General features: G+C 36.7%; 11 protein-coding genes and 1 pseudogene across 20 annotated transcripts in view; 10 read left to right on the forward strand and 2 right to left on the reverse strand.

The window, feature by feature from the left end:
• Positions 1–4012: 4012 nt before the first annotated feature.
• Positions 4013–6150, forward strand: LOC113728125 (WRKY transcription factor 22-like). Its single transcript, XM_027252639.2, has 3 exons — positions 4013–4664; positions 4789–4899; positions 5260–6150. The coding sequence occupies exons 1-3, from the start codon at positions 4168–4170 to the stop codon at positions 5747–5749; spliced, it is 1098 nt and encodes a 365-aa protein (XP_027108440.1). The 5' UTR covers positions 4013–4167; the 3' UTR covers positions 5750–6150.
• Positions 6151–7324: 1174 nt separating this feature from the next.
• LOC113728126 (uncharacterized) lies at positions 7325–10031 on the reverse strand. The gene has a single exon (XM_027252641.2). The coding sequence runs from the start codon at positions 10029–10031 to the stop codon at positions 7698–7700; it is 2334 nt and encodes a 777-aa protein (XP_027108442.1). The 3' UTR covers positions 7325–7697.
• Positions 10032–10153: 122 nt separating this feature from the next.
• LOC113728127 (uncharacterized) lies at positions 10154–16001 on the forward strand. The gene is made up of 10 exons (XM_027252642.2): positions 10154–10541; positions 11422–11558; positions 11633–11806; positions 12201–12431; positions 12594–12694; positions 12773–12845; positions 13822–13890; positions 14243–14350; positions 15115–15240; positions 15551–16001. The coding sequence occupies exons 1-10, from the start codon at positions 10154–10156 to the stop codon at positions 15743–15745; spliced, it is 1602 nt and encodes a 533-aa protein (XP_027108443.1). The 3' UTR covers positions 15746–16001.
• Positions 16002–16298: 297 nt separating this feature from the next.
• Positions 16299–20549, forward strand: LOC113733241 (large ribosomal subunit protein mL46-like). 4 transcript variants are annotated; one of them, XM_072076583.1, is made up of 6 exons: positions 16327–16802; positions 17916–17981; positions 19026–19100; positions 19568–19697; positions 19800–19925; positions 20088–20549. In XM_072076583.1, exons 1-6 carry the CDS (start codon positions 16699–16701, stop codon positions 20229–20231), a joined length of 645 nt encoding a protein of 214 aa, XP_071932684.1. In that variant the 5' UTR covers positions 16327–16698; the 3' UTR covers positions 20232–20549. The 4 variants fall into 4 exon arrangements, with proteins under 4 accessions (XP_071932685.1, XP_071932684.1, XP_071932683.1 ...); XM_072076581.1 differs by having other exon boundaries at positions 16485–17220; XM_072076584.1 differs by lacking the exon at positions 19800–19925 and having other exon boundaries at positions 16299–17220.
• A 1222-nt stretch (positions 20550–21771) lies between these two features.
• On the forward strand, positions 21772–24039 carry LOC113723752 (uncharacterized). The gene is made up of 2 exons (XM_027246730.2): positions 21772–22879; positions 23697–24039. The coding sequence occupies exons 1-2, from the start codon at positions 22359–22361 to the stop codon at positions 23881–23883; spliced, it is 708 nt and encodes a 235-aa protein (XP_027102531.1). The 5' UTR covers positions 21772–22358; the 3' UTR covers positions 23884–24039.
• A 2026-nt stretch (positions 24040–26065) lies between these two features.
• LOC113733243 (E4 SUMO-protein ligase PIAL2-like) lies at positions 26066–35868 on the reverse strand. 6 transcript variants are annotated; one of them, XM_072076590.1, is made up of 17 exons: positions 35390–35529; positions 35059–35111; positions 34345–34417; positions 33918–33983; positions 32874–32939; positions 32701–32783; positions 31671–31722; positions 31511–31597; positions 30720–30847; positions 30599–30647; positions 30368–30452; positions 30189–30284; positions 30027–30078; positions 29785–29836; positions 28010–28126; positions 27694–27945; positions 26066–26929 (listed from the first exon to the last, which is right to left on the reverse strand). In XM_072076590.1, exons 4-17 carry the CDS (start codon positions 33939–33941, stop codon positions 26312–26314), a joined length of 1761 nt encoding a protein of 586 aa, XP_071932691.1. In that variant the 5' UTR covers positions 33942–33983; positions 34345–34417; positions 35059–35111; positions 35390–35529; the 3' UTR covers positions 26066–26311. The 6 variants fall into 6 exon arrangements, with proteins under 6 accessions (XP_071932691.1, XP_071932690.1, XP_071932688.1 ...); XM_072076589.1 differs by lacking the exon at positions 35059–35111 and having other exon boundaries at positions 30720–30787; positions 31511–31582; positions 35390–35868; XM_072076587.1 differs by lacking the exon at positions 35059–35111 and having other exon boundaries at positions 31511–31582; positions 35390–35868.
• A 2313-nt stretch (positions 35869–38181) lies between these two features.
• On the forward strand, positions 38182–39756 carry LOC113728131 (desiccation protectant protein Lea14 homolog). Its single transcript, XM_027252649.2, has 2 exons — positions 38182–38561; positions 39177–39756. Exons 1-2 carry the CDS (start codon positions 38359–38361, stop codon positions 39472–39474), a joined length of 501 nt encoding a protein of 166 aa, XP_027108450.1. The 5' UTR covers positions 38182–38358; the 3' UTR covers positions 39475–39756.
• A 1142-nt stretch (positions 39757–40898) lies between these two features.
• LOC113728132 (uncharacterized) lies at positions 40899–44726 on the forward strand. Of its 2 annotated transcripts, XM_072076592.1 has the most exons (5): positions 40899–41319; positions 41522–41607; positions 41723–41783; positions 42639–42725; positions 44317–44726. In XM_072076592.1, exons 1-5 carry the CDS (start codon positions 41239–41241, stop codon positions 44407–44409), a joined length of 408 nt encoding a protein of 135 aa, XP_071932693.1. In that variant the 5' UTR covers positions 40899–41238; the 3' UTR covers positions 44410–44726. The 2 variants fall into 2 exon arrangements, with proteins under 2 accessions (XP_071932693.1, XP_027108453.1); XM_027252652.2 differs by lacking the exon at positions 41723–41783 and having other exon boundaries at positions 40912–41319; positions 42635–42725.
• A 3350-nt stretch (positions 44727–48076) lies between these two features.
• LOC113728133 (late embryogenesis abundant protein At1g64065-like) lies at positions 48077–49120 on the forward strand. The gene has a single exon (XM_027252653.2). It carries the CDS (start codon positions 48152–48154, stop codon positions 48812–48814), a length of 663 nt encoding a protein of 220 aa, XP_027108454.2. The 5' UTR covers positions 48077–48151; the 3' UTR covers positions 48815–49120.
• A 9933-nt stretch (positions 49121–59053) lies between these two features.
• Positions 59054–60504, forward strand: LOC113733247 (RING-H2 finger protein ATL67-like). Its single transcript, XM_027259510.2, has one exon. It carries the CDS (start codon positions 59426–59428, stop codon positions 60074–60076), a length of 651 nt encoding a protein of 216 aa, XP_027115311.1. The 5' UTR covers positions 59054–59425; the 3' UTR covers positions 60077–60504.
• Positions 60505–61791: 1287 nt separating this feature from the next.
• Positions 61792–63168, forward strand: LOC113724713 (probable methyltransferase At1g29790; annotated as a pseudogene).
• Positions 63169–67039: 3871 nt separating this feature from the next.
• Positions 67040–68137, forward strand: part of LOC113728139 (reticulon-like protein B5) — a 2480-nt gene continuing 1382 nt past the window's right edge. The window contains exons 1-2 of the mRNA XM_027252661.2: positions 67040–67455; positions 68097–68137. The exon at positions 68097–68137 is cut by the window's right edge and continues 140 nt beyond it. Of these exons, the coding sequence (XP_027108462.1) occupies positions 67227–67455; positions 68097–68137 (270 nt within the window). The 5' untranslated portion in view covers positions 67040–67226. The remainder of the gene's footprint in view (positions 67456–68096) is intronic.

Here is a 68137-nt window from a genome sequence, read left to right on the forward strand (position 1 = left end):
GAAATTTTCAAACCTCAAAGGTCTAAAGTCAACCCCAATTATTTGTTATCCCTCCTGCTCCCGTTGTGCCTGCGTCCGAAGGTATTACCCGCATAGCCCAGCTCGTTACCTATTCTATTTTCTATTTGTAGATATATATTGGATCAAGGTTATTTGGAAAAATATATAACTTGATATATTATTTACTATAATGTCTTCATGTGCTGCAAAGAAAATAAAAAAAATATATATATATATATTTTTCCCAAATATTACTATTCAAACAAATTCCTTAGTATCGCATATCCTAACTAATAACATATTATTCGTGTAAATGTAAATATGTCAAAGGTAGCCGCAAGTTTTGGAAAGGAAATTGAAAATGCTATTGGAGAATGATTAGTACTTCAAAAGTACAACTATCTTTTTTTTTTTTTTTTGCGACACTCCTATCCTACACCTATTTTTATTCTAGGGGGATCTAATTGGACCTATGTGAAAGCCGATAGGGACTGAACTACCATCGAATGAGATGGGTGCATTACACACCCGTTTGGATTTGAAAAGCCACACCTGTGACAATTAGTAGGAGGCAACTCCCAAGTTCTTTAAAAGTACTATCTCTTATACCATAAATTATTATTTTGAATTGTTGTATACATGATCATAGGTTCAAATCTTTGCACTTGCAACCAAGGATGTGCAGTGCTGCGTTATTCTATTCGAAAGATGGGAATCACTTTCTTTAACCTAATTGGACCTTTCCCTGGACAAATGAGAATAGGAACGGTGTAGGAGTTAAAGATTGACAAAAAAAAAAAAAAAAGAAGAGAAGATTTAGTAGAGGACATTTGATAATGGTTGTGCCATCTATCTGATTTATGATAGACAAACGTAAGTTGGTTCAATTAATAAGTTCAGTCACTTTTTAAATAAAGATCATGTGTTCGAGTTATGTTGTCAATATAAAAATTATATTAGTAGAAAATCTGTTAATATGAAGATTGTATTAGTGAGGATGTATATGAACATTGTAAGTGATTTCGGTTTTAAGGGCATGTCTTGCCTTGATTCATGATGGTGAACATTAAAAAAGGGACTTGTTTTAGAGCATTAGATAAGTATAATTACCTAAAAGTAGAAGCAAAATCAAATCGTCAGCTTTGGAAATACTGCTTGATGAGGGAAGAGAGCATATTACATTATACTAGTACCGTCTTTGATGAGACAAATGGGAAAAAAATTGTTATATAAGTTTTTCGTCTTGAAAACCAAAGGGAATCGCATGCCATGATGTTGAGAACGCATTAGGTTGCATACGTTCCTCACAAACTATTAGTCATCAATGTGTTGACCTGCAGTGCACCCCACCCAAACTACATCGCTTGGGATCCTTTTCTTTCCCCCTCTTTTTGCCTTTTCTTTCTCACAATTGTGCTTTTGTTTTTGTCATTTTTAGCATATTTCTTTGTTCTTTTTATTATTTCCTCCTTGTCCTTTGAACAATGGCGGACATAAAGCGGGTGGACAGCAAAATCTTTCTAAAAACTTGATAAGAAGAGAGAAAAAGAGAATGAGGGAGGGAGGATAAAGAGAAATAGAGGGAGAAGGGGAAAAAAAAAGAGGTGAAGGGAAGAAATGGCTATCGGTGGGACGGCAAAGGGTAGGAGAAAGAGACTTGGCTATTTCCATTTTTCATTACTTTTCATTTATTTTCTGTAAAAACTAACAATATTGAAAACAGAATCCATGCAAAAAAATCAAGTATGAATGTAATTGTGATTAATTTTGCTGAACAGACATATGGCGGTCGATGGCAGCACCGTTGCTGAGTGTTTACTACTGCCACGCAAGGCTTGGTAGAAACAGAGGAAAAAGAAGAAATGAAAGAAATAAAAGAGAAAAAATAGAAAAGTTTTCAAATACTCAAATGTTTTTTTGTAAAAATTTTACAATAAGTTATTTTACACAAACTTTTCAAGTGCACACCGTTCAAACGAACGCTTTGTTTTTTCTTTCAGTAAAAAAAAAAAAAGAAGAAAGAAAGTACGTGCGCCATTTTATCCTTAATTATTGTAACAAAAAATGAGAATCATATAATAAAAAATTGTCAGCACGCGCATGAGGACTGAGTAAGCACACGTCCCTTACCATCATCTTACTATCTTAGGGAGGGGCATCCCATACCAGAAAGCCACCCTTCTTTTTGTCGGTAAGTGTCCAATGAGACTTGCTCACAAGTCACGAGTCACGATGCGCGAAAGCTCAAGAACACACACTGCCACCACTCTACCCACCCACCACCGTGTGTGGACTTTGTCTTCGTAGAGCAAACACGCCCTACCCCCTTTGACATTTTTACAAGTCAACCCCCACCACCCTCGCATATCATCAGATTCCCATAAAACCATCGTCTCAAGCTCAAAAACAAAGGGTACGTTTGGATTGGTGTTTTTGAGCCTGTTTTTGAAAAACTGTTTTTCACATTCCAAATGCTACAGTAAATGTGTATTTCAAAAACAACTTCAAAAACACCAATCCAAACAATATATCAAAAACAACTCCAAATATATTTCAATTATGCATATTTAATTTGTATATTTTAATAAGTATATTTCAATTTGTATATTTTAATTATGTATTTTATATGTATATTTCAATTATATTTTAATTATATATTTTAATATGTATATTTCAATTATGTATTTTAATATGTATATTCAATTATGTATATTATATATATATTATATTAATATAAATATATTTATTTCAATTATGTATAATATTATATATATTATGTCAATTGAAATAGATATTATATATTTATATAAATACATTTATTTATATATAAATTTATAAATATATTTATGCAATTTTGTTTTATAAAATATATTAATATGTATATGTCAATTATGTATATTATATATAAATTATATTAATATTAATGTATATTATATATATTATACATTTCTAATATTATATATTTACGTATACATATCATAAATATTTTATTTTATTTAAAATATATTTTTATATATTTATAATATATTTACATAAATATTATATGTTATATAAATTATATATAATATAATATATAATTTATTATACATTTATATAAATGTACATTTATACATAATATATAAATATTTATGTATATTTATAATATACATTTATATTATATATTATATATAATATAATACATTTATAATACATTTATACATTTATATTAATATACATAATATTAATTTTACATTTATACATAATATTAATGCATATATACATTTATATTAATTATATAAATACATTTTTACATAATATTAATATATATTTATAATATATTAATTTATACATTTATAATAATATACACTTATAATTTATAATATATTTATAATATTCATTTATAATTTATACATTTATAATAATATACACTTATACATTTATAAATATATTTATATTATGTATTATATAGAATACAATACATTTATATATTTTTATATGAATATATAAATATATTTATTTATAAATGTATTATAAATGCATAAATGTATATTTATATAAAAATTATAATTTATAATTTATACATTTATATAATATTCATTTATAATTTATAATTTATAATAATATACATTTATACATTTGTAAATATAAATGTATTATAAATGCATAAATGTATATTTATATAAAAATATAAAAATTATAATATTCTAAAAATACTCAAAAATATGTTTCAAAAATACCTCTAAAAATAATCCAAAAAAATCTACAGTAAAAGTTTTTCATATAGTTTTTGAAAAACAACCCCAAAAACAAATAATCCAAACGGACTTGTTTTTCAGATTCGAAATGCTACAGTGGTGTTTTTGAAAAACAACCCTAAAAACAGCTAATCCAAACGGAGCCAAAGATGGATTAATAATCTAACAAAAAGATAAGAAAGAAGGCCACTGTCCTTTGATAATGCCAACCCAGCCCCCCATAAATTCCCCTCTCTCTCTGTCAATTCACTTTCTCTCTCCCTATAAATAAATTGTTTCCCATCAAGCCCACCCCCTCACCCTCCCATTATCTTTTTTCCCCTTCCCTCTCTCTTGCCTCCAAAAGTCAGCGCCTTGTTTTGTCTCTTTCTTCAACCAAGTCTTTCTCTTTCTATTCTGTTCCTTTGCCCCTCTTAGGATTAAGAAGCGGAGAATGGCAGATGACTGGGATCTGCAGGCGGTGGTCAGAGGCTGCACCGCCACAACCACCACCACATCTGGCAGCTCCGCCGCCACAGCTACATGCACAGGCAACAGTTTTCGCCCTTTATGTGGATTTGAACCGCATCAAGATGGAAACTTCCTTTGTTTTCAAGATCTATTTTTTGAGCCAAGAAGTCAAAGTAGTATTAGCGCTGTTGTTGATCAAGACTTGCATGATTTGTACAAACCATTCTTCCCCAAATCATCACCACCCCTTTCTCCACAAAGCATCCCCATATCCCCACTTTCTGTTCTTGGAGGATTACAAGATCTGTCTCAACAGCCACCTCAGCAGCAGCAGCAGCAGCCCAAAAAACAGCTACAACAACAACAGCAACAAATATATCAACCAAAGCATAGTAGTACTTTGCTACCTATTGGTGCTAGCTCTAGAAGTAGTGGTGCTAACGGTTCTTCGAGTACATCCAACCACAGGTCCAAAAGAAGGTAAAATTTGCAGCCTTAAAGGTTGTTCTAACGGAATTCTCGAATCATTGGCAGACCCCATTTGGGGAAAAAAAAAGATTACATTTTTATTGATACGGAGTAATTTTGGTGGATTTTTTCACAGGAAGAACCAGTTGAAGAGAGTCTGTCAAGTGCCAGCCGAAGCTTCATCTTCTGACATGTGGTCTTGGAGAAAATACGGGCAAAAACCCATCAAAGGCTCCCCATATCCAAGGTGGTTGTCTCTTCTTGTTCTATGCTGTGCAATCTCGACTTTTCATGTTTTATTGAAAAAAAAAAATTAAAAAACTTGTGGTCAGAGACTAAGAGAACTCTTCAAGGTTTATTCCAAGCAAGTATTCCTCTTTCCTTTTTCTATTACCAAAAAGAAAAAGATGTTTAGTTTTTAAACTTGGGATACTCCACTTTTCGCATCACTTGTATCTGTAGTAATCTACGAGGAACGTTTTGCTTACAAAATGCATTAATCTTAACATTTCCGAATTTATTGCCCTGTTTTCTGGAGGAAATCTATGCAATACTATGGGCCTATTTGCTGATTTCTTTGTTGTGGGTGGTTTTTGTCAAATTGCAGAGGTTACTACAGATGTAGCACCTCAAAGGGCTGTTTGGCCCGGAAACAGGTGGAGCGAAACAGATCCGACCCGGGAATATACATTGTCACCTACACAGGCGAACACAACCACCCTATGCCAACTCACAGGAACTCCCTAGCCGGTAGCACTCGTAACAAGCCAGCAACCCCACAATCCACCAGTTCCGGTGACCCCAGTAAACCGTCTAGTTCACCACCGGTTTCACCGTCTGCCAGCGTCTCTCCGGCGCCAGAAAAGCTGGAACTAGAAACAAGCAAAGAGGAGATTCTTGAGGATGAAGAAGATGATGTCAGCGGCTTCGAGATGGCTATGGATGACGATTTCTTTGAAGGGCTGGAAGAATTTGCCGGAAAATCAGCTGTAACAGATAATTTCTCCTCTGATCACTTTCCGCAGAGCATGCAGCAGCTGCCTTGGCTGGCAAATAATGCCAACAGTACCACAGGCACAGCCGCCGGCGGTTGTTGACTCCGCCGGAGCATTGACTCCTGACAAAGAGCATAAGAAGCGAGATGCTTTTCTTCTCGCTCACTTTTCCTTTGATTTGTAGCAGGCAGCAGAGTATCTTTTTGTCTGTTAAGAGAAAGTAAAGAGAATCTTGAGACCACAATGTTAGTACTGTAGTTTGTAGTAGTAGAATAAATATCTCTTTCTTTCTTTTTCTCTCTCTCTGTTTTTTCTTTTTTTTTTTTTTGGGAAATATTTTTTCCTTGTGAGGTAATGTAAAATTCTTCCTTTATAGCTAGTAACCGAGTCTTGTAGAGGGAAAAAAGTAGCTGATTCCATAGGAGTATTGTGTGATAGTAGCGTTGTACTACAGAAATGGGTTCAGTGAATTAATTGATTTTAATTATTGTGATGATCTCAAATTTAATGTTAGTTGATCATAGTTTGCACATAAAATGGCACTGATCAGCTCACAGACGTGCCAAAGACGATGCGTTTCTTGCATTTGGTATTTGCGTTAACTGCATTTGTAAACAACTTGATATAGATGGGATGCTTACTGATTTATTGCCCAAAATTTTGGCCGATATATATGCATTGTGTTGTTAAATTTCCTTCCCTTTCCTCGGAAGCATTTGGGACACTCGCCACCACATGGGGAATGGTTATATTGGGCTCAAGTAATGAACCAGTGTTGAGAATTCCTCCTCCTCAGACTCCATGGGAGTTTTTGGGTTCTTTTATTCGTGGGAACTGACAACGGGGAAATGGTCAAAGGGTGGGGACGAAGTTTGGGTCAGCGCACTAGCAATGGTGATAACCATTGTCCCAAAGTCAATTTTGGTTAGTTTGGTAGCACCAATAATGATAGCATAGCCTCTGCTGAAGATGTGTGGTGCAGCTGGTAGCATTAGGCCATTAACCAATTGGCTTCATGGCTGTCCTGCTCAAGCCTGTAAGAAAATTCTCTAATCTCTGACAACGCACTTGGTCATGGAATCATCTGATCTTTGTCCAAGGATTACCGTTTACCAGTGCAGTCCAGCCCTTGCAAGTGTACAAGTGCAACGTTCAAGTGTATCTATATTAGCTTTACATTATACACACACACTGCTAAGATTAAAGTTCCTTCCAATATGACAATTAACATGTATTCCTCCAGTTCTTTTGCTCGACACAGGTCAGATTCCAATTTCCATGTGGTAATATCATATCACAGTAATGGATAGAATTTGAAGCAGCATCAAACAGTCTACCTGCTGCTAATTTAGTTGGCAAAATCAACAGTCTTATAAAGATTCCTGAACCCTGTTTTGAATTAACTTCCTGACACGATTTATTGCAGCCAACTTTTGAAGTTGAACCTGTTGCACTTGCACTAGCGTATAGACAATTCCAATGAACAAATTTCAAGCTTCCTAGTTCATCCATGGTTACAAAGCTAGGATGCTAATTCAGGAGCATTTCTGAGATGTATCCCCCAAAACCAGAAAAAAAACAAGCCTTCAACAATTCAGATGCCAAGTCAAACTTGTATGCCCTCAACATGAGAGATGAAGCGTGATAGCAGATCAAAATTATGATGAATAATAACAATTACAAATGCTCAACTACAATGTCCTCGATCAGAGCAGTCAAGGAAACTTTTATTTCCACGTGTTTGAGATTAAAATTGCTGACTTCAGCCAAACAAAAATAACAAAGTGAATGTATCCGGGTAATTATGTATCTAATCCCAGTTTGCAAGACAGCATGGACAGACAAAATCAGTCAAGTGCATTTTAATTGGCCAAAATATCCAATAACTCAGTCATAGTGATACAATCTCGATAGCCAAAGTTTGAAGAAAATAATACAGCATCAGAGCCTTCACATCTGCCCAACAACTTGAGCAAACTGCTGATTCTCCCGTTGCTGCAGAATAGCAAATTCGAGTAGGAATCATATTCTTCCACAGGTATGCTAAGATCTAAGGGACTGAAGCAGAAACCTCGTATCCTTGTACAAAGCGTCGTAACTTTTCTGTTTGACCAACTGCAGAAAGCCATTCCAAAAGGATTTCCATGGTAACATAGTCAGGATTACAGGCCTTCTCTGTCATTTCATCCATAAGTTTGAATGCTTTCTCCAACCAATTCCTCTCTCGAAGGCCTTTAAGCATGGCATTGTATGTTGTGGTATTTGCTCTGACCCCCTTCTCCTTCATATCATCCATTAAAGAAAGTGCAACGTCTACCTTGTCACTCTTGCAAAGAGCGTCTATTAGAGTATTATATATAACATTATTGGCTGATACCTTTAAAGAAGAATTCATTTCCTTGAAAATTTTCATCGCTTCATCAAGGTGACCCGCCTTGCAATATGCATGGATCAGTGCTCCATAAGTCACAACATTGGGCAGAAAACGATATTGCATCATCTTCTTCAGCAATCTATGTGCGGTTTCAAAATCCCCTTTCTCACAAAAATATGAAACCAGTGTGTTGTATGTCACACGATCAGGCTTCACTCCAGCATGTTCCATATCTTTAAATATCTCATATGCTTGTTCAAATTTATTCTTCCTACAATATCCGCCAATTAGAACATTATAAGTGATGATATCCAAGCAGAACCCAGCTTTTTTCAATTTTGACACAAAAGAACTAGCATCATCCAGTCTTCCAGCTCGGGTAAGGCCTGATATTAAGCTGTAGTACACAATTGCATCTGAAGGGCAGCCACTTTGTGACATCTGGTCAAACAATGCCATTGCCTTATCAATGTTGTTGGAACGGCAAAAGGCAGTAATCAAGATACTGTAAGTTGTAGAATTGCCCTTCAAACCCTTTTCTTGCATTTTATCAAAAAACTCGAGGGCGCTACCAACTCGCTCACATTTGCACATTCCATCTACCAAGGTGTTGAGCGTGATCACATTCGGCTCTACCCCATCCTTCTTCATCCTCTCAAAAAGCTCAAATGCTCTCTCAATCTCACCAGCTTTGCAGAATCCATCAATTATGCTATTGTACGTAACAGTATTAGGCATGCATCCATGCTCCAACTTCATGTTTCCCATAAACTTCAGCCCTTCTTCTTGTCTCCCCACCTTGCACAGCCCATGAATTATAGTATTACACACAACAACGTCAGGCACCACACAAACTTCGTCACCCTCATTCCCACCCCTCATCTTCTTAAATGTCTCCAACGCCTCATCCACTCTATGACATTTGCACAAATGATTAATCAAGATTCCAAATGTCTTAACATCAGGTGAAATATCCTTCTCCTTCATCTCAATCATAAGCAAATTCATCCTCCGGAAATCATTCTCCTTACCCAATCCTGTCAAAAGAGCATTGTAAGGAGCGGCATTTAGCTCGCCACCTAATCTCATTACCATATGTAAAACCTCCCAAGCTTTGTCACACTTCCCACTCCTGCAGAACTTGGATACCAATTGAGTTAACCACACGCTATCGGGAAAGATACCGTGCTCCCCAAACCCGGAAACAATGCCAATAATCTCTTCCTCCCTCACATTTCTCCCACTCCAATTTCTAGTAAAAAATGCTGACAACACCGTATCCATAGTAGTGTCATTAGGCTGAACGTTTAACTGCGACTTAAGCATTTTGTCGACCATCTTCAACGCATCATCTATGCGACCTGATTTCAGCAACGAATCTAACAGCAAATTAACCACGTGGATGTTTCTTAAATCTGGGCGGAGTTCGCTAAACACGGTCACGGATTCATCGCACATTTTAGCTCGTCCGAAGAGCTTAATCAGAAGGGTTGCAGAGTTGAGTGAAAGAGGGACATTTTGTTCTTTCGAGAAGTTGAACAATTCGAGGAGCTTAGCAGGTGATTTTGGGTCCTCCTCGCGCACAGCGTGCTCCAGGACAGCTTGAAATGCGAAGGAAAGAGGTGAAATGCCAAGAGGTGCCGGTGGGGAAGTGGGTGAGGAATCAGAAGGGTAGTCGTTCTTGAGGTAGTCGAAAAATTGGAGGGATTTTTGCAAGGAACCCAATTGGCGGGTGATTTTGAGGAGGGAATGGGGGGAGGCGGAGAGGAGGAGGTGGTGGAGGTGGGTGTTGGTGGGCCACTCATCCGGGCTGGTGGTTTGAAGGAGGGAGACTATTTGGGGTATAGTGTGTTTGTGGTCTTCCGAAAACTGCAGAGGTGGTGTTGGTGGTGGAGGGTTCTGAGGTTCGGTGGAGAAGTGGCGGGGAGTGGCGGTGGAGGAGGAGTATTGGGGTTTTGGCGGTTTTAGGAGAGGCGGGAGGTTTTTGAAGTTAAACGCCCGGAGTCTCATGTCGGACTTTCTTTGCGGCGGAGTCCCAGTTTAAGCTTTTTAGCCTGTTAGGGACCTGAGAGGCAGAGACTTCTTTAGAAACAACCGTCAAAAGTAAGGAAACAAACCATTGACTTCGCGCGATGCTGGTGTCACCACCTTCTTTGCTAAATACTGCTAATACTATACAGTCCATACTTCGTCCCCGTCTCCCTTTCCGCTTTATATTGATACCTCCACCTCGTTACTTTCTCCCCCATCTCAATTCACTATTTCCGCCATCCAGAACCAGTCCCAGTAAACCAAATCCTCTATTTCGGACGCCAAATCTAACCGCCATGTATTCCACTGCTAAGGCCAAAGCCATCTCGGCCGACTCTTCCCCGGACCACGTCGTTGGAAATTGGTACTCCGTCCCCGACCTCCGACTTCGCGACCACAGATTCTCCGTCCCCCTCGACTACTCTCGCAATCAGTCCTATACTACCACTACTCCTAAAATCTCCATTTTTGCCCGAGAAGTCGTCGCGGGTACGTCCATCATATGTTAACTCTTCCAACTTCCATCTTTTTCAAGTAAAATACTCTGCTATTTTGACTTGCACTCACGTTATTCTTTTTACTTTCATATTCTCTTTGAATTTTGCTTGCACTACTCGACATTTTAGATGCAGGCAGGGAATTTTATGTGACGTGTGTTTGTTTAACTGCTTGCTGATCGCATGGTATGGTATTTGCTCGTAGCTTTTACTGATTGTGTAACGTAGTAGTAGGCTTTGTTAGTTCTGAATTGTCTGGGCATGTTATGCCTCGCTTTCACAATAGTAAGAAAAGAAAATGTGAACTTGGTCAGCATTAGCTTAATAGTGGTAATGAGTTATGTGGATAACAATAATGATAGCCTCAAATACCCCCAGTTTTTACGTCTTATGTAGTCAAGAGCAAGTTAGTTGGTTTCTTGAGACCTTTTCTGAGTAGTTTGATCATGGCATGTTCTTTGGTTGTTGCTTTCAAGTTTCTACATACTATCCGAATAAATGGCTCTGTTTGAGGAATGCTATTTTGAGGATATGTATTTACTGTAATATTGAGGAATGCAGTTGAAAGTGCATCAGTAACTATCCAAATCAACCCCCCCCTCCCAAAAACAAAAATGCTGAAAAAGTTAACTGTATAATCATGATCTCTGATTTTTATACAGATATGCCTATGTTGTACCCTTCCTGAAATGCCTTTACCAACACTTATCTTTCTTCTTGATGATTGGAAAAGAAAAAAATGGGACTTAAAAAGGAAATCATTCAATTCCTGCTAGAATACGATAGTCGATTTGCGTCTCCCTTGTCATTGAGTTTCTCTTTGCGTTCAATTTCATTTTCTACATCTTCTTCCTCCCATATATCAAGTGCAGCTGGGAAAGAAGACCAATCCCTCCCATACCTGTTGTACTTGCAAGGAGGACCAGGATTTGAATCTCCACGGCCAACTGAAGCAAGCGGATGGATTGGTAAAGCATGTGAAGAATATCGTGTAATTTTATTGGATCAGGCACGTTGCAGACCATTCTAAGTTTAAGACAGTATAAATCCCATCATCTTTAAGCTAACGTGTTTGACATGCAGCGAGGGACAGGATTATCAACACCATTAACACCATCGTCTATGTTGCAACTGAAGTCCGCTGAGGAACAAGCAAGCTATCTGTGTCATTTTCGAGCTGACAATATAGTTCAGGATGCTGAATTTATACGAAAATGCATCGTTCCTGATGGTGGACCCTGGACGGTTTTGGGGCAGGTTACTTCTTTCTTTGCGTCTCCACCATGTTCAACATTTGTGCTTACTAAGGATTTTAGCATGACAACATCCCCTTGCCATTGTCTGTTTTCATTTATCATAAGCAACATTTCATTCTCAGTTGACTAGTTGAAGAATTACTGTGGCTTTTCTCTCTTTCTTTCTCTCCACCCACTCCTTCTCCCCCTTTCTCTCCCAATTACATGCATATGTACATATTTTATTTTACGAATTTGAAGGACACTTTTTATATGCTCAAGTAAGATGGAACTTTGAATTTTTATGACCTATGATGAGTATAAGATGGTTGTGGTAACTGATAAATAGGAAAATGTAGAGAGAGAGAGAGAGAGAGAGAGAGAGTTTTACTGATTTTTCTCCTTTTTTCCTGCAGAGCTATGGAGGCTTCTGTATAGTAACTTACTTGAGTTTTGCTCCACATGGACTCAAACAAGCTCTTATAACTGGTGGAATTCCGCCAATCAGAAGTGGATGCTCTGCAGAAGCCGTATATAGAGCATGCTTTGAACAGATTGTTCATCAGAATGAGAAGTTTTATGAGAGATTTCCTCTGGACATTGAAATTGTGCAAGATGTTGTCAAACATTTGGCAGAGACTGGAGGGGTAGGAGAACTTTCGAACATGGGAGTTTTAAATTTATTTATCCAGTAATTTATCGTCTTCTGTCTTTCTATTTGGTTTCATCTTTCCCCTTATGTCATGTATTCTGATTTAATGTGCATGTGTGCATATTGTACATCTGATATGATCATGTAACTGGAACAGGTGCGTTTGCCATCTGGTGGTATCTTGACTCCCAGGGGATTACAAATTCTTGGTCTCACTGCTTTGGGATCAAGTACTGGTTTTGAACGCTTGCACTATATGTAAGTTTGCCTCCACAGATTAAAACTGTTTATGTCTGATAATTGTTTTTAATATCAATTATATTACTCCACTCTCAGGTTGGAGAGGGTATGGGATCCAGTAATAGTTCCTGGAGAACGAAAGAGAATAAGTTACAACTTTCTGAATGCTGTAAGAGATGCTTTCTTCTTCTTCTTCTTTTTTTTTTCCCCTTTTCTGTGAAAATTTGAGTAATTGAAACTTCTCTCTGTTTCTAACTAGTACCTACTTTGGTGGAATATACTATAAAATGTTAGGACTTGTTTGAAAGGAAATACCTGTCTTTGTGAAAAGCTTTAGAAAGTTAATTATATTGGCCTTTAAGATCAAAGGGATGTCTACTCAGTTTGTGATCAAATTGCTGTTTTCTCTGTCATCCTCTTGGGACTATTAATGTCATCCTCTTGGGACTATTTATACTGGGGAAGAATTTATCATCTCTCTCCCTTTCTCTCTCGCTCTCTCTCTCTTTCTCTCTCTCTCTCTCTCTCCAGGAGAGACTTGGATTCTTTTGAGAAGGAATTAGCATAACAATGATTGCCTTTCGTTCTGGGGCTAGATCAAGAGATTTCCAAAATCCTTTCTGTATATGTTTTTAACTGGAGTTTATGACAAATTCCTTGAATGATTTGTGAATCTGTCATATGTTTCGAAATATCTTGTCCGGCATTTAAATCATGTGACTAGACCTGGTTGGACAAGATTAGTTCAATACTTGAATACTCTTGGATGGCCTAAGGTCTCTATGGCTGGTGTACTGATGCTTTTAAGTTACATCTTTGGCCACTCTGGAACTTTCATCTTTTTAGAGGATCATGGCTTGTTCTTGTCTCATCTGTTTTTGGTGTAGAGACGCTGAACTATTCTGCCGTGAGGCATGTGAAGCATGCTAATGTGCACATACAGCTTACAGCTCTGCATCCCTAATTTTCTGAAGCTTTTTGAGATTGTGACCGATCCAAAGATAAGAAAGTGACATTTGCCTGTTCACTGATATTCTTCATGTTCTCGTCGATTTATTGTGGACATGGTGCTCTTCTTTCTGTGTAATTTTTGATATGTCAAATGGAATTTAGTCTCACTAAGTTGAAAATGTTTCCTATTGCAGTATGAGAACTGGTTGTCTTTTGATACGAATCCACTGTATGCTCTTCTGCATGAGTCGATATACTGTCAGGTAACTATCTGATTTCTTGTTCGAAACCCTGGTTTGTATAAATATATCAATGTTATGTTTCATGTACATACAGATACAATTATTTGAGTTAAATCACAAATATGACTCTAGACAACCTTATTACAGCATTTGCATTCCAGTTTCGAAGTTTTTTCAATGATTCAGTGAGTTGTACTGCATCCAGGTGTTGAAACAGTTTCAATGGGCTGCTTAAATATGGAAAGTAGCAAGTATTTAGTTTCATGGAATATGATTGCCTTTGCCTAAAACTTTTCATGTGATAGGGGATAATTTACTTTTCTTTAACTCTTGAACTCATGTATATGATTTCTTGATTGTTATGGCTCAAAAGGGTGCAGCATCACGGTGGGCTGCTCACAGGACATGGTTTGAACATGAAAGTAAATTTGATGCGATTAAGGCTGCCAAGGAAGGTCGTCCTGTACTCTTTACAGGCGAGGTAAGGAAGGAGATCACAGGGTTTTTCATTTAAAGATGCAAAATTTTCCTAAAATGGCATCTGAGTTAAAGAATTATATATGCTTTATTTAAATGCCACAAATCCACCACTCTTGGCAATAAAGTCGTTGAAACTGCTCTTCCACCTTGAGTTGTCCCCTTATGGTTCAAAGACTAGGTGTAGTATCCAAGGAACTTTCGCTGTCCTTCTCTCTTCTTCTTCCGTAATCAGTTTCATCTTCCACATTTTATCTATCAGACAGACCATGTCCTTCAAGGAGAGATTGCTGGTGGTTGGGGTATATAATGACTCCAGAGGTGCAACTTGTAACAATCTACCGTTCTGGTCAACCTGCATAATTTTGTCAATACTTTCTTGAAAGGGAAGCCTTTTTTGGTCACCAGGAATTAACGAATTAAGTTGGGAAGGTCATACCATTTTTCACTACAGAGGCAGCTTGTGATCCAAAAGAAAATCAAATTATTGTCTGCAAGAGAACCATATGCAGGAGTTTTTGTTATAGAATTGGGACCTTGCACCTTCCCATGTTTGTTATCACCGTCATCATCAACAGCCAATGCTATCATTATTCTCTCTTTCATCTCCTTTTTTTTGTTCTCAAGATGTTTTTGCATAGGACGTGGAAATGAAGGCAAGAGTTTTGTTTACAATAATTGGACCTGATCCTCCCATGTTGTTTCTTGACTAATGCCAATACGGCGTTAGGTAATGTGGATTATGTTACTCTTTTATTGTCTTTGTAGATGATATTTCCTTGGATGTTTGACGAAATTCATGCATTGAGTCATTTCAAGGATGCCGCTGAAATATTGGCTGAGAAGGAAAACTGGCCTCCATTATACGATACAGATGCACTTAAAAATAACCAGGTATGTTTCTCAATCGCCTCTATATGACGCGTGATGTCAGCTGATGCTGTTGACTCTTTGTATTTTGCCTGCAATTTATTATTTGGAGGGTTAAAGTGCTTTGTGCCGAGAATTTATTGAATATTGTCCTCAAATTCTGTATGTTACCAAACTCTATATTCCTAAAAGCAAAGAAGGCTTTCATTGAAATGAATGCCTAGCTCAAACCTTCAAGGTTCCCCCCACCCACCCCGGTTACCTTAGCTGGTAGTTCACCGGCTTTGGGAGATTGGATTTCATGTACCTGTGATCTCTTTTGTGCACTAAACAGGTACCTGTTGCTGCTTCTGTGTATTATGAAGACGTGTATGTTAACTTCAAGCTGGCCATGGAGACAGCTTCTCAAATTGCGGGCATTAGGCTTTGGATAACCAATGAATATATGCATTCTGGTCTGAGAGATGGAGGGGGAGTGGTCTTAGATCACTTGTTTGGGTTGCTAAACGGAAAGAAACCTTTGTTTTGAGAGCTTTCCAAATCTGTTAATCGGGGCTACTGCACAAGCACCATGTCATCAAACTAGTTTCAGGCTTCCAGCATGTTATATAAAAAAGAAAACTTTCTTGAGACAATAATGGCAGCAGCCTGGAATCTGACTTGGGAAAAAGTTAAAAAGAAGGAAGGCTTGGCATCACTTGTTGCATATTTGTGGGGGATTTTTCCCAGATGGAACTGAAACTTTAGTACTTGATGATTACAATGATAATCAGGAATTAGCACTAGTGCAGTAGTATAAATTTTGCAGGAGGGCCTTTCTACTTTCTACTTGGTGCGGGCTTTTAGTTTAGTTTTTACTTTGCTGGTACCAAATTGCTTGCGCGTTAACACGAGAGAATGCAAGATTGATTACCTTGCTAAATATGTTAAGTCAATAAATATGTTATTATTTTTACAAATCTAAGTTTTGTTCAGTTTAATTGAGAAAACCATTTTCAGAAATGAAAAAGTTTGTTCACATGAAAATGGTTTTTTTTTTTTTTTTCTCTCCTTCTTACTTTTATATTCCGTTTAGGTGTACTTGCAAACAAAAATTCGGTCAAATACAATATCCTACGAACTATTTTAGAAGTAATCAGTATTTTTGGTTTGTCATTCAAATAACGTAATCCCTGTATGTGTGATCGGTTTATTGCAAACAAAAATTCGATCAAATATAATATTTTATGTACCATTTTAAAAGTAATTAGTATTTGATTTGTTATTCAAATAAAGTAGTCTTGTTTGATAATCCAATTCAGTACTTAAAATAAATTTAAATCACACAATCTACTAATTCAGTGCTTAAAATAAATCTAAATCTAAATCTAAATCTAATGGGTTCTGGATATGCTCATACATCTCTAATGGTCTAACTGCATAAAATTTGTGGCTTACAAAATTAAGTGATTTTCACTTCGTTTTTTTTTTCCGAAAAGGAAAATGAAAAGAATGTTAAATTGGGATATTATGCATTTCTTTCGCTCACAGTACCGTAGTTTTTCCTGTAGTAAGACCGGCACTCAGGACATCATCACCGGTAGCAGGTAAAACCCTGCCTCCGTTTCATCTCCGGATAGTCCGCTGTCCATTTCTGTACCTTCTTCTTCTTCTTCTTCGCCTATTGTTAATTTTAGGGCTCTATCTTTACGGTCTTCATCAATATTTCTGCCATTCTTTCAGTAAATTATCTTTTGCTTTTGTTGGTTTATGAGGGAAAATCCTCTTCTTGCTAAAGCTTTGGACTCTCAGTTGAATGAGTAGTAGTTAGTAGCGGAAAATGCAGAGATCTTGCACTTCTCTTGTAGGTCGTCGTCAGTTAAGAACGCGAGGGTTTTGCTCATCATCCAGCAGGGCCGCCAACACCGGCGGCGATGATAAAATCATAGCATCGGTAGTGTTTGAGAGGCTACCAGTTGTCATTCCCAAAATCGATCCTGTTGTCTATGCTTTTCAAGAATTCTCGTATGTCTTTTTTCTCTTTTCCATCTTCTGTATTCGCTCTCTTTTAGTCTCCTGTTTGCTCACCTAGAAATAAGTGGATAGGAAATCAAATATTGGGAAAATCACAAATTTATCAATTGAAAAAAGCGCTTTGTACTTTTCGATTCTCTAACTGTGTAATTGGGCTTATTTAAATGCTTTGCATTTGATTACTTTTACTTTTGTTTGTGTCTCTCACCTATTAAAAATGTCATAAATGTAAAACAAAATAAAAAAAAGATATGGAACGGAGAAAAAACTAAATATAGCGAAAACAAGGGAGGAATGATGTTTTAGGACTTGGGTTCGAAAAGCTGAAATATACTCCTAAGTGGGATTCTCTTGGTTAGACGGAATAGAGTAGAAAGTGAACGAATCATGCAAGTTGACATTGGAGTTGGAGCTTCTGAAGTTTCCCTTCAGTGGAAGAAAACTTTTTGGATTAGCATCAAGGTTGGAATTTTCTTTCACCTGTTTTAAAGATAGCAAACAGTCAGACGGAGTTAAGTCTATGGTTATCCAAAGGTATTGCTGTTCACGCCCTCGGTGTGATTTTCTTCTTAAAATATTTTAACCGTTATTCAGCATGTTTTAGGTGTTATTTTTGTGATTGCTTGTTATAATCTTTGGAGTAGCTGTTTTGTTATCCATTTGTTATATTTGGAATTAATTTTCAGGTTTCGTTGGCAACAACAGTATAGAAGGGAATATCCTGAAAAGTTCTTGAAAAAATCTGATGCCAGGTAGTCTTTCTTTGCCGGTTTATTTTCCCTTTCTGACTAAAGTAATTTTATCTTCTGCATTTTAGGCGTTGATTGAGTTCTAAATTTATACTCTATTGCAATTCAATGTGGATACAAGTCTATTGAGAAAATGGTCGAAGGAAATATAGGTTTATTTGGAGGTTGAGTTGAGATATACCTCTGGAAATTTCTTCTTCCTAAGTATGAAAGGATCAAAGGATTTTTCCTGATTTTGTCATGTAACCAAGTTCTTAAGCAGCATCATTTTCTTGTTGCCCTGATAACATGTACCAATGTCATTAATTCTACAAATATGTGGACATCCATAATTGGCGTGATTAGTAAAGATATACAGTCCTGTGGACATGCAATACCTTTTATTACCTTGTGTCTGTCTCTTGGGCAACCTTGTGTCCAATATTTTGTGACTATCATAGAAACACAGGTTTTACTTATTTCTCGGAAGAAGTCTCTTTTTTCATTTTGTTTTACTCTTTCTGATGTGGACATTGGTTATGTTAGCACTGCCATTTCCAGTTTCGTTGGCTCATGCCAGAACCATCTTTTCGGTGGTTCCAGCAGTCTACATTAATACTAACTGAAGAATTAATGTTCTCTCTTTTTTTTTTTTGGTGTGTGTTATCTGACTTAGAAATTTATGTCTTTTCCATTTATTGTACGATATAACATTTAGCATGTAGGTTGTTCTAAAGGCTATTTCAGTGACTTCTTTATACGGATGCCATGTAATGGCCAAAAAGAGAGTTTTGTTTGTTTATGTTGGTTATGAGTCCTGTATAAGACTAAGACTATGTTCTAGGCATCAACTAAATCTTTTGCATAGTTCATTGTGTAGCATAACGGAAAAAATGCCTGACCTTGCCCTGAGCTAATGTCAGTAGCATCTGTATTTGAAATATGATACAAGTGTTTTTCCAGAAATATTTAATAACCAACCTAAATATGTTAGAATTCATATCAGTGATGCTATCTGTTGATGTTTGAGATTGTAACTTGTAACATCTTAATCTTCACTTTTTGTAGGGGAAAAGGTGATTACCAGATTGATTATGTTCCATCTCCTCGGGTGACTGAGGCTGATAAAACTAATGATAAGAAGTATGTGGTAATATTTGCTTATACAATCTTAAGAGGAGAATGTACTGAAATGGAAAAATCTCAAGATAAGTTGCAACATTTCTTATAAAATACTAGACCTAGCTTTCTTGGCTTTTTTTTTTTTTGTTTCATTGTCAAGCTGTGTATTTTGCATTTTCATTTGTCTGTTGTTAATAAATCCCAACCTTTTGTCTTATTTCCAATTGCTACTTTCTCAGAAAGATCAATAGATGCTTTTCCTACCATTTTTTGGTTAATAATGCAAAGTTTTTCTCTACAAGTATATTGTTTATGCTTCAATAAATTCTCGTAATTTGTGATAATATAGAGTGAAAAACATTTTGGCACATTTGAAAAATCTATTGGAATCTTAAATTCAATGAAGGAATGATGGAATATCACTTGTAGTAGGAAATCAAACTGGAGTCGTTTTCATCATTTTGACAATTTTCGTTTGATTTTTGAAGATCGTTAGAGAGAGCCCTTGACAGGAGGCTTTATCTTCTCCTTTACGGTACTGCATATGGGTCTCCTAGTGGAAAGCCAACCTGGCACTTCCCTGAGAAAGTTTATGAGTCTGAAGGAACTTTGCGCAAGGTAATGGTTGCTTGCTGTTCTTTCCTTTCCTTTCCCCTTGAGAAAATTATAGATTTGAATCATGAGAATTAGAGAAAAAGTCATGAATTGCAAATATTGCAGTGTGCAGAATCTGCATTGCAATCTGTGGTTGGAGACCTTTCCCACACTTATTTTGTTGGAAATGCTCCGATGGGTCATATTGTTGCACAGCCTTCCGATAGTAATCAGGACCTTCCATCTTTCAAGGTTGCTTAAATTTTCCCAGTTCCTGCTGAATGTTATTATAACTTTATCCATGGTCATTGTTTTATGATAAGTTGAATAATTTTCTTTTATGGGAATGCGCATCTTCTTGTTAGTTCTATCCATTGTCTAAACCCTCCTTCTTGTTATCTGGGTGGTTGGCAGCGTTTCTTCTTTAAATCTCAAGTGATTGCAACCAACAAATTCAACATCGGGAGGTGTGATGATTTTGTTTGGGTGACGAAGGATGAATTGTTGGAGTATTTTCCGGAACAATCTGATTATCTCAAGAAGATGATCATCAGCTGATGTTTCTCCATTTCGACCTTATGCTGCCAATAATATTTCTCGAAGGTTCAGTCATGTATTTCTGACCAAAAAATTTTGGACTTTAAGATCTAGGGACTGAAGCATTTCCTATGTTTGGTAATCCTTTGCCAATTTAGTAGCCCCATGAAAAATGTGGAGAGACTCACAGAAAAAAAGAAGAAGTTTATGCTGATGATTAGGAAGGCTTAGGGCAGGTGCTGATACTAGTTGTAAACTGTGTTATGAACGGTCTGTTTAGATAAACTTCTCGTGCCTTTGGGACACTTTAATACACCGTCTTGAAGTTCTTCTTGGGAATCCTGTTCCCCTTGTTTGATGAAGTCATTACTTTGAGACTTTAGATACTGTTTCATCGGGAATGACATGTAGAATTTCTAGTTGCATGTCCTATGGATCTTCCCAATGTTGTTGATCTGAGATTGGTAATTTGGTAGTCAAAAGTAGCAGCAGCTTGCTTGTAGCCCATCTTCTCTCTTAGGGTTATAAACCATGCTTGGAGATAAAGGGCAACATAAGAGGTCATCTGCATCTCTTAAGATTTGTATAACAAATATGGTCATGAATTATTTAAGATCATAAGAGACGAGGAAAGAATGCAGGGGATTCATGATTCAATTTACAGAATGTTTGTCTAGCAGTACTAGATGCAGACTCAAGATCCTCTGGCGAACAAATGCTACACCGCTTTTGAATGCCTAATGGTCTCTGCTCATTCATCATCCTCTGGACGCCTTAAAAATCTGTTCAAAATCAGGCCACATTGGTGGCAGTTAATAAATTCTCTCAGGAATTTGTGCAGAGGGGTGTCAAAAATAAGTGGGTGTATCCCTGGTGGATCTTAAGGGCCGCTCTGGAAAATGTTTCAATTGTTCATTTTCATTCATGCTATTTTGGAGGGCTAAATGAGATTAAAGATTACATGACACAGGACTTTTGGTATCTAATTTCGACACTGCCTCTGATTGGTTTGCCGGTTCGAATCTAGTTTTGACTAATTCCTTGGCAATTATATTGAATCGAACCAGAGAAGTTAGCCAATTTCTCAGTGGAATAATTGGAATACAATGCACTCCAAGCTAGTTGGATTTAGTCCTTCAAATCTTGTAGGCCTGAACGCTGTCTTGCCTGAGGGCCGGTGGTTTAAGGTCTTGTTTGGCAAGCAAGTTTTTGCTCAAGTTTGTCTGCTACAAGTTTTTTAACTACTTTAGCTACAGTAACCTCAAAAATCTTCTCAAAGATTTTAAATTATACACTTCAAAATATCCAAAAATTTACACACTTCAAAAATTTTTTTCTATAACTTCTACAGTAAATTACAGTAAAGTTTTAAACAAATACTCAAAAAACTCACTTGACAAATGAGGGCTAAAGGGAGCGATTAGATAATAATGAATCAGCGGTTTGGTTAACAATATTTAGCAAATTGCAAAGCTTTCGGACCTTTGGCGTGTGTCCTTGACTACTGTTCCAATTGCCCTCAAACTGCAGACAGGAAAGGGGGTCACTGCTTGGATTAATTTATATCTTTAAGGCAGTTGCATCAGCATGTTTTGATCACGACACGAGAAGAAACTGGATTGTGTGAGGTAAATAATAGACAAGGCAATCATGCATGGTCAAATGCTTTGGTTGTACCGAAATTTACATATGTCTTGGGGCACGTTTCCTTCTGTCTCTTCGTGGTAGGGGAGTTGAACAGAAATTAGTTGAAATGTAGTTGGCTCCAGCAGCAGTCTTATAGTCTTACTTGCTCAACTCAACTCAGCTCATGAAGACTGAAGATTGTAGATGAGAAAACACTACTAGTTCCCTGCAAGGCTTCAATTTCAAGTTTCATCTCCAGATAACCATGCAAATAAACTTCTTTCCCCAAGTTTTGATTCCTCATTGTTCTGATGCTTGTGTTCTTGAGTCCGTTTAACCTCTTCTCAACCTCCGCATGCCACTAGTATAACTCTTCTATATTCTAGCCTAAACTCCCAGCACTATAATACTACCTCAAAATCTCGTCATAAACATTCTTTTGATCCTCCTCTGATTTTCTCCCTTCCCTCTCAATCTACGTTCTAGAGAGCATCTAGATGGTCAGTGGACTAAGATTCTTGGATGAATCTGAGGAGCAGCCCTCTTCTGTTTATGGAAGGACAAGATCAAGAAACCCCACCATTACCATTACCAGTACCATCTCCGCCCACCAATCCATCCTTCCTCTTTGCACAACCCCACCTCCCATCTCCTAATTCATCATTGATTTTTCCAAATATTTCTCATTCTCAACCCCTAGTGCTTCAAGATAATCTTCATGACTTGGTAGGCCTCTTTTCTGCTCCACCTCCCACCCCTTCTGGCATTCCAAATATTGCCCATGATAACACTAATGATCAAATAATGATGCCATCGCTGGAAACTGCCCCTTTGACCATCTCTGATAATGCTGTTGCGCCATCGCCTGAGGAGGTGGCCATCAAGGATAAGATCAGAAGGGCGGCTAGCAGCAGTAGTAAAAACAGAAAGAATGCGGTGCCTAAAGTGGTGTTCCAGACAAGGAGCCCGGATGACATACTCGATGATGGGTATCGCTGGAGAAAATATGGACAGAAATCTGTGAAGAACAGCAAGTACCCCAGGTACGTACTTGTATGTTTTACTTTCTGTCAAGAAAAGTTATGAGACTTTTACTTTTGTATTTTTGTGGACTTTGCATTTCGAAACAACTGGACGTTCAAGCACTTGTTAGTGTACAATCTCTTGGCCGTGTGTTTGATAATCAATGATTTTTGCGCTTTCAGTAACTTGGATCCTTGATCAGTTGATCATATCTGCTATGTTTAAAATAGTGGAATTACTTTTACTATATCGCTCTCAAGAAAATTAAGATGTGGTACAATTAACAAAGGCTATCCTTTTTTCAAATGAATTGGTTCTTATACCAAACTTTGAATATCTTTCAGCATCGGTATAATTGAAACTTTCTTAACAGTATCAAATGTGGAAGAAAGAGTTGGGGAAGAACATTTTAGAGTTACATTATTAAAAGTACGTCAAAAGTTCCATTTATGCATTGTTAGAGTTTAAAGCAAGAAAAAAATTTTCCCACCTAAACTTTATTTTTTTTACTAGAAAAAAATGATCTTGGAAAGAATAACAACGCACCACGAATATCAATATTTGCCGTCCAAATCTGGAAACCATGCATGTTTCTATTGTCTTATCAGATTATGGGGGAAAGAAATTAAAGCATACAAGAAGTAAAACATTTTTGTGCCATAGATAGGAAATCATCAAGTATAGAACAACAGAATACAGCAAACTTGTTTTTTTTGTACGTAGTAGTATATTTCAATGAAGCTGATTTTGGTGGAGGAAGTTTTTGACATCCCTTATGATCGATTTGATCTGGTGATCTTTCTTTTGCCAACTGATGAATAAAATGGACAAATGAAGGAGCTATTATCGGTGCTCGCATCACACATGCAACGTCAAGAAACAAGTCCAGAGGCTGTCAAAAGACACAAGCATCGTTGTGACAACCTACGAAGGAATTCACAACCATCCCTGTGAGAAGCTCATGGAAACTCTTTCTCCTCTCCTCGAGCAAATACAATTCCTCACCAGGCCGGTTTTAATGTAACCATACGAGAAAGCTCAAGCCAAGTGCTCAAGTGGATGCATCCGCCTGTTTGTATGTTACCTCTTGCTACTGCAATACGTATGTATAATTTGGGTGTCAACTTTTTTTTTTTTTTTTTACTAATTTACATCAATTTTATTCAAGAATATGTGACAATTATGTGCCATTTTGTTCCTTTTTTTTTTTTTTTCCTTTTTCTTGCGTATAAGTTGTGAGATGCTATATATTACTGTATGTTACCTCTTGCTACTGCAATACGTATGTATAATTTGGGTGTCAAATTTTTTTTTTTTACTAATTTACATCAATTTTATTCAAGAATATGTGACAATTATGTGCCATTTTGTTCCTTTTTTTTTTTTTTTTCCTTTTTCTTGCGTATAAGTTGTGAGATGCTATATATTACTGTATATTACTACATCATAACATCTAGGGGTGCAAACGAGCCGAGCTCGAGTCGAGCTTTGGCTAATCGAGCCGAGCTCGAGTTAATTTTGTGAAGCTCGAACTTGAGCTCGAGCTTAAAAAATAAAAAAATTTATTATTATTTTATTTTTAAAAATAAAAAACAATTATTTATTTTTAAAAATGAATAAAATAATAAATTTTTTAATAAATAATAAAAATATTAGGGATATATATGTAATTTTACTATTAAAATAAAAATAAAAATAAAAATATATATATATATAATTGAGCTCGCGAGCACGAGCTTAATGTTTTTGAGCTCGAACTCGAGATCGACTTAATTAACTCAAACTTGACTCGAACTCGATATTGACAAGCTCGAGTCGAGCTCGTATTCGAGTTCGATTCGCGAAACACCCCTAATAACATCCACACTATATGATGATGTTCAGGGGAAGGTAACAATTATTAATAGGATAAAATATAGAAAAGCCCCTTGAGATTAAGCGAACGTACAAAAAAACTCCATATAGTTTCAAAACATATACTCTAATATCTCGTGATTTGAATTAATTTAAAAAAGCGACGAAAATCATCTGAATTAATAGGTTTGAAATACACCGCTTCCTTTGAGAGTATTTGTACTGAAAACAAACAAATTTTTAGTTGATATACCTATTATACCCCAAGAGTTATAATACAAAAAAGGCCAATGTGGTTAACCAAACCTACAGAAAAGTCCCTTATGGTTTTAAATCATACAATACAATATCTCGTGATTTGAACTAATGTAAAAAATTGACAAAAATTATTTAAATTAACGAGTTTGAGGTTGCTTGACATGGAAAATAATTTTTTAAATCAAATTTTTAGATGATATACTATTAAACCCCTTAGAACTCATAAAATTTCCAAAAAAAATCCAAAACTCCCAAATACAACTCCACTTATTTGTATACATAAAATAAATAAATAAATAAAAATTTTCAAATAAAACTCACCTTATTTCTATACACAAAATAAATAAATAAAAACTTCAAAATACAACTTACTTTATTTCTATGCACAAAATAAATAAATAAATAAAAGCAACATGTAACCATAGCCATAGGGGGCTTTTTGTAAATTGGATTAACCACAGAGGGTTTTTCCTTAAATATGCTTAAGAGGATCATTGTTGGAAGGTCTTTTATTACCTATCTATATATATGTTAGGGTCATTTCATCCGCCTCTGTTAGTTTTGACAATTTCCGTTGCTATTTCAAATTAGTTCAAATCATGAAGGGTCAAAATGTATGATTTGAAACAATAAGAGATTTTTCTGTAGGTTAACTGAATCATAGGAACTTTTTTGTATTTTACCCTTATTAATACGTGTACATGTGTTAGCCAGTGCTGGACATCACTTTTGAAAAACCCTTTTTTTAAACCCTTTCTTCTCGTTCTCATCCTTTTGATGGAGTCAGCAGGTTTCATGAGAAAATGAAATCCGCATCGTTTTTTCCTCAATGCATGACATGAGAAACATATTTCTTCTATGGAAAATAGGTGAAACTATTTTATTTTGAGAAAGTAAAGCTGTACGGCTCACCGTCTGCCTACAGAGTAGGCCTTGTTAACCCAAAAAAAAAAAAAAAATGGCAAGAAAGAGGAAGCTCTAAACTAAGAGCTACTCACATTAGAACAAAACTAAAATCTAAAATGCACGATAGAGACATGTAAAGCAGCAGAGTGGCAAGGCCAAATTTAATTTAAACGGTAAAAGATGTAGGAGACAAAAAGACAGGAAATTGAAATTAAACTTGCAACAAAAACTGTGATGGGCTCTTTGTATTCAGTTCTAAATGAACGATGATGGCTAAATATGTATTTATTTGTAAGCTATTAAATAGAAAAAACAAAAACTGTACACTCCCACAATCCTACACTTAACCATACAATCCTATCTCACAGCACACTCCCACGAATGGCTGCTTCAGCTCCTTAATAATGGATTAGTCGAATCTACTAACTACGCTTTTATGACTTCGTTTGAGAAGCGCTTGCACTTCTATCAGCAACAGCATTGGTTAATGGCCCACGAATAGATACTGCACTGGAAGGGGGTCGCGAAGCTTGTGCCCGCAGTGTTGGTTGAATGCCAAACTGTTGTAGTGCAGCAGAATAAGCCTCACCTCTAAGGCCACCCCTCATCCTATTTGTAGGCCTCCAATGTGCTGATTCACCATCAGCTGCATCTAACGACTGCAGTTCATCATTTCTGATTCTTCTTGCCTCAACGACCACTGTTGAATCAACCATCATAGAATTCATCCTCGAGCTTGCTCTTGGTGTTGTGAATAGAAAAGGAGCGTCTTTTGGTAAGCGGGCAGCTTGATGAACAGCACTGCTGGTTTGGATTGTCGCAATTCTTTTCCCCGGTTCCATTGGAGCGGGAACTGAACTGCAGACCACACTCTCAGTGTTGCTCAAGGCTTCACCTGTGTTCAAGTTTGAAAGACTCCAGTGCTGTTGAATTTGCTGCTTGAAGGACAGCCTGGTTGAGGAAATGTTAGCACCTGAGCTTTGTGCATGAGGAGGACCATCTTTTTGAAGAAGCTGGACAGAATTGTGATGAGAGCCATTGTTTACTGGACCCTGTGATAAAGTAAAACTTCGTAATATTGCAGTACTGAAGATATACAATGAGGAGGAACAAACAATTCACGCTGCATATATCCAATAATAATCTACCACTTAGCAAATAATGGTACACATAACACCACGTAACAACAAAGCAAACTTCCTGAGGTAACAAGTAGATAGAACATTCGGGACACTGTTGCAGGAAACCTTCACCAACTAGAAGTGTCAATCTAGTGGAGGCCTGGTCTCAAGCCAGTATGCCTACAGTTATGATCACTGAATTATCAAACCTAGCCATGAAAATATCAGTCTCTGCCCATCTATTTCTCTAGGTGGAGAAATAAATTAATCACCATCATACATTCTAAAGAATCATGTTGGGGCATTCCAAATGGATTCCCTGGAATTAGCCATTCACAAAGCACCCAACGTACCAGCTTCTTCATCAAGTCGTTTTGCACTTGTGGATGGTGAAAAGAGGTGCTGCTACATGTAGAAGGCTAGGCATCATTCGTAACCCTGTCATTCTAATGATCTTATCCATAAAAATCACAGATACCCATTTTATAGATCTTGTAGTTAATATCAAGAGTTAAACATAAAATACTATGGTCATACTAGACATTGTTTTTCATTTCTCTCATTGACTAAATAATACCCATGCTTGAATGAAGCTAAAAGAGGAGCAGACTCCAATGTGGTTGGGGTAATAAAAGCTGGTAAAGAAACACGAACCAGAATGTTCAACTTGAAAAGACAGAGGAAGCTATACATACCTTGATGTTAAATGCTGAGCAAAGCACATTTAATGGGGGCTTCTGTGTGGGCACAGAAGTTCCAGCAGCAGAAACAATTTCATTGTAATTCTGCAAAGATGTGCTTCTGTCTGTTGTAGACCTACTCTCATCATTCTGCTGCCCAACTTGACTGTCTCCAGACATTTGAGAGGGATGGTCCTTGTCTTCTTTCCATGCTCCATTTGCTGACATAATAACATTACCAACCTTTTCTTCTGCCTCACTCAAGACCTACAAAGACGCAAATGATCATCCATCCAAAAAAGTAGGCTAATGAATGTGAAATCTGACAGACCTTTACAAAATTCGGGTCGATGCATATGTCCACATAGCAAACTGGCTGCTTGCAATGAGGACATTCCCAAGAAGGTCTCTTTGAGTTGATCTCCAGGAAGTTGTCATAATCAAAGCACTATTCATGCAAAGAATTTCAAAGAAAATATCAGAAAAGACTTGACTATTAGCCATAATATTTGTTACCAGTCCTTTGGACATCGAAAAGCCACTGGTGCCAATTACTATGCAGTCATAAACCATAGAATATGAAGGCAATAGGTGGATGCTCTGTACTGAAGGTCAACAGGTTCATAGAAGCTGCAGCTATGTGTACTGCAGAATTTGGAATTCACAGGATAAAAAATGATAAAAGAGAACAAACTACTGTTATTATTTACTACGTTACGGCTGGATCAGTTAGCTCTGAGATGATTGATGCCTTCCATGTTTTATTTATCTCGGCCTCTAAATTTGTACAAATAAAAATTAAGAGAGGCAGAAGAACATTAAGCTTTATAATATTTTGGGTAACAAAAAGGTTAGTCTCTAAAAGTATTCAATTACAGCCAAATTAGTTTATAATATTTTAGTTTAAACAAATGACAGAAAAGTCTTTAAGTGTTGAGGTGTGTTTTAGCAATCCTAGAAGAATGGATATACCAGTTTGTTTTCAATATTATTCATTACACAAGCTTTCAAGAAACTTGGAATAATCTTCTTTGTAGTTCATAATCAATAGTGAGCCTCCATTGTATCTCTCCTCCACGTGCGATTTCCAGAAAGCCACAGAGGGGTTTCTATGGTTCGTAGATTTTTTCTTAGTTCCATTTTGTAGCTATAATCTTCTCTTTATGGTTTCCATTAGATGACACTCTGTTCAACAAAAAGTTTAGAGCTCTTCTATATAACCAGGCTCAGGTTCATTTTGCAGTTCTCTTTGCTCCATTTTTACCTTAATCTTCTCTTTCGTGGTTTCTATTAGTCAAACTTTGCTGAATCAGTACTTGTGGCTGTTTTCAATCAATAAGACTCCAGATAAGTTTGACGGTGTCAGTAATCCTCAGAAATGAGTCTACTTTTGGAGAAGTCTGACACAATCATTATATATGAAACTATCTGCTGTAGCTGACTAGAAATTAATTAAAGACAAAACCAATTAGGAGCTTTTTTGAAGACAACTTGATGTCCGTGAAAGAAAACTTAATTAATACCTCTAGATGGTAAGCTCAGGAGATTAAAACATACTAAATGAATAGGCACGGAGCTCAAATTGTGGATTTAACAGAAGAAGTCAGTATTGAATCGGAAACTGGAGAATTAGGATTATGTGGCCCATCAGCAGACAAGGTGTCTGCTCCTACACAAGCTCCATGCTTGTCTGCACCAATTGACACAATGTACAGGCATCTGTACGTAATACTGCAACATAATTACGCTATCTGGATGTCAGACTTGAAGAATAGATTCTTATTTGAAATGTTCATGACATGCAGTTACTAAGATAAGGACTGGCTAAGGTAATCAGTTTATCTATTCACTCTCAGGCCATCAGTCTAGAGCTCACATGCTTGGGCAAAGGCATCAATGGGAAACCATATACGAATTATTAAAATTCATATATAAATTGTTTATGGGTATACATTAAGCATACTTCCATTACTGTACGAGTCAGAGCTATAAGATGCCTGGATCATCTTTCCCAAAACATCTCCCATGTGTCCACACGTCAGTGCTAAGCGCATACTCGGACATAGTACAGTACTTTCACATCTAATAGTAATATCGCCAGCTTACCTGAAAGTGCTTGCAGAGTTTCCCTTTCACAGGCATTTTTATACGAGATTTGCTGATTAAAAAAGAAAATTGGAAGGAAAATGAGCTACATGGTATTCATGAAAAAGGCCAAAAATTTAATTCCAAAGATGAAACATCAGTCATACAAACTTCACCCCTATCAGGAATAAACTCTCGTTTGAATATATTGTACAGTATAATGTTACTTTTTGATCTTTAAGCTAGCATATGAGAAAACAGACCTTATGGGGCAGTTGAGTGAAATTTTCGATGACATCTGCATGGTCTGAGTTTCTGATAACATTAAGAAAGCAACTTAATGTCTCAGTTCATAATTAACAGAACAAAGATACATCAGATTGATTCTGATAAGCCTCAAGAATCCTACTGCTTCAACTGGTTACCTGAGTTAGTTAAAGCAATTGGCTTTACATCTTGCAGCTCCAGCAGATTAAAAGATTGTGTAGTAGTCATCACAGCAATGACAACAAGATAATTACCTGCAGAATATTTCTTCAAAAATGGGAACAAGAATGGAAGACTTCCTACCAACTTAAGAAAGAATACAAGTTTTTGTGCGTACCCTTAAATTGACCAATGGCTTGCAGACAATTAACTCCAAATTTAAGCTTTCCGGTCACGTTTGTAGGAAGTTGAGGCCCTCTGTCCTGGCATAGAGACAAAGAGGGAAAAAGGAAAAGAATGCACCACAAACTCAATAAAAAAATGTGCAATGTCATTCAGATCATCATAAGTGTATATTACATGTAAGAAAAACTCTTCAACATAAAGGCTTGGTTAGAAATAACCAGACCATTGATACAATAGTCCTTCCTTCTACTCCTTGTCCATTTAAAAGGAAGCTATCACAAAACACAAACAACAGTGAGAGAAGAAACATGTCTTAAAAAGAATAACAACAATGCAGGTCATACTTCGCTTCTGCTGGAGTGATGATACAGGCAGATGTCGCCAAGTTGTCTACGTGAACTACAAGTAGGTGCTGCATAGAATTTGAATGAGTCGTTGGATAGAAATGAATACAAGCTCCAATTGTTGCTTTCTTTGCAAAGAACAGAGAAAAGATTAAAGATGACAGCATGAAATGTGATCAAAAGGAAATAATGGCTATTATTAGACAAGTTCAGTGCCTATACATGTTGGGTATTTGTACATAACAATACTCAAAGAGGAAGAAGAAGGTCTTAAAATGTCCATGGACAGGGAGATCCAACGAGAACCCACTGAGTAATTAGATGTTGCAATAAACAATTTTGGACTCTCAGAAATATTCTATATGTAAACCTTCTAAATCTGTACAACAGAAACATACGAAATATATTTGGACAGCATATGTCATGCATAAGTAACAGTGTAGCTTTATTTGAATATCAAATATAACCCAGAGGTAAAAGTCTTCATTTCTCATCTTAAGACAGGGCTTCATTCATACCCACTTGCCGCTTCCCACTTCTTCCTTTTCCCTTCACTCATAAAAGAATATTGTTTTTCTGGCTATAACATTACTCTTGTTCCTTTTAAAAGGTTAGAATCATTTATTTAGAACCTTTTCACTTTAAAAAGGAAATACAACATGAAACAAGATGAAGTCACAATTAAGAAAAGACTCCAAACTAACCAACATTAAAGTTTTAGAGGATATGACAACTTCTAATTATTCACTTTACTTAATAACATAATGTCAACTAATGCAACGTGAACTTACTACTTTTTCCTGCTTTGGAGATATTGTACCCCTTCTGATTGGGAAGTTGGCCACACAAAATCTATACCCAGACTGCAAAGGTACAAACTATTAAGTCACTATTAAGTCTTGCTGCTACATGCCACAGAATCATCTTCTATGATTAAATTTATGAACCTACCTGCAGTTGTACAGAAAAAAGCAATCTCTCTACCTTCATGTTTGGGTAGAATCTGCAGATGAGAGATACCCATTACGAATTTCAATATTTGCATTATGCCTAAATAACTGTGAAAGTTATATATTGTGATACATCAAGAGGCAGTGAGTAAGCACATGTGAGAGGAAATAGATAGGGATAATATATGCACGTGCACACAAGTATAATAAGTAGTGAAGGATAAATCTCTATTTCCGGTTGTGTTATGCCTGTTACCATTTAAGGTTAATGCAGATGTTAAGTAATGGTTAAAATCAGAATGTAAAGATTGAGATTCATTCATCTATTGATCAAGGCAAAAAATACCTGTAAAGAGACTTTCCAACAGGAAAAGGCAAAATTAAATTCTCTAATTTTTTTTAACTTAAATGCACTAAGGGAAGCTTTCCTTCAAAATTTTATGGACCACAAGTAAAAACTGAGGGCCATGACATCGATCTTCCTTTATGGCAAAACTACACATAAATTATGTCTCCATGGCATCCGAAAGTGGCCTTTTATCATCCATAATTTATCGACAGTGGGGGCAATGACAGAGATATGCATTAATATTTGGGCCAAGGACCAGAGTCTTTAATATTCAAAAATTCCAACCGAAAGAGAAACAGTCTAAGCAGATAACATCGAAAGCCATAACAATATCGCTTTGTTGTTGAACTTATTCTGGAGTAGAAAATAGAAATGGTAAATAAACAACATCCAACTGTGTGTTTAGTGTATCAACTTAGGAAGGTGCCAATATGAGCAACTCCATTTACAAAACAAGCATTCAATCCAATGTCAATTATTTAAGTATTCTTCTGCATGTCCTATGAATACTTAGTTAATATGATGCAGAGATCAACTGTTGAAAACTCATCTTAGCTAACTTTTCTCATGCATATGGAATGTGTTGGAAACACAATATAGTTACAACAGCCTGAGAGGACATTTCACTCAAATTACAAAATTCCGTTGTTGTGTAGCACAAAGCAAAGGATGATGACTTGACCTTGACATTACCACTGACACCCAGTAAGAGGCATGAGCTGGTTCAATGAGAATATACTCAGGATCTGAGAAGGATTTCATGGCCTGATTATTCACCAAAACAAGAATCAGATGCATGTCATATCACTGTAGTTCATTGCGTCCAATGAAGAAAACACATAATTTCCAACTGACCTCCTTGGCAAGTTTTAGGAGATCATCAGTTTCTTGATCAGAAAACCACTCAAGCTTACAAGCGCACTGAAAAAAGATCATCATAGTTGACCATATCAGAAGTAATTTAATCTCCTTCTTTTAGGATGAGGATATATCTGAGAGCTTTAGCTTGGCATTTCATCCAAAACCAAAGTATACCAAAAAGAAGGAGGAACAGTACAAAGGATAAGGTATCATTAAAATTCTCAGATGCATAAAGCTTTATCCAATTTACAAGAACCCTGGCATAAAGTGAACGTTCTATATAACTACGGATGTGGATCCAAATGCTCTATGTCTGGCAAGTTATACCATCTAAGAAGCAATTGATAGTTGTATGTCACACATACACAGTGTGTATCCCCACATGTGTAGATAAAAATAGTGTGATAAAAATCACTTGAAATATTTTAAGCAAACCGTGGGTTAGTGCTCATTTTTCATCCACTTGGCTATGATTATTATGTCCCATAATGTATTGAAGATCATTTTAGTCTACTTTTCTATTTTAAAATGAAGAAGCTGGAAAAGGTTCCTCATATATAATGTATGAATGGAAAACCATAATTACAACATGAGCATTGTGTAACCATACATAACAAAGATCATTTTGATCTACTTTTCCATTCTCCACATGAAATAATAGAGGAGATGAATTTATCACGCTACCTATTATAGCAGCAAGTTTGTGAAGTCCAATGCATGAATTACTTCTGTGAAGATTAAAAACTACGGGGAGGATAAGAAATTAAATGGTCAAGTCAAAAGGGAATAAACTCCACACAAGTGAAGTAGTTAACCATCATCCAAGTACCTCAAAAAAGAAAATGCATATGGAAAAAGAATTGGCTCAGATCTAAACTATGGCAACCTAAGTTTATACACAAAGAAGTATAGTAATAATCTTATCCATCAGTACAAAGCAAACCAAACATGAGCTGACACAATCAGGTTTCTGACTGCAGAAAGGTTCAGACATTCGCTTAATTGCTTTCCAGTGAACAGACTAATTGCCTCTTATACCTGAATAGACATTGTGAGCATCATTAAACCCACTTGGACAGCCAAATTATTAGGAGATCCATACACCTGGATGATCACCAAGAATATGTTAAATTATCATGTTATTTAAGTGATTCCATACTAAAGAGGACAGATAAACAGAGAAAGCATGTGTTGAAAATGTAAAGAAGGATGAACAAGAAAAATGCCTGTGATTTTCCTTTCATGACTTATACTTATCCATGAAACATTGTTTTTCAACTTATGAAAGATTTGCTTTACCAGAAAAGTCTGTCTGTAATTGGCAATACTGATCAGTTTAAATCGCCAAAGAGTTAAATGTAACCCCAGATGAGAACAATATGATTTATAATTAGAAAGTTAGTCACCATTCCAAGCAAATGGCTTACCTGATTTACCAAGGATCCACTACTTAAGCATGACTTACCTGTTTCAACAGTGGGGGTAAGTCGCGACGTCTTCTGGGGACCTCATTGTTTGCAACTGCATGGTCAATACCTCTGCATTTAGCAATAGAAGGGGTCAGTCAGCGACGACAGGATCAAACTAACTAGTAACAGCACATACTATGGATTGGCTATGTTGGATTTTCAAACATTTCAAGGCAAAACACAGCTCAAACAACCAATCATTTAGATTATTTGGCCTTGATTAAGTAAAGATCAGCCACATATCGACTAAATATGTCATGAACACAAACCTACGTGGCAAATATATGCTTTTGAGCAGGTTTTGCATTTGTGAAATAGATAAACTGGATGCATTAACTTTTCAAACAAAGATAAGTGCAGGTTTCAAACAAGTAGTCATTGTAACAGTTTTGCAGTTAGGTAAGATAAATCAATCATGCAGAGATTAAACAGAAACATAGATTAGTAAGTACATGCTTGTGAGTTGATGTTCTACATTTGAAATATATCCCTGATAATTTCATATGCCAAGTACCAGATCAGTTTACAAGAGAAATCCCCAAGTGTTAGTTGCTTTCCACTATCTTTGAAAATTTCTTTCCGTGTAATCAGCTGCTCACTCTCTCCCTCTCTCACACCACAAGCATCCTCCGCAGCTTCATACCCACAAGCACCCTCCATTCCAGAACCAAGAGAAGAAAAATAAAACAAAAAATGAAGAAGAAGAAAACCTGTTAAAACCTCCTAGCCAGCTTCATAGTGATTGAATAATCCTCTCATAAAGCTATATCGAATTAAAAATGAGAGCACTTTAGTTGTATAATAACAGGATAAGCACGTGAAGATATCAAAGCCACCATCAATTTGTTAATAGATATCAAGAACTAAAACATTCACGTATCTGAGATACCTCATGACAATAAAATCCCACATTCAATTCCATGAAATAAAAAGCAAAATTGAAAAAAAAAGAAAAAAAGAAAGAGTAATCAACTGTGTTCATGATCACGAAGCAAGAGTAGCAGTTACAAAGCAAGGAAAGGAGAGAAGCGAGAGACAGACTTGGCCAAGGAGAAGCAGAGGTCGGCTAGTAGAGGAGGATTGTTGAGGAGAACCCCAGCATCCAAATGCATGGACATCAAGTCCACAACCTTAGCTACCAGGATCGACGCTGCCCCATCCCTGCCATCCGGCAAGGCTTTCACCACCCTGCTGCTGCAGGTGGTGGTGGTGGAAGGTCCCCCTGTGCAAGGCTGCTGCTGCATCACTCCCCACTATTTCTCTGTCGCTCTGGATTATTAAGACTGCAATTTTTTTTCCCCTTTTTGGTTTAATTTTCTTGAACCCGGTCTGTTTGCGGCTGATGTATATCTGGTGTGGTGAGTGGTGGCAGAGCTGTTATGATTTGAATGAGGCGTTGGGTTTATGTGAATTCTGGGGACGGAGTCTGACAATCAAGGTAAGCAGTCCTTACCGTCCTTTTCGTCTTCTACAGACCATCGCCAGCAGAAAGCCAATGGTCAACTTCCTTCCCGTGCGTTACCTCTCTTTCGTCTTATCCTCCGACACACAACAAATATTAAGACACTAATACGTTTTCTAAAAGATAAGAGATTGTTTGAAATGTTTAGAATAATTACCGTGAACTTTTGTTGAATGTGATTCACAAGATAGAAGGGTTGTGTTAGAATCTAAATTATACAAAAGTATTGATGACTAACATACATTATTATTTTCCTGTTTTTATTTTTGTGAAGCACTTAGGTAGCCTTTTTTTTTATTGAAAAATTACTTAAGAGTGAAATTTGTTTTGGCAGCTATATATTTTGAGAAAAAGCTACAAAATATGATAGAAACAATTCATGATAAATATAAAGTGTCAAATTCCAATATGAGTCTTTCAAATTGAAAGCTAATGTAAATTATTTATCGTCTTGAAAGTTGTACATCGAGTCTAATTCTCTTGCTTTTCATGTCGAAATTAACCTAATAAGACAAACATATGTAGATGACTCTAAAGTGAGAGAAAATTCTTTTTAAAAAATGGATTATACGAGATACACAAATCATCTTTAAAGCATACAACTTATTGAAAAGTCCCTTTTATATTGTCAAGTTGGAAATAGTTAGTTACTAAGACCTAATTATGAGTTAGTACATGGGAAATTTTATAAGTAATTCTGATCCATGCAATAACAAACATTTTTTGGAATCCGTTGAACTTGAATTGGTATTTTCGCCGCCACAATTATTGTGAAGAGACATCTTCAATAATAAGTCTTGGACATTTCATTTGTAATAGAAAATGTGTGTATAAATAAAAATAGACCACACTTAAAATCGAGCCAAGTTGACTCCGTGGTAATACGATCAGCTAAGCCTTATTTGGCGAACCCGGGAGCTACCTCTGTTCACGGCCACTATGGGGAAATCCTATATGAAGGAGATATCCGGCTCTCCCGCTGGTTACTTTGCCTTGTCGTTTGGGTGTCCTTTTAAGTTAGATTCTTGGTGAACCTTGCTCGGATTCTGAGGATTGATCTCTCTCAGCAGGCCCAAATGTGCTCCCATTACTTTGGATCAGCTTTTGGAATCTTCCATTCCCACAATGCTCCACTAGTCAGAACGGGTCGCTTTTATGTTAATGTTTAACTCCAAAACCAAATTTTTTTTTTCTTTTTGGTTACTGAGCAGTGAGTATTGATTGATAAATTGATATACAAATGAGCAACACCTGGTTAGCTTTAGCAAACGGTTTTCGAAGTAATGCAATTCGGAACATTGATAGCATAGCCATCTTCAAATATTTTTCTCCACCAAAAATATTATTGTTAAGATGAAATTGCTTTTGTCAAGAAAAAAATAATCAAAATAGTTCAATGGTAGTTTAATTCCCATTGATTCCTCTTTTTTCCAAACACGGAAAGAAACACACACATACACTTAATTACACTAAGCACGAGAGTTAACGGATAAATCGATCCGATAAACAAGCAGTATAAGGGAGACCCACAGAGCAACCCGATTCAGTCAATTGGTGACAGGACGGGCACCCCATGCACCTTATACTCAGGATGAAGACCCCACGATCTTCTGATGTGGGATGGAAGCCCAACGCCCCGTGCACACCCTCACCAAATATGGATTTGTTTTTTCCAGACACCGAAAGAAACACACATACACACTTAATTAGACTAAGGGGGACCCACAGAGCAACCCGATCCAGCCAATTGGTGATAGAACGGACACCCCATGGACCTTAAACCCAGGATGAAAACCCCACGATCTTTCGATTTGGGATAGAAGCTTCCATTGATTCCTCTTAACCTAGTTGAATTACCTCTCAGAATAGATTAAAATAAGAGTAAAGTAGATAGTGACGGTTGACCAAAAAAAAAAAATGCCCCATTAATGATATGAAATTGAACCGCTTCTTTATGAAGGATTTGTGTACCATTTCTTATCCTAATATTTATTAAATTGTAATATATTATTCACGAATATTCTATTTTAATTGATTTTATTGTCTTTTTAAATTCTAGAATTTAAAATATCACAGAATAAAAGGTAAAATTTAACTTAAAATAGACTTTTAATGAATTTTTGGTTATTCTTTAAATTTAAAATATGATATTTATGAAAAAACATATCACGATTTAATAAATATTGAGACAGAAAATAGTAGAAAAAGTGAGACGGAAGATTCTGTTCTCCACTTTCTGAAAAATTCTCTTGGTAGTGTGGCGGTACCGACCAATGGGACACGGACCCAAGAACGCGGATCACCCACACGTGCCATGTCCGCATCAAAATGGCTCTCTCAATCAAAGCTCTAAACTAGTACCAGCACGACATTGGAAACCAGCCACGCGTTTCCTCCAGCGATCATATCATATCCCACACACACACACACACACAGATATATATATATATATATAATATATCTGATGTGGTTGGCTGATATTTGATTAAGATTGGGTGATTGATTGCCGAAAGAAAGAAACAACATTAGAATTAGAAATAGAATCAGAATGGATTTGGTAGATAAGGCAAAGAATTTTGTAGCAGAAAAGGTGGCGAACATGCCGAAGCCGGAGGCCAGCGTTACCGACGTAGATCTTAAAGGAATTAGCCGGGAATGCATCACCTATCAGGCTAAGGTTTCCGTCAAGAATCCCTATAGCGTCCCCATTCCCATCTGCGAGATCTCTTACGTTCTCAAAAGCGCCACCAGGTTTTTTTTTTTTTTTTTTTAATTTTCTTGTTGAATAAATTACTTCTTCTTCTTCTTCTCTCTCTCTCTATATATATATATATATTGTTACTGCTCTTCCGGGCGGGCGGTTGAATCATGTAGTACTAGTATGATGCAACTAACGTTTACCGATCCTACGGCTTTTTAACTTTTACAACTATTCTAAGCAGTATTTGGTGGTATATGCTACTTTGTTTATGAAAGTTATTTTTTTCAAAAAAAAAAAAAAATGAACTTTGTTTAGAAAAGTTTTAGCAGTATCAGATTCCCACTTTTATTTTGTCATAGTACGTGTTAGTCAAATGGATGGCTGCTCCTTAGAACAGTCCTCGATGGTCTGAGAGGAGAGAAAAGGGAATTTTTCTTCAATCAATCAAGAAAGCCTTAATGTTTCCAATGTATTCATTTCTTTTGGCAAATTTTAATTCCTAGACATTGAAAATTTCTGATTGATCAGGCATCTATCTAGTCAATTCAGATGTTAAAAAGTGCTACAGTACGCCTTGAGTGTTCTATGTGAACTTGGAATAATCCTGATGACTGAATTCAATTCAATTGCCTGATATGTTTTATGGGCTTGTTTGTTTTTGAAAGGGTGATCGCGTCTGGTAACATACCGGATCCAGGGTCGCTGAAGGGGGATGAGACGACCCTGTTGGAGGTTCCGGTGAAGGTGCCGCACAGCGTGCTGTTGAGTTTGGCCAGAGACATCGGGAGAGATTGGGACATCGATTACGAATTGGATCTTGGTCTCATCATCGACCTCCCTGTCATTGGAAACTTCACCATTCCCTTGTCTCAGAAGGGCGAAATCAAGCTCCCTACTTTCTCTGACTTGTTTGGTGGTGGTGGTAAATCCAAGGATGATGAAACTGCTGCTGCTGAATGCTGATGATAAGTGAAAGTGAAAGACCTGCTTCCAATATGATCAATAAAGCAGATAGATGCATCTGGGCTTGGCTGATAAGATGTTGCTATTATTAGTCAATAAATGGGATACTGATTTGTATTAGTTGCAGCTTATGATCCTTTGTCTTACAGTCGATGATGATACGTTATTTGTATTGGGAAGGCAACAAGATGGTGAAATTAGCGAGTAATCTTCCTATTCTCTGTACAATTGCCCTGGAACACACCACTATCTTCTATACGAGCACCTGAACTTGCCAAGTCACCAAGCATGTTTTAATTTGCTGGATTGAATTCTTCCCTGATTTCATCTGTCTGCATGTCCTGGGGAAACTGTAGACACAATTGATCGAGTCCATTCTACATCCCTTTCGTGTGAAATATTTGCAAGAGCAGAGTAAAGGCTTTTGTAGATGCATATGGCTCTCTGAATTTGTAGCTGGCATACCGACATAAAAAGCTCAGTAATTTTCTAACTGGGCTCATCGGAGGATTTTTAGATCTTCTAAGGCAGTTAATTAAGGTTATGTAGAGTTGCATATGAACATTTTTAGATCAGAGGGTTTTTAGATCTAAGGCAGTTAATTAAGATTATGCTTTGGGCGCACATCGATTGTAAAGGCCACACCATTGACATTATGAAGGTGCTGTGTACGCTTGGTTTGGTTAATTGCGCAGTGTAACAGAAAACAAAATCAAGCCATTATTATGAGTTCAAACTACTATTGGACACAGGATTAAAAGTAAGATTAAGACAGTGTATATGTACATATATATATATATATATATTAATATTTTATATGTTAACGGTGTATATATTGTCATTGTTAAATTCATGATGCATTTAAATTTAAAATTCAACTTTTGCGAACAGTATTTGGATAGTAGAATATTTGGGATAATTTTTTGAAAAAAAAATACTATAGCATTATTTTTATGTGATGTATATCCTCATAAAAAAAGTGGTTGAATAACGTGGTGATGATATAAACAAATATATTTTGACTATTTATTCATTATACATACAAAAAGTGAGTGTCTAATTAGTATATCTTAGGTAAAAATAAGGGTATTAAACAGGCTTAAACACTCTACTCAAGTTTTTTTAAAATTTTTATGAGTATGGAATTGTGTTCAAATTTAAGTTATTTACAAGTATAAATAAGGATATAAACAAGCTCAAACGCTCTACTCAAGGATTTTTTTTTTTTTTGGAATTTTTATGAGTTTAAAAATCTGTTCAATTTTAACTTATTTACAGATAAAAATAAGAAGGGTATAAACAAGCTCAAACACTATACTCAAGGTTTTTTTTTAAAAAAAAAAATTATGAGTTTAAAATTGTGTTCAATTTTAACTTATTTAGTATATTTATGAAGCCAAATTCCAACCAACGTGGCTCGAAACGTCTCTCGTTACACACTTACACGGTGCCATTTAATTCCGTCGTGTTAAATCGCTTCTATTGCTGCTTCTGAAGTCCAGATCCAGCTGCGAGTTGCGGGTTGCGAGTTGCGAGTTGCGAGTTGCGAGGGGTCCAACACAGGCTTAATTTCTATATTTCATTTGACTTCTCAGTCTCAAATTCTCGGACATTTTATCTACCAATTATTTTATTTATTGAAATCAGCTAAATCCAGCGCCATAACTGATCTTACTCTCCAGTCTCCGGTGCTATTTGCAGTACATCTTTTCACCGGAAAATTGAAATTAAAAGTTAAAAAAAAAAATCAAAAGGTAGAAGAAGATGGCGAACACGGCGTGCTTTATGATAGTCAGCAAGAACGACATCCCAATCTACGAAGCTGAAGTCGGCGCCGCTCCCAGGGTACTCTACTGTTTCCTATTACCTTTTTCTCTCTCTATCTCTCTCTCTCTCTCTGGCACCGGCATCTCAAAACTTCGCATAATTCTTGTACAATTTACTTTGGCAATCTGGAATAGCTTCGTCGTTGATAGTCATGAAATTTAATTCGATTTTTTTTAAAGATCCTGGTTATAATCGCCTGACATTTTTTCAATTATGGTAGAAAGAGGATGCGGCACATCAGCACCAGTTTATTTTACATGCCGCGTTGGACATTGTCCAAGACCTAGCCTGGACTACCAGTGCCATGTGAGAGATCACATTACAGTTTTTTGGTTTCTCTTTTAGTCGATTGAAATTAGGATCGTCTTTTTTTTTTTTTGGTTTAAATTTGTCATGTTTTTGTACTTAAATTTTGCGGCAGGTTTCTGAAAGGAATAGATAGGTTCAATGATCTGGTGGTTTCAGTATACGTGACTGCTGGTCATATCCTACAATTTGTTTTTATTTTTTGCCATTTAAGCTCGAGTTTTAGTGGTTTTAATATATGGAACAGAATTAGATGTTGATTTATCCTTCAATAAGCCATACAAGTATTGCTGAGTAAAGTAAGATTCTCTATAGTAATTTTCCCACAATAGAAGTGGATGTCATTCGATTTTGCAATGCCATAGGATTTATTGGAAACCTTTTTGCTAGTTCTGGATTGAAAATTTCTTAGCCTCTCAAAAAACTAGACTAAAACGAACCTTCTTTGCTCGTTTTTTTGGCCATTTTTGCTGGAAATCTAGTTTAGCAGAGGCTGCTCTCAAGTCTGCTGATACTACAAAATTTGCTGTCAGCTCTGGATAACTTTGGCCCCGATTGATTTGTATTTGGACGTACAAACTCTTGCAATGACCAATTTTGTTGGAAGACTGGTTTATGGATGAGCTTACTTTACATGCGTATGTGATCTGTGCACTTTTTACAGCCTCAGTGATGTTTTCTTTGATATCTGATCAGTTCGTACTATAGTCTAGTTTCATATGTACAGCCTTGTGTTGCCAAAACTTAGTGATTCTTCCATGGTTTAATTCCCATTGGAAGTTCTCTCTTATGCAATAGTCATTTTTGCTGTTTCCCTTAATTCTTACATTTTGCAACCATTGGAGATTCCATTCGAACTTTTATATCAGAAGCACTGAATGCCTATTAACCTTGATTTTTTTATTTATAATTTCTAGTTGGGCACAATATCCAATTTGCTTGTGTTGTCTTCACAAATTTGTTTTGATTTGGGTGTTTGAACTGAATTTTGTATAATACCATGAGTATTGTTTCTTTGACCTAAAAGATTACATACTCGACTGATGCTGCTTCACGACTCTCGTAATGATGATGGAATCAAAAGCTTCTTCCAAGAGGTTCATGAGCTATATATTAAGGTATAAAAGTCTTCTTCGTAGTATATATAATGCCACTCTGTCCAGCTTGGATGCTACTATAGTTCTGGATCCTAATTTATATCTGCATACTGTTCTCCTGTTGGCAATTATTTAATGCAAATGAAACCAAAATGGTGATTCACCAATCAAGTTCAATGTACTTGCCCAGAATGAGAATTATTAGTGGTTTGGGAATCATCAGTTTGCTTGTTGAAATGTAATCTGTCATGTTTTGACCTTTGAGTTTATAAGATTGTGTACAATCTCACTGTCATGGTTGTTCGCCATTTGTCCAGTTTGAATCTATTTAATGGTTTTTAGCCTTCAAAACAGTGTTTTTGACCTTCATGGATGCCCATATGCTGGTCTGTTGTTGACACAGGGCAAGAAATTAATGGAACTTGAATTCAATTTCACAAACTAAGGATGCAGCCTTTACACTGAGCTCAAATGCTGTGGTCTCTTTCCCTTTCTAGAGTTCTTATCCCAGAATTCTAACCAGTGCCTTTCCTACCCTCCTAAACTCGATCTGTTTGCATACTGTTTTTACAACACAATGAACGGACAAGATTACAATATTGTGGGTGCTATGTGCATGATCATGTGTTTTGCACACACACACAGAGACAGACAGATTTGGTTTACTTTTTAGTTGAAGGATTGCAGATTATGATGGCTCTGCAGCAGGTATTTTCATACTGCTACTTTGAGTTCAAGTTTATCCATGAATTATAAGTGTAGGTTATGTGAGGAATAGCTGATGTACTTATGTAGATATGTTCTGAGAGAAGGGAAAAGGAAAGTTCAGAGGGCAAAACAGTTTGAAACTTGCAAACTTCTGCTCACATTCAAATTCATGTGCAACTTCAACTGGAAAAAAGGGGGGAAGGAAGAAGAAGCATATTTTAGGTACTCAAGGGCAAAACAGATTGACTCTACTAGAAGATTTTCCAAAACCCGTAAGGACCTATTTTGAGTGCTAACCCTGTAAGGCCTGATTTGTGGCATCAAGAAATAAGAAGCTTCAAAATTCTAGATTGAAAAGTTTTACTACCTGTCAATTGCAATGCATGCCCTAGTTTTCCTCTCCTGAGCTGGTGAACATACACTACGTGGAAATCAAAACTTAATACAGGCTGGAAAGTCAAAAAATGGAGCTTTTGAAACAAAAAGTTTTCTACCTATAAATGATGGTTCAGCCCCTACCCGTTGTAGTTGTGTTGTCTGCATCGATACACTTGGAAACAGTGGAAATAGCCGAAATTATAATCGAACAAAATAAAGTCGTAGTTATTTGCAATATTTTATTGTAATGTACTTTAATTGGGAAATCTCTGTTGCAAGAAGTTGCCTGGCGGCCAAATGCTTGCATGTGTTTTTTTTTTTTTTTTTTTTGGGTGCTTGCTGTGCTGTGCTGAACTACTCTGTCACTGTGTAGAGACCAAGACTTGTATAGGCACTCAATATATCTGATTTTCTCATGCTGTAAAAGCATATATCTTGCTACTTTTTGATGAATTTTCGGCGTTATTTTGTCTTCAGAGTTTTGTATATCTCATGAACTTATAGATGGCACGTGTAAAAATTTCAGACTCTCCTTAATCCACTTTATCTACCTGGATCTCGCATCACATCATCCCATTTTGATACAAAAGTTAGAGCCCTAGCGAGAAAGTACCTTTGAAGCTGTGCTCATGGGTTGGAGGCAAAATTTACCAGAGTTTCTTGCTCCAGAAGAGAAGGTTTTGGTTTTAAAGTTTCTTTGTGCATCTGAGAATCTAAAGCCAATTTTTTCTTTTGTAGCTAAAATGATTGATATCTTAGATGTCTATTGTAGCCAATGACAACATTGAAATATCTAAACTTTTGCTTGCGTTAGTTCATGTTTGTTTTAGTAAACCTATGTATCAGCAGCCTAAAGCTTTCTGTTTGTTCAAACTATCAGCAACTCAAAGCGCTTTCCGATAATAAGACACTGGAGCAATGCTTGGTTTTCTTTTTTATGTCTTCTTCAAGCCCGTGTCCACGTAAGCTGCAGGGGAGAAAAAGGGGACAAGGTGTCTGCAGATTTTTTATGTATCCCCTTTGCGGACTTAGTTGTAGAAATGCATTACTTGTATAATTTCGATGCATGGTAGAAAAAGTATGGTAACTTAATTTAGCTTAAATGATTAAATGATGGAGTAATCCATGAAAATATTGATCTTATTCCTTGGCCAACATGGTATATGATTTTTTGGTTTCGAGGAGGTTGAACCGTCGATCTGGGTACTGGGAATTAGAAATAGAATGGCGCGATGCATCCGACAGTAGCTGTCTCCCAAATAAAGTATTAGTTTTTATGCAGGATTGAGGAGTCATTTCCCTGTTCTCTATCTCTCTGTGTTTTGTTATTATTTCTTTTTTGTTTTTTCTTTCACTGCTTGCAGAAAGTAGCTGGTGTTCTTGAATCCTTGGGATCTACCCGCTGTGACTTTGTTTGCTGAAGGAGAGGTCTAAAGTCCGAACTTCACGACGTGAACCTATCTGCGTTTCACACTTGCAGTTGCTTCAATATATACAACAAATTAAATGTACAGAAGATAACTGGGGCCACTTTGAACTAACGATATTGATATTCAGCTATGCTGCATGAATTGAGCAGTTACCGTACATGTTTCTAGTGCGATGTGGCAAAGCAACTTCAGAAGACCGCCATCACCTATTTGACAAAATCAAGTGATCAACAATGGTGTTGGGACATTTGTTCGTCACAAAGGTACTGTGGCCAGCCTTTCCTTGTCAATCGAGATGTTTTAATCGCTAATAAGAAAAATAAATTTGGAATGCCGAAAAGTTTTAATCTCACACAAGTCCCAACTGTTTTTGGGTACAGCATTAACACACTATCACCATCATTGCACTTTTATCGGGACACGCATCCAGCTGCAAGCAACCATTTAATTTGCAATTATTTGTAAAACGGAGATCAATTTTCCTTTGAAATCTTTTAGACCTCGGATTTCTTGCCCCGCAAGACCCTTGCAAATTTGAAATAGTGGCAGCTTTTTACTGTTGCATTTCTAGGTCTTGATCGCATTAAGACAAAAGGATCTACAGCTTGCCCGCTAAAAGAATCCACCAGAAACTTCCGATTCAGCACTTTCTGACCATTAACGAAAACGAAACGATTAAGAAATAATTGCGGTCACAGAAGGATGTCTGACTCTTAGAGATATTTTGAGGGCTTATTTGACAAACAAATTTTTGGTCAAATTTATTTTTTACAAGTATTTTAATAACTTTAATTACAATAATATCAAAAAATTTCTCAAAAATTTTAAATTATATTATACACTTCAAAATATTCAAAAATTTTATCTACGATTTTTACAATAAATTATAGTAAAATTTTAAACAAATACCTAAAAGACTCGTCTGCTAAACAGGGCCAAGTTTCAAAAGGAAACGGAGGACAACAATAATTATGGTGGATTATTAATCTATCTTTATTCTCTCATCTCCTCAAGATCAAGAGTCAACCGGGAGGTGGTGGTAATCTATGCAATTGGTCTACCCCTTTACAAAGCGTGCCTAAAATTTCCTGTAAATCATACTAACAACGTACTTGAGAGTTGACACTAACAGCGTGCCTAAAATTTCCCGGCGTGCTAAAATTGACTGCTTCATATGGTTCTTGGTTGTGGGAAATCTTTGGCATAATGATGTAGTTGGAAAAACTATGCACTTGTTTTAATACTTGGATTTATTTTTGTACACGGCAATTCACAACCCAGAAAAAAAAAGAATTGTAGTTGGAAAGAAGTCGCTACGTAATCTGTTAATCTCGACTTACTTTTATTGTAGTTTTTTGCAAGTTCAATTCAAAAGGAGACATGACAATTCAGCGGCTTTTTTTTTTATATATAATGAATTTGTTCACAAGCTTCTTAAAGCAAGTTTAAAAAATATCTGATGAGGGAATCGCTTCTAGAACTTGGGGTTGCCCGAAATTCGTGGCAAATCCTCATTCTCAGTGTACATAAAAAGGTCAGCTTCGGCAGTTCGTATTGTTTGACCACTTCGCAATTGCTCCAGAAAAGTAAATAAATAAACACACACACAAGCCCAATAGTTTGAAACTAATTTAGACTAATCAGGAAAAATGCGTTAAAAGTTGTTTTCTGGCGTACGGTGGTCAATTTGCGGTACTTGTTGAGATGGGAATTACAATAATATGATAAAAGTAAAAGCAGATTTTTTGCCCCCTCTCCTTTTGCCTGTCTATCGGCCGTGGGATCACGCTTTCTTCTTCTTCTTTTTCGCTTTTATATTTTCACCAGATATAAAAGCAATTTATTGCAGAATTTAGGGCTTCACAAATTTCTTTTGTTCCTTTTCAAAATCAAAATAAGAGAACGAAAAATCAGGACCGTGCCCATGTTCCCTTTATAGAGTTGCATTACTACGTGCTTTATGTTGATGGGCCAAACTTATAGGCTTTGTTTGGATTTTCTTTTATAGAAAAATTACTGTAACGATTGATATAGAATTAATCCTTCCTACATTGACAGTGTATACACTGTCAGCGTCGGGTGAATGACAACTATGCACAATTTAAATTTAAAATTTAACTTTTACACACATGTCATGAATCTAACGATGATAATATATACACCGTCAGTGTAGGAAAGATTTACTCTTTGATATATGTAAGATAAAAAGATGACTGAAAAATAAATACGTTCATGAAAAAAGTGACAATTTTTCTTTACAGTGTTAATTGCTCTCCAAACAAAGCCTTAACATCCTTAATTTTTAAAGTCGCTAAACCAAAACATTCTCGACAACATATTCATTATTTATTCATATGTTAATTTTGTGCTTGTATCTAAGGCCTTGTTTGGATTGCGATTTTTCGCCGAAAAATTGTGTTGTTTTTCGTGATCACATTTCCCTATTACTTTTTTTCCTCACATACATCAAATCGCTACAGTAATTTTTTCATGAAAAATGACGGAAAATGCAATCCAAACGGCCTCTTAACTTTTCCGCATCATTTCTTCGTTTTCTTTTCATGTTGGCAGGGCATTGTCCTTATTTTCTCTCAAGTATTACGTCTTGGAGAAATAGTCAGCGCTCCATACGTTTGCACTTGGGAATGATTTCGAGTATTGCATTTGTAGTCTTGTAGACAGCAGTGTGTTAGGCTGATAAAGAGAGATTCCTTGAAAATCTCTCATTCTTCCCGAATAAAGCAGGGACAGCACTACTATCCTTGCTGCTGATAAGCCGAAAATGAGCCCAGAGTCAACAGTCAACACTGGACAGCGGGGTTACCAGTATAAATGTCAAAACATTAGACAGACAAAATGTCCCGTCTCCCCCTCCAACCCTCCGTAACAAAAAGCACCGATCACTTCCAACTAATTAGTAATTAGTGCCCCATGGGGGAAAGGGATCAGGTTAGGCCGCTAGCTCCAGCCTCAGAAAGACAAATCAGCGATGATGAAGAGGCCGCCTGGTACTTCAAAGGAGCCAGCAAAAAAAGATGCATCAAGTGCTGTGGATTCATTTCTGCTCTCCTCCTCCTTCAAGCTGTAGTGGTCATAGTCTTGATCTTCACCGTTTTCAAAGTAAAAGACCCTGTTATAAGACTCAATGGTGTTACGATCGATAAGCTTGAGCTAGTACCGAACGGTACAACTCCAAAACCTGGCTCCAACATGACCTTAACCGCTGATGTCTCCGTCAAGAATCCCAACTATGCAACTTTCAAGTATCAGAACGCGAGCACCAGTCTCTTCTATCATGGCATGTTGGTCGGCGAAGCGCATACCCTGCCGGGGAAGTCCAAGGCTAGAAGAACCTTGCGGATGAACGTGACAATCGATTTCATCATGGATAAGCTACTCTCTTCTCCCATGTTGAAGAGTGATGTGGGTTCTGGTTTGCTTCCCATGACTACTTACACGAGAGTTGGTGGGAGGGTGAACATGTTGAATATTTTCAAGAAACATGTTGTTGTGAGGATGAATTGCACCGTTGCTGCTAATATTACGAGCAGGACAATTCAAAGTCAGGATTGCAAGCGGAAAGTCAAGCTCTAGATGGGGTACGCATGTACTTAGTTGGCCTTCCATTTTTTGCTTCCGTTACATGGTAGTGTGTTCTGTACGGTTATTAAGGATTGATGTTTCATCATTTTAACTACTACACGGGGGAAGGATCGGATGGTACGATAGAGGAAGTGAAAGTGAGAGGGTTTTTTTTGTTTGAAACCCCACTTACACCAAAAAAAAAAAAAAAAAAACAATCATTGTAACTATATAGATATACCAGGTTCTATTATTTTGCTTTTATTTTTTTAAACATGCTACAGATGAGGAGTAATATAGATGTGTTCTGTTTTTTCAGTACAGTTTCTCTTAAACTTTTTTGTATATTTAGTATGTTCTCTACATGCTGCTAATACTGACCTCATTTGTCCTTTAATCTCATGCTTTTTGTTTCTAAAATAAAGAAATGAAAAACATATTGATTTTATTTATGAATAAATAAATTGCTGGCAACGCTATGACCATCTGAATGGCACTTAGGATGCGTTTGATAAAATCGAAATCTGAAATTTGAAGTTTGAATCTATTAAATTATTGAATTGTTAAATATTACATTAAATATAATTGAATATATATCACATTCAATGATAAGTGGATAGTTTATCACTTATTTTTGGGAGTAAATTTTACCTAAAAAATTCAGTACCACTTAATTAATTCATATTTTTAATGTTTGGTTATCAAATGCGTCTGAACGTATTAATATCTGAGTTCATTAAATTTAAGTGCTGAATTGAGTTATCAAACAACACCTTACTATCTCACTCTATTCCCTTATTTATATTTAAATGATACAACATCTCTAAAGGTACCAACGTAACGGACAATAGTATAACTTCGAAAAATAAGGTATCCTTTTTAGGAAAATACGAATATATTACAGATAATATAATTTTAAAAGTTATAGACTAGTTTTAGTTATCAATTTTTTAAATTAATTTTTATTATATCTCCTCATTCCTATGTTTTAGATACTTCCAACGCCTGATTTATAGACACTTATGATGCAAATTCTTAAAGATTCTAAGCAATGCAAAGTAAAGATTTTAGTACGTTGGTCTCAAACTTATCGTTGTATTCGTGGTACTATTAGAATCCTTTTTTCTTTAATGTTCGAATACATGAATTTGATTCTAGCAATTCCCACCGCCTATTTGCTCAAAATACATATAGTATTGTTGAGATCGATAAGATTCAATACAAAAGCATTCGACATGATATACATATTCTAACGCTGGAAAGCATATTATTGTTTCTTTGAAAGTTGCGGTAAAATCACCATTGCAACTGCACCGGACATTCGCATTAGCTCTTTCTTCTTCTTCGTCTTTCTTTTTCTCTCTTTCCCCGAAATGTAGAAACATAATATAATCAGTTGCATGGAGCCATTCGCAACATTAAATTTCAACAGTCCACCAGGCGTCAGTGGAGAATCTGATTGTACCTACAGATCACTGATCAATGACCAAAAACAAACCAACCAGTGTGAACCATGCTCATGTTGATGGAAATTTGAGAACGAAATGCAGAAAATGGACATGACGGCAGCATATAAATGAGACCTTTGGCATCTGCCCTAGTTTTGTGGGGTTAGATTTTGGACTTTGGAGTGGTTTTATCATTACCTATTTTTGTTTCTCCGAGACTTCGGAGTTGGGCGCGTCCAAGAAATGCGTTGAACTCTTCAACTGAAACTTCTTCTTCAATCGTGGCTAGCTTGCTTTTTCTGCCGCAATTTTATGTCATTTATTGTGACCAGCAACTATGTATATCATGTGAAATAAGGGGTATAACAATATCACGTGAAAAATGGTAATCATGTCGACTTGTTTGGATTGCATTTTTTTTTGGCTTTTTCGTAGAAAAATTATTGTAGCGATTTAATATATGTGAGGTAAAAAGGTGATTGAAAAATGTGTTCGCAGAAAACGTGATAATTTTTCTTTAAAAAATTGCTTTCCAAAAACAGTGACTAAATAATTAGACTTTGGGGTCGTATTCTCGGTGATCATGTGAATTATGAAGTTTTGAACAAAATAAAATAGTATTCCAGCAGTTATTATTACTGTCTTTTGACAATACATCCCTACCATATATTTATTTGTTTTTGTTGGTGAGTGTGTGCTATCAAATCCAAAGGGTCTATTGGCCGGATGTGAGAGTTGAAAATGGAAATGCAACTTACTTCAAAAAAGGTTTGCTCAAACGATCGAGTGTAGTTTTACTAATTAATTATCCTAAGGAAGATAAGTGTCCCTACCGTGACCGGTTCAATTTAGTAGTAATTTGCATTTTGTAATTTGTAAGTTGTGCAGTATGATCAGAATCAGGAGTTTCTTTACAAGCAAGTCTTGATTTTTTTTTCTTTTTTAATTCATCTGATATGTTCCGCTGTATGATTTGTCCAACTTGATTATGCCTCGGAATACGAATGCGCATACTTTATTATTATTTTTTGAAATGTAAGTAGGAGAATTCCAACTCAACATTTCCTTCCCGGAGCATCTCCGAACCATCTAATCCCTCCCTCCGGTGTATACCCTACTTGATCAAGAAGAGCTCTTCACGGCGTAATCCGACACAAACCCTTGATGGTCAACAAGAATACTTTCGACCTTTTTTTCTTCTTCAATGACAAAGGGGTCAATGACATTTTACTCCCTGAACTGTGGAAGTAATTACAATACTCGATCACCTTGAATTAAAACAAGGGCAAAAAACTCCAGCGGCCATTAAACTATTGTCAGGATCATGTTTTGGCCATCGAACTATTTTTCGTCAATAATTGACCACTGAACAACTTAATCAGTAAATTCGTGGCCATTTCGTTGATAATGACTCTTAATTTCTAAAATTAGCAGGACACGTGGTAAAGGACAGGACAATTTTGTCCAACAATTTACAGATCAAATGCCACCACTTTCTGCTACCGTTGCTCAGTCAATAAGCCGAAACCCAAGTCCAAGAACCCCAAGAATCAGCTTTCCGACGACAATGCCCGCCAGATTATCAAAGCCAAAGCCCAGTACTTGAGCCAGTTGAGGCGCAACCAGGGCTGCTCTGCTCAGACTCCCAAGTGGATTAAGAGGACCCCTGAGTAGATGGAGACGACAGGGATGTATAATCCCACTGATTGGCTCTTTTTTTGATGCTTGACTTATTTAGTCAAATCCTTGTACTCCCGCGAATGGCCATCAACCATCGTTCCTATGGCGCAGCCGGCTGTAACGGCACCTATTCTTCAGTCTATCAAGGCTGAACACGATCCCAATCCACCACCTTCGCAACCAGAAACTGCCACCCCTATCAACCAAGAGCCACAACCCACCACCATCACTTCCCTCCCATCTCGACCATCACAAACCCCGTCATCTCCTCCGTTAGTCCCATCTTTTCTCAATTCAATCACCTACCTCCGCGACCTGTCCGCCGCTCTTGAAGCTTTCAACAGTTGCTATTACAACCTCCAAGTTCACCTCGATTCCATTAATTCCGCTCTTGATTCCCAATTATCCCTCCAAAAATCTAATCTTTCCTCCCCACACCGTGAAATTTTACCCATTATTCCTCTCCCTCCGCCCACCTCCACCCGACCGCCATCAAACCCTTCTCCAGTAAAAGAAAAAGAAAAAGGAAAAGGGAAATCATGTCAATCAGAGCTGGAAAGCCTTTATACATTAATGTCTAGCAGAGGGCTTCGGAAATACATGGTAACTAATATTGGAGAATCGGATAAACTCCGAGAAGAAGTTCCAAAAGCATTGGAACTCTCGCCTAATCCGGCAAAATTCGTTCTGGAATGCTCTGGGAGATTTTTTTTTGCAAGGGAGTAAAGCTTATACTAAGGATTCCCCCATGATTCCGGTGAGGGAGGCTTCTGTTTTAGTGTTAGAGTGTTTTTTTCTGATGGAAAATAAGGGTGGCGATGATAGAGTGATTAAGATTGACAAGGCGACAAAATTGTCCCTGTCCTTTGCCACGTGTTTTACTAATTTTAGAAATTAAGAGTCATTATCAACGAAATGGCCACGAATTTACTGATTAAGTTGTTCAGTGGTCAATTATTGACGAAAAATAGTTCGATGGCCAAAACATGATCCTGACAATAGTTTAATGGCCGCTGGAGTTTTTTACCCTTAAAACAATATGCACTTCATCTTCTTTTGAAAAAAATATATATTTTTTGGCTAGAGCACAGAATAAGCACATACAATTGAGTAGTTAGGTTAGGCTCACTAAAAATTTCATCACTCACGAAGCTTTAATTTTTCAAAAATTTTTTTTTTTTTATTTTTGACCAGACACCTAAACAACCGGGCCACCACGAAATAGAAGAATCCTTAAAAAAATTAGAAATTTAAGTTCTATTATTTGGACTGTGAGGGTACCCTTTTTTTTTTTTTTTTTTTGTGTGTGTTTTTGCTTTTTGTTTTGGGGGCTCTTGCCGTTATACTTGATCGAGTTTGAACAATTGGAGCAGAATGAAATTCTCTATTTCTATACAGTCGTTCTTCAATTTGACAGTGCTACTTGTTTCTATCGTAATCAACGGGTTGGTTGAGTTCATCATTCAACGAATAGCTTTTTAACTTCAGTTGAGTTGAGTTTTGAAATGTCACGGATTGGGCCAGTGTCTTGTATCAATGGGGATCCAAAGTTAAACCCGTATTAGAATATACTCACAAAAAGGCCCAAGAGGCAAGTCCATTTGTCCTCCGTCTCCAAGGGACTAAAGTTTTCTTGCGTGATTTTTTCAATTTTTTTGGCTAATGTATGTGCTTTACCTTTGAGAGTCAAAACATCAACAAGATTAGTCAAACCTATAATTATTTAGATTCTTCATTGCTAAAAAGAATATTTCCTTTTGTGTTAGAGAACAATGCAATTAAACAAAACATCTTCTTCTTCACTAGAGCCTTTCTTTTTTTTTTTTCTCTCCTACGATTTAGTGGGAGTTTGCTCCTCTCCTATGGTTATCTAGTGAGAGTTTTCTCTATTAGGGATTCCTAATGCGGGTTTTCGATCTTTAGCATTTTATAATATATTGAGTTTGAAATTAGCACATCTTGCAGTCAGAAATATGAAAATATGTCACTTGGGGGTGTAAGTGTTTTATTTGACATTTGAGTTTTTTCCTTTTTTGAAGCTCGATTTGAAGTATCTATTTTTCAAATTTATTGTATCTGTATATGTGTTGGACGTAAATTCTGCCAAAATTTAAGATAGTTTATCAAAATAATTTAAGTAGCTAGCATAAACTTATTTCCGCCAAAAAAAAAAAGAAAGATGATAAGTTAAGCACTCTTCCCGTAATAAATTGCATCCTATAAAACCAATGCATAAATCTATTCCTACGTAATTGGTCAACTTGAATAAACTAGTTTTCTTGTTTTCCGGAGGTGTTGCTAATGCAGAATGCAGTCAACTGTCCGTGCACGTTGCGTTGCGTCCAACGAAGCAATAATTGCATATTTTGAAACTGGAGACTTAAATAAAGGTTATTTTGAATCATCATCATGCATCAGTAATCAGATGTTCTTGCATGGAACGCGGTTGTCCTCTTTCGTTAGACGTAGACATTAAATCGAAAACTAGCATCCAGATTGGGAAGATCGATCGGCTGTTTAAACTGTGTGTTTTTGACCAATCAAAGCGCAAACAAAGATGAAATTTAGCTCACTTCTTTTTGTCTTGTTTAGCAATGTACTACTCGTAATTAATTTGTTCCCACCTCAATAGTCAGTCTTGTTTTTAGCTTATTTTCTTATATATATATATATATACACACACTAGTCTACTTGGTTCGTGTCGATCTCCAACTCAGGATCTGGTGGTGGCGGTGGGTTGTTCTGTAGCAGTAAGCTTGAATCTGTCTTGAAAGTTAAAATACGTCTTCATGACATGAGTGTTCCCTGCAGCTATTGAGAAGGATCAATGGAGTGAATTACAGGCTCGAAGAAAGTAGTCTGATTATGATTTGTGGAGAAAGGAAGGCTGGTGATTAGTCGTTTGAAACTGTTTGTGTTGAAGACTTGACTGCTCCAAACGACAGTAGGAGAACTTGGCACCGTGGTCAAAGAAATTTTACTTTTGTCATTATTGCACATCAATCTTGGAAATTTGACTGCAAATGACTGTACGAAGAACTTTTGGGGAACATTAAACATGGTAGTAGGTAAAAGATGAAAGAGCCACAAATTGACAGCTTGACCAAAGTTTTATTCATGAAATGATTTCACGTGTGTTTGGATACACAAATTATTTAACCACTGAGACTGGCTCAGTTCCTTCTTGGCCTGTAAGTGGGGGGTTCAAATCTCACTTACAGCTAAAAAAACATCTCTTTAATCTAATAATGCCAGATTGTTGGCTAACTAGCAATGCCAGTACCGCTCAAGTACTCATATGTATGCCACCATATATAAATATTTAGAAAAGTGTATAAATGTAAGGAAAATAATAATTATAATTAGAAAATGTGTTGAAATGTAATGAAAGATGATAATGGTTAGCGTGCATCTACATTATAAATTAGATATGATTTAAATATATTAATGAATATCCAATTAGGCACTCGTTAGAAAACTCTTTTTAATATGTGTCACTTGAAGGCTTGAAATAGTCGTTCTGCTTTGCCAGTCACAGTAATAAAACTTTTCACGCCCAAGATTATATGGAAAATCAATTAGACCAAACTAGAGCTGCAAACGAGTCGAGTCGAGTCGAGTTTTAGACTAATTGAGCCGAGTCTCGATTAAATTTTACCATTAAACATGGTAGTAGGTAAAAGATGAAAGAGCCACAAATTGACAGCTTGACCAAAGTTTTATTCATGAAATGATTTCACGTGTGTTTGGATACACAAATTATTTAACCACTGAGACTGGCTCAGTTCCTTCTTGGCCTGTAAGTGGGGGGTTCAAATCTCACTTACAGCTAAAAAAACATCTCTTTAATCTAATAATGCCAGATTGTTGGCTAACTAGCAATGCCAGTGCCGCTCAAGTACTCATATGTATGCCACCATATATAAATATTTAGAAAGTGTATAAATGTAAGGAAAATAATAATTATAATTAGAAAATGTGTTGAAATGTAATGAAAGATGATAATGGTTAGGGTGCATCTACATTATAAATTAGATATGATTTAAATATATTAATGAATATCCAATTAGGCACTCGTTAGAAAACTCTTTTTAATATGTGTCACTTGAAGGCTTGAAATAGTCGTTCTGCTTTGCCAGTCACAGTAATAAAACTTTTCACGCCCAAGATTATATGGAAAATCAATTAGACCAAACTAGAGCTGCAAACGAGTCGAGTCGAGTCGAGTTTTAGACTAATTGAGCCGAGTCTCGATTAAATTTTACCATTAAACATGGTAGTAGGTAAAAGATGAAAGAGCCACAAATTGACAGCTTGACCAAAGTTTTATTCATGAAATGATTTCACGTGTGTTTGGATACACAAATTATTTAACCACTGAGACTGGCTCAGTTCCTTCTTGGCCTGTAAGTGGGGGGTTCAAATCTCACTTACAGCTAAAAAAACATCTCTTTAATCTAATAATGCCAGATTGTTGGCTAACTAGCAATGCCAGTGCCGCTCAAGTACTCATATGTATGCCACCATATATAAATATTTAGAAAGTGTATAAATGTAAGGAAAATAATAATTATAATTAGAAAATGTGTTGAAATGTAATGAAAGATGATAATGGTTAGGGTGCATCTACATTATAAATTAGATATGATTTAAATATATTAATGAATATCCAATTAGGCACTCGTTAGAAAACTCTTTTTAATATGTGTCACTTGAAGGCTTGAAATAGTCGTTCTGCTTTGCCAGTCACAGTAATAAAACTTTTCACGCCCAAGATTATATGGAAAATCAATTAGACCAAACTAGAGCTGCAAACGAGTCGAGTCGAGTCGAGTTTTAGACTAATTGAGCCGAGTCTCGATTAAATTTTACCATTAAACATGGTAGTAGGTAAAAGATGAAAGAGCCACAAATTGACAGCTTGACCAAAGTTTTATTCATGAAATGATTTCACGTGTGTTTGGATACACAAATTATTTAACCACTGAGACTGGCTCAGTTCCTTCTTGGCCTGTAAGTGGGGGGTTCAAATCTCACTTACAGCTAAAAAAACATCTCTTTAATCTAATAATGCCAGATTGTTGGCTAACTAGCAATGCCAGTGCCGCTCAAGTACTCATATGTATGCCACCATATATAAATATTTAGAAAGTGTATAAATGTAAGGAAAATAATAATTATAATTAGAAAATGTGTTGAAATGTAATGAAAGATGATAATGGTTAGGGTGCATCTACATTATAAATTAGATATGATTTAAATATATTAATGAATATCCAATTAGGCACTCGTTAGAAAACTCTTTTTAATATGTGTCACTCGAAGGCTTGAAATAGTCGTTCGGCTTTGCCAGTCACAGTAATAAAACTTTTCACGCCCAAGATTACATGGAAGATCAATTAGACCAGAACTAGAGCTGCAAACGAGTCGAGTCGAGTCGAGTCGAGTTTTGGACTAATTGAGCCGAGTCTCGACTAAATTTTACCAAACTCGAACTTGAGTTCGACGAACCGCCAATTTAAAGCTCGAGCTCGACTCGAATCTCGAGTTCGAAAAAAAATAAAAAATAATGATTTTATTTTTTAAAAATTAAATAAAATAATATTTTTTTAATAAATAATAAAATATTAAGGATATATATGTAATTTTACTATTAAAATAAGAAAATAAATATATATACTTAAAATAAAAAAATTAAAAATTATATATATATATACTCGAGCTCGCAAGCTTAATATTTTGAGCTCGAGTTCGAGCTCGATTTCGACTCGAGCTTGACTCGACCCATTCAATTCGTTTGTAACCCTAGTCAGAACTATGCGCCTGCACTTTTTTCTTTTTATAATTCTTTTAGCGGATCACAAGGGAAATTTGTGTAAAATCAAGAGTCTTTTAGAAGGCTATACAATTTCATATGGTTAGGACTTACAAGCAAACAATCATCGATCAATTTCAAGAGATGAATATACCAAAAGAGGAAAAAAAATCATAGGATTGAATGCTCCATTCATTTTAGGTTGATCGTGTTTTATTACATATACCTTGAACTATATTGGATATATTGTTGTTGAAAAATTATTGATTTTTATATATTTTTAATAAACTTTTATTAGTTCGTGCATAGTTATAATGTTGTGATCATATGGATGTTATCAATAAATGAGTTTGGACTAAATTCGAATTGGGCTCACAATTCGAATATTTTGTGAGTGAAATATGAGTTTCACATTTATCAACACGAAATTCAAAAGTGGTACTAACTGTATGAGCCGAGATTGGACAAATTAAAATCCAGCTCAAATGGCCCGATCGACGGGTCTACTTACATTTATACACTTTCTCAATTAATCTTATCTTTCCAAAAATCTAATACACCTGAAATATATATTAACGGGTGCCCACGGAAGTATCAATCCTCTTTCATTTTTTTTTTTTTTTGTGTGTACCAAAAACAGACGTGGCACTACTATGTTCTCCAAAATGCTCGCAAATTTCGGTAAAAACAATTTTGGTGCATCTTAAATACCCCTACTTGCTATTCAAATTATCCTTATACATTTTTCAACTAGTAATGCTCAAGAAATTTTTGAGATAAAGGGGAGGGAGAAAAAAACAGCAGATAAAAATATATGACTACTTGTCCTACTTTCTTATCTTATCAAAAATACATTTAATCTCGTGATCGTACATATTTCGTATGTTAAATCACTACTATCCATTTTCAAGCGAGCTGTCCTACTCCTGCTTGCTAGTTGCTGTCCAAATTTATTTATGTTTTGACCTTCTCTCTTACCGTCTATTTGTGCTATATAAATAATTGTAGGCTCAATTTAAATGGCCCTTTCTTCTTTTTGCCACACTTATCAGTACAGTACTACCACTAATACACTCTCTGTATGAGAAAAATTTTTTTTTTTGTCAAACAAAAGGACCTGGCCCCACTTCAGGCCCCAACCCTTATTCGGATTGTTGGATTACCCCATTTTTCGTTACTGGGACTCGAACCGGTGACCTACGGGATACTACCGCATGTGGTGACCGGCTGAGCTACCCAGGAAGGGCCTGTATGAGAAAATTGAAACGACAAAAAAAAGAGAGAGAGAGTCAATTTGAAAGAAAGGACTCATAGAAAGAAATTTATGTGAGTTTTTTTGGACTCCAACCAAAGAGAAAGAAGAAGAGTGGAGCGGAGACTTTGAGGGTTTTGGCTCAAATTCCGAAAATTCCAAAAAGAAGCAGTAGCCAAAGAAAGGCAGGAAAGTGATCGCCATCATCCCACCATGTTGGCCATTAAATGACCTCCTCCGTTTTCCGAACTTCCATTCTCGCCCCAGCAGAGCAGAGCCCCCTCAAACGCCCCAAGTATTAAATGCAGCACCCACCCCATCCCCCTCACTCCTCTCTCACTTAACCCAATCCCCCAATTTTCCCCTTTCTCTTTCTTTCTTTCAATTCAAATGGACCATTCCCCCACCCTTCAACCCCTTTTCTCCCAATGTCCACCCCTCCACCACCACCCCTACGGCCATTACCTCTGTCGCTTTCACCACCTCTAGCCCCTACCACCAAGACCTCTCTCGCCGAGAAACTCGGCAGCGTCGGCCTCGGCTACGCCATCGCCATCGCTTTCGGCTTCCTGGTCCTCCTCTCCACCGTCCTCCTCGCCTCTTACATCTGCTGTCGCTCCGCCGCTGCTCGCCGTCGCCGCCGTTTTGACTCCCAATCCGGCCCCCATAATCCCAGTAATAACCCCAACGAGACCAGCATCTACCTCCCCCGTATAATCTTCGTAACCGAGGATGAAAACGACGACGAAGTTTCCTCCTCCGAAAACGCCGTCGTTGGACTGGACCAGGCCGTTATTAATTCCTACCCGAAATTCCATTTTTCCAAAATAAACGCGAGTTTTTGTGCGGGGAATGATCCGGTGTGCTCGATATGCTTGTGTGATTATAAGGAATCGGAGATGTTAAGGTTGTTACCGGACTGTAAGCATTATTTTCACGTCACTTGTATTGACGCGTGGCTTAAGCTCAACGCCTCGTGCCCCGTTTGCCGGAACTCCCCGCTCCCGACGCCGCTCTCTACGCCGTTGTCGGAGGTGGTCCCACTTTCCCAATATTCCGGCGGACGGAGGAGGTCGTGATCACGCGCCATTTTCTTGACTCTTGTGCCTTTTGCTTACCTGGGTGGTTTGTTCAACTGCTGATGCCAGCGGTTCTTCCTTTTTTTTTTTTTTTTTTTCGCTTTTTGTAATTTCCTTCTCGAGAGGGAAGGAGAATTGGATTTTTGTTTTAGGTCGATGTAAAATGCAGAGTTGGGAATACAGCAGTATTGGATTGCAAAAAATTCATGTTTGCAGAGAGTTTGTAGGTGATTCTGATGCAATGCAACTCTTTGGGATAAATCAAGCTGCTAGGGGGAATTGATGTGATTCATGCCTGATATTTTGTTCTCTAGCAGCAGTAGCACTACGAACTGTAAAATTTTCGAGAATCGCCTGCTTACAATCTCTGCCTTCCGTTTTAATTGTCTCATTTTGATTGATTGTGCAGCATTATTCCATTTTCTTCATTCGCCCTTTCAATGTGCACTCCAATTCTCCATTATTCTTATTCTAACATGGTGATGGTGCCCATCTATTTTCTTTGTGGCCATCAACGTTAGAATTCTGCTACTGTTGCTTCTAGGGGGAAGAGAAGAACATGTTCTTGGACACTTTTGATACGTTAGTTACAAATTGACCAACTTTACTTGCTTTTCACTTTTCGCTTCCTATTGGCATCCAATCCAATAATCTAATCCCAAACCTACAGCATCAGGAAGATTCTAAATCAATCCCAAGTTGTACCTCACTGCTCTGCTGACTAATTCGGTTTACGAGGAGCTGCTACTTTTTCTTCTTTTCTTAATCTTTTTTCTAAGATAGCATTTGCAAGCAAACAGTTCAGGGGCATTGAGCCCAACTAGAGAGAGATTCGATGAGGGGCCTGCGTGGTTAGTTTGTAACAGGTCAGTAGGTTCTAAGGTGTGTAGAGATATGCTGAGCAAAGGCTGTCAAAACAGTTCGATCGGATGAATTGAATTGTCTCCCAATTTTCAGGAACACATTTGGCTACAGTTGGAGGAGGTTTTTTTCTTTTTGAAGGGACAGTTGGAGGAGTTCTCCGAGCTAACTGATAGTACGAGGTCATAAATAAACTGCATAGTCGGATCTGCTATGTAACTTTAGCTGAAAGCAACTGGTTTTTACCAAATAATTTAAAGCGTTGGTTCATCCAAGCCAAGCTTTATTTTATGCTAGCATCAGCTAGCACTTGCTCAAGCCTTCTTTTGTCTTTTGCTACTTGAAATTGCGGACTTCTTTAATTGAGTACAAGTCAAAAAGAGACATCATCAAACTATCATGATGAAGCATTTTAACATTGGAGTTGGAGGGCCTAGAAAATCTATCCCTGAAACTGAAAGTTTCTTGGATTGTAAGGAAGTGGAACATGCGGTCTCCAATCTCAAGATGATCATCTCAATTTCTTCATTCTATGGCAGATAATCCGAGTCAGACACAATCCAGTCCACCACTATCAACCCCAAAACTTGCAACCCTTTTTCGCTTTTTTCTAGCGTCAAGTCCTGCTTCACAGGAAAGTTCGGCTTGTGAATTTTGATGTGGAGTTCGCATCAAAACTTTAAGTATCTGCAATCTCATTTTGGAATGTTCGAGTGCTCGTGTCCATCTATTTTCAGAAGAACTCAAAAAGTTCCACTCTTTATTCAGAAATTAAAATTTGTAATCTTCTATCTGTTCTTCTTTCCCCTGGCAAGCCAGATGCGCGAAATAAATATCAAAGGAAAATTCAGGGCATGGAGAGGTTCACACAGGTTTATTATGGTACTAGGTACTGATTTGTATTGCTACCTTGTCAAATTTCTGTTCTCTTAGACCTTCGGTAATCTCTAGCACCTTCTGCAAGCGCAACAACCCCAAAACTTCTAGTAATTATGAAAATGAGATCAAGGCAACCTTAGCCACTCTTACTCAAAAAGTTCAACAAGAAATTGACAGTATGAAAGAATTGACTCATGAATCACCGTCTCCAACAGGATATGCTGTCTTTCTTGCTGATATTTTGGGTCTTGTTGAGTCAGTTAAGATGTCTATGTCTGCCAATTATGAGGCTCATGATCAAGATGGCAATTACAAAGTAGTGCATCCCATGACAGGCTCAGGACGAAAAGAACAACATGATGAACTAGCTGACTTCTTTGTGATAGAAGAAATTCGAAAGTACGTGAGGATCAAACCTAACAGACTCAGAAAGCAGAATTTCATAGGGGATAATGGCACATTCACCAGCATTGGCCATGCTTGTTTTGCCATGAAGAGAGATCTTGAAGAGTACATGGACTATGACGTTGGTGAAATTTGCAATGATGATTGGAAATTGGCTCAGAAGTTGATGGTTCATGGTTGTGATCCCTTACAAAGGAGGAGATGCTTTGCTACAGCTCCTAAGTTATATGGTAAACAATATCCAATTGATCAGTCCTTGTGGACGCTTCGCGATGATCGAAATGTCCGTTGGAGTAAATATAAATGCAAGAACTTTGCTTGCCTGGCTCAGAATTCCACTGGTAAAGGTTTCTTCAAGTGCGCAGACTGTTTTAGCCTTACTCATCATGAGATGTTCCGGTGGATTAAACCCTCATATAGGATCCGGCTTTCAACCTGACAGCAGATTTTACGATCCCTGAAGTGCTTGAGTTGATGCCAGGAGAAATCAGGATTGGACTTGATTTTAGTGTTGGTACAGGTACATTTGCCGCAAGAGCGAGGGAATTTAATGTCACAATAGTTTCTGCAACAATTAATAAAATATTGGGGCACCCTTCAATGAAATGATTGCTCGCCGTGGATTGATCCCTCTTTACTTGACCATTAATCAGAGGCTTCCCTTCTTTGATAATACTTTGGATTTGATTCACACAACAAGGTTTCTTGATGGATGGATTGATTTCGTGCTGCTGGGTTTTGTACTACATGATTGGGACAGAGTTTTGAGGCCAGGGGTAGTTCTATGGATTGATAGCTTCTTCTGTTTGGAGGAGGACCTGAATAACTAAGCTTTTAAGATGCCAAGGCACAAGAAGCATAGGTGGATTATAGTCCCAAAGCTCGACAGACATGATCAGGAGGTTTTCTTCTCTGCTGTCCTAGAGAAACTACCTAGGCCATTCTGATCATTTTGTCCAACCTCAAAGCTGCTAAATTTGTCCAAGTATAGGTAATGCGTTTTATCTTTTAAACTGCCATTCCCGTGAAATATCTTTGACAGAAGAGGTATGATAGCAGTTGAGTATGTGAAGAGTGGAAGAGAATAAGATCATACCATGATTTGTCACGCCATATACTCATATAACAAAATACAAGGACCGCATTGGCATTGTTTCTTGACAAAATTCTTACCAATCTAAATTTAATCGGTTCACGAGAAGTTCTAGTGCCAACAGCATAATGCAATGGAAAGCATTTCATGAGCTGCCATTCTGGATATCTCATTTTTTTTCAAATAATATTTCGCTTGCATTATAAACACATTTTTCAACCTACCTTTTTATATTTTCAACCATTTTTTTATTTAACATATATCATATCACAAAAAGTGCTAAAGTAATTACCAAGGAATGTTGGTACAAATGAAAGGGACTTACATCCCTTAACCATGAGATCTCGGGTTCGAAATGCATGGGGATGGAAAAAACAACGTTGGCAGAGCTTCCCCGTACAAGGGGCCCGACGCGGCTTCGAACAGGATTAATCGCAGACCGTAAAACGGATGCGAATGTCTGTGATTAATAATAGTAAAAAAAATACTAAAATAATTATTCTAAATAATATTTCAAATAATACTCTATCCAAACAAACAATATGATCCCTGGAATAAATGAATGCATATAGCGTTGTGGTGCAAATGGCTACTTTGCTGTCTTTTTCGAGAAACAGGGTCAGAAAATATGATGTTCATAGTGGGCTTTTCTCTTGCAATTGCATTCGTTTGGGTCATGATTTTGCCAGAATATTCGACGACATAAGTTTTCTGTGTCCAGACTTGATTGTCGGCACATTTCACTACCAATTTCAACAGAGCGTCTGTTTGACTTGCATTTTAGCAGGCGTTATGGGTTTTCTTTTTGTAGATATCCAAGCTGTAATATGCCCAAGGAATGATGCATGTAACTTTCCAACGAGCTTTTGTTTCCTTTCCAACTGGATCTGAGGGATCGCTATGAAAATAATGAAGCTTGGTCCATGATAGATCCTTTACATCTTGATAGTACTATTCTTTAAGAAAAGTATCTGCATTCATGGGGGAAAAAGAAATGAAATGAAAGTTGCCTAGTAATTTCTGTTTCTTCTGTTTTATTTTTATACTTTGTGTGCTTCCTTTCTTGTCTTGGAACAATAGCTTTAACAGTGTATACACTATCATGATTGAATGTATGATACATATGTAAAATTTAAATTCAAAATAAAATTATGTAACGATGAAGGTATATATACTATCAGTATATATACTAATTAGGAACAAAAAGTCAAAAAAATTGAAATTACAAAGTAATCTTTCCTCTAGTTCTCGTCATGGACATGTGATGAAGCCCAACAACACCCCCTGCAAATTTGACCCAATCACGTCTTCAAGTTAACACGCCGAAATTCAAGGCCTACTGCTTTCTTCCGTCCAAAGTAGGGTTGCAAACGAGTCGAGCCGAGTCGAGTTTTGAGCTAATCGAGCCGAGTCTTGACTAAATTTTACCAAGCTCGAGCTCGACGAGCCGGCAAATTTCGAGCTCGACTCGAATCAAGTCGAGCCAAAGTCGAGTTCGAAAAAAAATTAAAAATAATTATTTTATTTTTAAAAAAATAAATAAAATAATATTTTTTTCTTAATAAATAGTAAAATATTAATGATATATACGTAATTTTACTATGAAAATAAAAAATAAAAAAATATATATATACCCAAACTTAATTTTATTATTAAATAAAAATAAAATATATATATACCCAAACTCGCGAGCCGGCTCACGAGCTAACAAGCTTAATATTCTGAGTTCGAGCTCGATTAATATTGAGGTCGACTCGAGCTTGACTCGAGCCGCTCGCGAGCGGTACGATTCGTTTGTAGCCCTAGTCCAAAGCAGATACATTTTTATGTCCAAAGCAAAATTGATATGAAAAGGCAATCTAAAGCAAAAAAGTCACTCAAACAATTTTTTGAATTCAAATCAAAGGTTCGAAAAATGAGAGAAAACTCTTAATTTTATTGGTGCAATTCAATAAAGTTTGATAAAAGTAATAAAAACTGTTAAAAGAAATCCTAACGTATGCTTATTTACAGACTATATCAGTTTCCAAAAAAAAAAAAAAAAAAAGAGGAAGAAATATGCATTAAAAAAAAACGCTGAATTGAAGACCCTTCAATATAAGGCGTGAGCACGTTGTATTGAAGGAAATCTTCTGATAAATTGGACAGACTTCCCGATATAAGGCAGAGGCATGCTACACCAAAGAAAGTTTTTTGGACAACAGTTTCAATTACCTAATTATTATACTGTTAGCTTATCAACTTCTTGTGATTTATTGCGGGATCGTTCTTTTTCAACAAAAGAAATTACTGAAAATACCACAACAAAATTAGATTAACAAAATTGCGCGATCGTTCTTGCATTAAAAAAAAAAATGCAAGTGAAGAAGAAATTCATTCCACTTGGGCTTGGGTGTGTGAAAATCCAATCTGTACCGCCAAAGCCTACTATAAAGTAAGATGTCCTCATCCCAGCATCAGGTCGACACGTGTCCTCTATCTTACCTGGTCCTGGTCGGTGCCCCCCTCGCATAAAGCAACCTTATTATAGCCAGCCATTCCTTCCTTACTCGATAGACAGTCCAAATAGCGCCGCCCCCACCCCCACCCAAGAGTTCAATTATGTATTCATTTCCATGTTTGGAAAATTTCATAAATGGTTGTACGTTACAGTTTTTTGTTTAGTCCCTTGTATTTCATAAATTGGCTTCTTCCCATTTTTTTTTCCTTTTAACTAGGGAGGGGTGAAATTTAAAAAGTAAAACAAATAGTCCAAATAGCATCGCTCCCAAGTCCCATCCCTCAACCTCAGCCCGGCCAAAGTTTCCTTTATGTATTTTTACATAAGAAAATTTCATAAATGGTTGTATGTTAATTATTTTGTTCTATTTCATAAAATACACAGTAGTGACTTCTAACATTCATTTTCTTTATTGTTAACCTGCGGCCTTCTACATTTTAAAAGCATGATATGTTATGAGCACATTTTCTTACACGAAAAACTCATAACTAAATCGAATGCTAATTTCGATGTGCTAATTAGAAATACAAGTCACAATGAAAAGTACATGTACTTCTTTTGAAGGAAGAAATGCACATAAATTTAGCTCATTTCCTCTTAACCCTCTATAGTGTATTTAAGAAAAGCCATCAAAGATTGAAAAGTAAGCTCATTTTTAACAAATATTACCCGAGAGAACACTAGCCTTTTTCCATCAAATAATTGACAGCAACTCAATCTTGATTTGATACCAAAAAAAAAAAAAAAAAATTCTAAGTCAAAACTGGAAAATATACAATGAAAACTATTTCTCGGTATAAAAATAAAAGTGCTGAACTTTCCAATTTGAACCGTAATTCATCAACAACGGTTGGTAAAATGTGCAGTTCGAATCTAGAATTGATAGGTTCACAATTCTTCGTTAAAAATGAAAAATGAAGGTTAGATGTTTGAATTGTATTTTTGCGTCATTTTTCATGAAAAAATTACTGTAGCGATTTGATATATGTGAAGGAAAAAGGTGATAGAAAAATGTGATCACGAAAAACGACAATATTTTTCGACGGAAACAAACAATCCAAATAAGCCGATCATTTCCAAGCCCTAGAGACGGAAAAAGTTTTTGTTTCCTTTTTGAAAGGAAAAAAAAAAAAAAAAAAAAAAGAGTCCATGGACGTCAAAACCCCCCTGACGCCGTTAATCTCCTCGATAAACCCCACTACCGAAACCTTTTTCTTTCATTTCGAAATCCTCCGGACCTAAGCTTCGGACCAACCCGAGCCACCCCATCGATATAAACCAAAAGGCTCGGCACTTCTCCACTTCCCAAGTTTCCTTTTTCGTTGCAATTTTCGTTTTGAAGTAGGAGTGTTTCCAAAAAAATAATATAAATAAAATAAATTTTGAAGAGCAAGGGTTTTTGGATACCTGAAATGGCTGACCACGCGGAGGATTTGGACAAAAAAGAAGAGACTTCGATTGAGAAACCAGCGGAGAAGGTTCACGGAGACCATGATTCGTCGTCATCCGCGTCGTCTGAGTCGGACTCTGAGAAGAAGGTGAAATCGAAGCCGGCATCTTCCCCGACTTCGGTGAAGGATAAGATTTTCAGGCTGTTCGGAAGGGAGAAACCAGTTCACCAGGTTTTCGGTGGAGGCAAACGTATGGTTACCACCTAATACACTGCTGAATCTGTTTCTTGTAATTTTTTTTTTTTTTGGTGTTAAACTTTCTAGTTTATTTGGGAGTTTGCAAGTAGTTTTTTCTTCTTTTCCAGATGGTAGGGATCTTTTTTTGGGAATACATGACTGTATCTACTGCCTTTAACTCTTTTCTTTTTAATTTATTAATTCCTATAAATTAATGCTTAAGGATCTAAGATGCATAGTTAAAAAATTGAAATATTCTGTCTTCTTGAAAATATAAACTGAGCATGGTTATATAATCCATTTACTGGTTTTGTTGAATAAAAGAAAGATCCTGTCTCTTATTTATTTATTTTTTGGGTGAAAAGTGGTACCTATTTTAGTTGATTGGGGTTATATTTATTGCCAACTAGAACAGAATATCTGATGTTTGAGAGAAATTTAACAGTTGGGTAATATATAGTGTAAGGATTATGTTTGCTGCAGTATTAGAGTGAGAAATGGGGAGGTTCGAAGTTAAATAGAGGTGAAAAGTCGCCTTCCGGTTGTTGTCATATGTCCTGCGTAGCCAAAAGCCATTTGCATATGCAGGAATTTTAGCATGCTTATGACATCATCTATGTATGAGAATTGATTGGTTTGCGTACTTTGGTGTAGCTGCTGATGTTTTCTTGTGGAGGAATAAAAAGATTTCTGCT

This window comes from Coffea arabica, chromosome 2c (genome assembly GCF_036785885.1).
Source record: "Coffea arabica cultivar ET-39 chromosome 2c, Coffea Arabica ET-39 HiFi, whole genome shotgun sequence".
NCBI lineage: Eukaryota > Viridiplantae > Streptophyta > Magnoliopsida > Gentianales > Rubiaceae > Coffea > Coffea arabica.

Bases quoted from the DNA above. Each gene is read 5' to 3' on its own strand.
- LOC113728125 (XM_027252639.2), top strand. From the start codon at position 4,168: ATGGCAGATGACTGGGATCTGCAGGCGGTGGTCAGAGGCTGCACCGCC. The intron at 4,665-4,788 runs GTAAAATTTGCA...ATTTTTTCACAG, and splicing joins AACCACAGGTCCAAAAGAAG to GAAGAACCAGTTGAAGAGAG. The intron at 4,900-5,259 runs GTGGTTGTCTCT...GTCAAATTGCAG, and splicing joins AAAGGCTCCCCATATCCAAG to AGGTTACTACAGATGTAGCA.
- LOC113728126 (XM_027252641.2), bottom strand. From the start codon at position 10,031: ATGAGACTCCGGGCGTTTAACTTCAAAAACCTCCCGCCTCTCCTAAAA.
- LOC113728127 (XM_027252642.2), top strand. From the start codon at position 10,154: ATGCTGGTGTCACCACCTTCTTTGCTAAATACTGCTAATACTATACAG. The intron at 12,846-13,821 runs GTAAGAGATGCT...TTCCTATTGCAG, and splicing joins GTTACAACTTTCTGAATGCT to TATGAGAACTGGTTGTCTTT. The intron at 15,241-15,550 runs GTATGTTTCTCA...TGCACTAAACAG, and splicing joins ATGCACTTAAAAATAACCAG to GTACCTGTTGCTGCTTCTGT.
- LOC113733241 (XM_072076581.1), top strand. From the start codon at position 17,036: ATGCAGAGATCTTGCACTTCTCTTGTAGGTCGTCGTCAGTTAAGAACG. The intron at 17,982-19,025 runs GTAGTCTTTCTT...CACTTTTTGTAG, and splicing joins TTGAAAAAATCTGATGCCAG to GGGAAAAGGTGATTACCAGA. The intron at 19,698-19,799 runs GTAATGGTTGCT...CAAATATTGCAG, and splicing joins CTGAAGGAACTTTGCGCAAG to TGTGCAGAATCTGCATTGCA.
- LOC113723752 (XM_027246730.2), top strand. From the start codon at position 22,359: ATGAATCTGAGGAGCAGCCCTCTTCTGTTTATGGAAGGACAAGATCAA. The intron at 22,880-23,696 runs GTACGTACTTGT...GGACAAATGAAG, and splicing joins AAGAACAGCAAGTACCCCAG to GAGCTATTATCGGTGCTCGC.
- LOC113733243 (XM_072076586.1), bottom strand. From the start codon at position 35,592: ATGCAGCAGCAGCCTTGCACAGGGGGACCTTCCACCACCACCACCTGC. The intron at 30,453-30,598 runs GTCTGGTTATTT...TCTCTATGCCAG, and splicing joins GAAGGACTATTGTATCAATG to GACAGAGGGCCTCAACTTCC. The intron at 28,127-29,784 runs GTAAGCTGGCGA...TTGCATGAATAG, and splicing joins AACTCTGCAAGCACTTTCAG to TGCTTTGATTATGACAACTT.
- LOC113728131 (XM_027252649.2), top strand. From the start codon at position 38,359: ATGGATTTGGTAGATAAGGCAAAGAATTTTGTAGCAGAAAAGGTGGCG. The intron at 38,562-39,176 runs GTTTTTTTTTTT...TGTTTTTGAAAG, and splicing joins GTTCTCAAAAGCGCCACCAG to GGTGATCGCGTCTGGTAACA.
- LOC113728132 (XM_072076592.1), top strand. From the start codon at position 41,239: ATGGCGAACACGGCGTGCTTTATGATAGTCAGCAAGAACGACATCCCA. The intron at 41,320-41,521 runs GTACTCTACTGT...CAATTATGGTAG, and splicing joins AAGTCGGCGCCGCTCCCAGG to AAAGAGGATGCGGCACATCA. The intron at 41,784-42,638 runs CATATCCTACAA...CCTAAAAGATTA, and splicing joins CAGTATACGTGACTGCTGGT to CATACTCGACTGATGCTGCT.
- LOC113728133 (XM_027252653.2), top strand. From the start codon at position 48,152: ATGGGGGAAAGGGATCAGGTTAGGCCGCTAGCTCCAGCCTCAGAAAGA.
- LOC113733247 (XM_027259510.2), top strand. From the start codon at position 59,426: ATGTCCACCCCTCCACCACCACCCCTACGGCCATTACCTCTGTCGCTT.